The sequence below is a fragment of the Elephas maximus genome, chromosome 22 (genome assembly GCF_024166365.1).
Source record: "Elephas maximus indicus isolate mEleMax1 chromosome 22, mEleMax1 primary haplotype, whole genome shotgun sequence".
Classification (NCBI taxonomy): domain Eukaryota; kingdom Metazoa; phylum Chordata; class Mammalia; order Proboscidea; family Elephantidae; genus Elephas; species Elephas maximus.
In genome coordinates this window covers 32,786,064-32,858,152 of record NC_064840.1, presented here as the reverse complement: position 1 = coordinate 32,858,152, position 72,089 = coordinate 32,786,064, and the positions used below count along the sequence as shown (strand labels likewise).

Sequence of the window (72,089 nt, the reverse complement as noted above, 5' to 3'; positions counted from 1 at the left end):
GGAATGACATCAAAGACATCATCCATGAAGAAAGCAAGAGGTCACTGAAAAGACAGGAAAGAAAGAAAAGACCAAGGTGGATGTCAGAGGAGACTCTGAAACTTGCTCTTGAGTGTCGAGTAGCTAAAGCAAAAGGAAGAATTGATGAAGTAGAAGAACTGAACAGAAGATTTCAAAGGGCCTCTCGAGAAGACGAAGACATGTGCAAAGAGCTGGAAATGGAAAACCGAAAGGGAAGAACACGCTCGGCGTTTCTCAAGCTGAAAGAACTGAAGAAAAAATTCAAGCCTCGAGTTGCAATACTGAAGGATTCCATGGGGAAAATATTAAATGATGTAGGAAGCATCAAAAGAAGATGGAAGGAATACACAGAGTCATGATTCCAAAAAGAATTAGTCGATATTCAGCAGTTTCAAGAGATGGCATATGATCAGGAACCGATGGTACTGAAGGAAGAAGTCCAAGCTGCTCTGAAGGCACTGGAGAAAAACAAGGCTCCAGGAATTGATGGAATATCAATTGAGATGTTTCAACAAACAGAGGCAGCACTGGAGGTGCTCACTCATCTATGCCAAGAAATATGGAAGACAGCTTCCTGAAGAGATCCATATTTATGCCTATTCCCAAGAAAGGTGATCCAACCGAATGTGGGAATTATAGAACAATATCATTAATATCACATGCAAGCAAAATTTTGCTGAAGATCATTCAAAAACGGCTGCAGCAGTATATCGACAGGGAACTGCCAGAAATTCAGGCCGGTTTCAGAAGAGGACGCGGAACCAGGGATATCATTGCTGATGTCAGATGGATCCTGCCTGAAAGCAGAGAATACCAGAAGGCTGTTTACCTGTGTTTTATTGACTGTGCAAAGGCATTTGACTGTATGGATCATAACAAACTATGGATAACACTGCGAAGAATGGGAGTTCCGGAACACTTAATTGTGCTCATGAGGAACCTTTACATGGATCAAGAGGCAGTTGTTCGGACAGGACAAGGGGATACTGATTGGTTTAAAGTCAGGTAAGGTGTGTGTCAGGGTTGTATTCTTTCACCATACCTATTTAATCTGTATGCTGAACAAATAATCCGAGAAGCTGGACTATAGAAGAACGGGCCATCAAGATTGGAGGAAGACTCGTTAACAACCTGCGTTATGCAGATGACACAACCTTGCTTGCTGAAAGTGAAGAGGACTTGAAGCACTTACTAATGAAGATCAAAGACCACAGCCTTCAGTATGGATTGCACCTCAACATAAAGAAAACAAAAATCCTCACAACTGGACCAATGAGAAACATCATGATAAATGGAGAAAAGATTGAAGTTGTCCAGGATTTCATTTTACTTGGATCCACAATCAACAGCCATGGAAGCAGCGGTCAAGAAATCAAAAGACTCATTGCATTGGGCAAATCTGCTGCAAAGGACCTCTTCAAAGTGTTGAAGAGCAGAGATGTCACCCTGAAGACTAAGAAGTGCCTGACCCAAGCCATGGTATTTTCAATCACATCATATGCATGTGAAAGCTGGACAATGAATAAGGAAGACCGAAGAAGAGTTGATGCCTTTGAATTGTGGTGTTGGCGAAGAATATTGAATATACCATGGACTGCCAAAAGAACGAACAAATCCGTCTTGGAAGAAGTGTGGCCAGAATGCTCCTTAGAGGCAAGGATGGTGGGACTGCGTCTTACATGGTTTAGACATGTTGTCAGGAGGGATCAGTCCCTGGAGAAAGACATCATGCTTGGCAGAGTACAGGGTCAGCGGAAAAGAGGAAGACCCTCAACAAGGTGGATTGACACAGTGGTCGTGACAATGAGCTCAAGCATAGCAAGGATTGTAAGGATGGGTCAGGACTGGGCAGTGTTTCATTCTGTCGTGCATAGGGTCGCTATGAGTCGGAACTGACTCAACAGCACCTAACAACCAACAACAACCTAAGCTGTCCATTATTTTCGCCTCTGGCTTTGATGTTTCTGCTAAAGGAGGGTGTTAATAAACAAGCTGCATCATACACACTTCCCTCAGAGATCAGATCCTGCAAGCACAGATCTCACTGAGCCCCTCTTCACTGACACACCCACCAGTGCAAGGAAAGGCTTGGCGTCAGAGGCGGCATTGACTGGCCAGTGCCGGGCCTGGGAAATGCCCAAGAGTTGCCATGCTGCTGTCCCGGACAACATACCACACTGGTCAGTTTGTCATACTGTGGTGGCTTGTGTGTTGCTGTGATACTGGAAGCTATGCCAAGGTATTTCAAGTACCAGCAGGGTCTCCCATGATGGACAGGTTCCTGTGGAGCTTCCAGACTAAGGTAGCCTAAGAAAGGCCTGGTGATCTACTTTTAAAAATGATCCAATAAAAATTCTATGGATCACAACAGAATATTGTCTGATATAGTGCTGGAAAAGAAACACTCTAGGTTAGAAGGCAACAATGGACTCAAGCATACCCATGCTCATGAGGATGGCACAGGACCAGGCTGCATTTCATTCTGTTGTACATGGGGTCACCATGAGTTGGAGCTGACTTGACGGCAACTAACAATAAAAACACATGGTTTGCAAGATGAAAGGGTGGTGTTATGGGTTGAATAGTGTTTCCGAAAAAGATATATTGGAGTTTTTATGCCTGGTACCTGTGAATGTGGCTGTCTTAGTCATCTAGTGCTGCTATACCAGAAATACTACAAATTGATGGCTTTAACAAAGAGATGTTTCTTTTCTCACAGTAAAGTTGGCTAAAAGTCCAAATTCAGGGCGTCAGCTCCAGGGGAAGTCTTTCTCTTTCTCTCAGCTCTGGAGGAAGGTCTTTCTCCTCAATCTTTGCCTAAACTAGGACCTTCTCTGGGCAGGAACCCCGGGTCTAAATGATGTACTCTGCTCCTGGTGCTTCTTTCTTGGTGGTATGAGGTCCCCAGCTCTCTGCTTGCTTCCCTTTCCTTTTGTCTCTTGAGAGATAAAAGGTGGTGCAGGTCACATCCCTGGGAAACTCCTTTTACGTTGGGTCAGGGAGGTGACCTGGGTCAGGGTGGTGTTACAATCCAACCCTAATCCTCTCAACATAAAATTACAATCACAGAACGGAGGACACCCACACAATACTGGGAATCATGGCCTGATCAAGTTGAATACACACATTTTGGAGGGGACATAATTCAATCCACGACAGTGACCTTGTTTGTTAATAGAGTCTTTAAGGATATTATCTGTTAGGGTAACATGGGTCCTAATCCAGTAAGAGTGGTGTTCTTATGAAAGAGGAGAGGAGACACAGAGACAGAGACACAGAAAGAAGACAGCCATAGGAGGACATGGCAGCTGTAAGCCAAGAAAGTCCTGGTGCTACCAGAAACTGGGAGATACAAGAAAGGATCTTCCTCTAGAATCTTTGGGGAGAGCAAGGCCCTGCCGATATCCTGAATTTGGACTTTGTCTAGGGCTGCAAGACAATACATTTCTGATATTTTAAGCCTCCCAGTGTGTGGTACTGTGTTACGGCAGCCTCAGGCAATGAGCACAGGTGGCACCAGGGCCACAAACACATCACCTACGGGAACCTGCAGCCGAGGAGGGCAGATGCCCAGTGGGGTCCTCTGAGTTGAGCAGGACTGAGAACATGAAACAAAAGTTACAGTTAGCTTGACAGAGATCAAGGTGATAAAGAGGCAACTGGAACAATGGGGGGAAAGTCCAAAACAGGGGCGCAAGAAAAATCTATCACAGCTCTTAACCCAGAGCTTTCCTGAAGGGAAAAAGCAGTGCAAATCAAAACAAACTCTATTTCATGGTCTCAACAATGAAACAATCTCGCTTCTCCTGCGCTCAATTTTATTGGCTTCCAGAGGTTCTGTGTTTCTAAAGATTAGCCTTCCCTGGGGAAATGAGAAGAAAAAGAAACTGCAAATATTAGTTCCTCTCTCATGAAGTCATTCTTTTCAGAGCTTTCTTCAGGAATTTTGCATGGTACAGCATGTGAAACTCTTTCCAAAACCTTCCAGCTCAAGGGAGAAATGTTTAAAAAATATCTTTGAATTCCAACAAAACAAAACAGGAACGGCCCCAAGCCGGGCTTCCTTCTAAAGCATCAGAAGTGCTCCTTCTGCCTGGCCCGAGAAAGCCCCACACAAAGCGCCCTGCCTGGGGTTAGCCCCCTCTCGGCAGCCACATCTTAAAAGCAGCAGATCTTCCGACTGCGCCAGCTGGACGAATGCTGATTTTTATTCCTGATTAGCAATTGTGTGCCAGAGACCTTTTGAGCTACAATAATACACAAGAATTTCCCTGGAGAAAATATACACGCTCATTTTTTGGAACCACTTAACACAGTCCTTTTGCTAAGTCATTGTGTGTTTGGAACAACATAACACATTACTTAGAAACACTGTGGGTACAAATTGATGTCATCACAACCAAGATAAATGTGCAGTTTTATTAGCCTCCCAGGCCACAGGTGAATGCAGAGCCATTGTTATTCAACTTGTTAATATTATTTCTACATAAATCAAGGTGACGCCTAACAAAGTGTGAGTTGGTAAATCAATCCGCCTTTTCCTATTTGGAATGCAAAGTTGGGTTGTGGCCAAAAGCACTGGGAAGCAAGGCACACAAGTGGCATTTCAATAATGAGCGGGCCCGTTCACAGCAGGATGAGGCACTCGAGGCTCACGACTTCTTGCCAATATCACGAAGTAAATCTTTGGAGCGTTTCACAGTAACGCTGAAAATGACATCCTGCTGCTGAGGTTAATAATGACGCTGGGGGAAAGAAGGTGGAATGGGGGCTAGAAAAAAGTTGGTGTGTTTTTGTTATTGTGGAAGAAAGTGGAAAGGAAGAAAAGAGAGAGAGAGATTGCCTGATTCTCTGCTGTTCTCTCCACTATGTCTCAGCCGGTGCAGCACAAGGGTGGCCAGGGCCCTGGACTCTCAGCTTGGTCAGTGTGGCCTGACACTGGATGGACAGATGAGTGAGGGAGATTGAGGGGCGGAGGTCTGCCTCCCAGGCACACAAAGGTCCATCCAAGGGTAGGCCTCCGAGCCCGTGTGGGTAGTCAATGAGAGGGCCTGGGGTGGAGTGGATCTGCACTGATTGCCTTCCCTCTGAGAAGAGCAGGTGCCTGACATGGGGAAGGGAGCTGTGGGCTGGGAAACTGCATGCTGAGCTTCATTTCCAGTTCCCAGTGCCTTCATCTCTAAGGATGCCTCTGCATGTCCTCGCGAGGTTAAACACAACATTGGCCGTAAGGAAAGGCCTAGCACAGGGCTGTTATCCAAGAGCTTGTAGACTGTCCTTGTCTAACTTTCTTCCAGGCTCTTGACCTTACTTTTTCATCCAGGTCTCTGAATATGACAGAGGGGACCCCTGTGTGTGGGTGGAGAGTTACAGGGCAAGGAAACTTTCCTGACTACCGGTAAACCAGTTGCTGTTGAGTGGACTCCGACTCATGGTGCCCACATGTGTGTCAGAGTAGAACTGTGCTCCATGGGGCTTTCAATGGCTGAACTTTTAGAAGTACATTGCTAGGCCTTCTGAGGTGCCTCTGGGTGGGCTCAAATTGCCAACCTTTTGGTTAACCGTTTGCACCACCCAGGGACTTTCCTGACTACAGCAGACATGCATTCGAACTGGGAATGCTCTGGACTAACCACAGGAGCAGAGTTCAGATAACCATGGATAACACAGTGACTTAAAATAAACTGGATCCAGTCCAACACCTTCTGAATGGATTTCCCCCAATTTTCTTTCCATTGTGTGGGCTAAGGAATGAGAGGTATGTAAGTATTTACACAATTGCAATTCAGTGTCTTAAAGGCATTGTTATTCCCTCAATACATCAGTGGTGAAGGGTCACCCCATGCTTATAGCTGACACAGTTAGTGGTTTCTTCTGTGAACTTTGAAGGTAACACTCTCCCACTTTCAGGTAAAATGATAAAACCAACTTCTTCAAGAATGATGTCACACTCCTCCAGGAGAGCAGACAAAATTGAAAGAAGCATTCATTCCAAAGTCTGCTTGATCTGAGAGGGCCATCTGGCATTTGGGAATGACCCCTTTGAATGGAAGTTCATTAGATGGCTGTCCTCCTGCCATTCTGTGTCTTCACATGGCATTTGTTTTGTGTGGCTCTTCTCTTTTTCTCTAAGGACACCAGTTCTATTGGATTAGAGCCAATCTTACTCCAGCATGATCTCATGGTAACTAATTACATCTGCAATGACCCTATTTTCAAATAACTTCCCATTCACAGATATTGGAGGTTAGGGCTTGAACATATCTTTTTGGGGGACACAAATCAATCCATAACACTCCCTTTTTATGGGGGTTCACATTCTCATTTGGGATTGCTGCTAACACAGACCCAAGAGATGCCCCATATCCAAGACATCAACTCCCTTGCCTGCACCCTTCCCAAAGGAGAACCTGTAGAAACATGGTGGGCCTATTGTCACGAGGTGGCATTGGTTCTGGCCATGCTTGCCACAGAGGCTCTGCTAACACTGCCTGACAGTGTAGAAGGATGGTCCTGGGCTTGGTGGGGGGAAAGATGATTCTTACACTGTTGGCCTCTCTCCTGGCACACAGGGTAAGAGAGAAGAGGGAGCCAGCAATAAGAATGTATGTTTGAACAACCACATAAGCCGGTTGCAGTGGCTAACTCCCCAGGGCTGACTGCACACTCCCTGTGTGTTATGGATTGAATTGTTTCCCCCCAAGATGTATATCAACTTGGCAAGACCGTGATTCCTAGTACTGTGTGGTTGTCCTCCATTTTGTGATCTGATGTAATTACCTATGTGTTATAAATCTTAACCTGTATGATGTTAATGAGGCAGGATTAGAGGCAGGACTCAATCGACAAGATTAGGTTGTGTCTTGAGTCAATCTCTTTTGAGTTATAAAAGTGAGAAGTGAGTAGAGAGGAGAGGGGCTTCATTACCACCAAGCAAGAAGAGCCAGGAGTGGATTGTGTCCTTTGGACCTGGGGTTCCTGCACTGAGACGCTCCTAGGCCAGGAGATGATTGGTGATGAGAACCTTCCCCCAGAGCTGACAGAGTCTTCCCCTGGAGCTGGTGCCCTGAATTTAGACTCCTAGCCTCCTAAATTGTGAGTGAATAAATTTCTGTCTGCCAAAACCATCCACTTGCGGTACTTCTGCTACAGCGGCACTAGATGCCTAAGAGAGAATTTGGTGCCAGGAAAGTGCCGTGTTGCTCTAACACATACTTACAATGTGGAAGTGGTTTTGGAATTGAGTAATGGGTACAGGCTGTAAGAGTTTTAAAGTGTCTAACACTGAAAGCCTAGATTGCCTTGAAAACGCTGTTGGTGGAATTATGGACATCAAAGACAATCCTGGTGAGAGCTCAGAAGGAAGTAAGGAGAGCTGTAACACTGCGATGACACAGACAATGAGAAGCAGTGGCAGAGAAATGGCAGCAACAAAACGAGGAGACCAGCTCCAGACAGTGTGGGAGCCAACCTTAAGAGCAAAATAGCTGAGTGCCTTTGGGCAGGAGGCTTCCTGGCAGAGTGAGGTGCCTCCAGGCACTTATCAGTAGATCTAAAGAGCTTTGGAACACTTGTCCTAGCAAGGCAGACGATGGCCCGGCCCAAGAGACCTGAGAGGCCAAGGGCCAAAGAACAAGGAAGCAAAAGTTGAAGAGACAAGGAGCACAAGAAGCAGAGCTGCCTCAGACTCAAAGGGTAGGGCCACTCCCTCTGGGGTCTCAAAGTGTAGAACCATGGCCTGCTGGGTCTCAAAGTGTAGAACCATGGCCTGCTGGGTCTCAAAGGGTGGGGCCAGGCCTCCAAGATTTCAAAGAGTCAGATCTTCACCATCTCAGAAGTGTGGGGCTGCCATTCGTGAGTGCCAGGGGAATGGGGCTGGGTCTGCTGCCCACAGCTGAGGAGGTAGAGCTGCTATTCACAAGGGGCAGAAGAATGGGGCCTGCTGGGGCTGAGGGAGTAGCGTCACCACTCAGACAGAGTAGGTGAATGGGGCTGCCCAAATCCGAGGGAGCAGAGTTTCTGTCCCAGTGGGTCTGGAAGGTACATCTGAAGCCCAGGGCTGAAGGGCCTCCACCCAGAATCCAGAGAGTGTGGCCAATACCCAGAGTCTGGAGGGCAGCACCATTGCCCAGGTGATATCAGAGAACAGAGGATTATTTTTAAGCCTTGAGAGCTAATATAATGTGTTCTGCTGACTTGCTTGGTGCCTGTTATCCCTCTTTCCCTCAGATTTCTCCCATTTGTAATGGAAATGTCTAGCTTGTGCCTGTTCTACCATTGTACTTTGGAAACAGATAACTTGTATTCTAGATTTCACAGAAAAAAAGGAATTTTGCCCCAGGATGGAATTTGCACTTGGAGTTGATTTAAGATTTTGGGGATGATATCATGAGATGAATGTGTTTTACATGTGGCAAGGACAGGAATTTTGGGGGGCCAAAGGGTGGAATGTTATGGATTGAATTGTGTTCCCCCAAAATGTGTGTCAACTTGGCTAGGCCATGATTTCGAGTATTTGCGTGGTTGTCCTACATTCTGTGATCTGATGCAATTACCTATGTGTTGTAAATTCTAACTTCTATGCTGTTAATGATACGGTATTTTTCATCAAAGGACTTTATCAGAAAAGTGAAAAGACAACCTATAGTTTGGAAGAAATTTTTGTGAACCGTATATCCAAAATACTCAAAATACTTCTACAACTTAACACACACACACACACACACACACACACACACACACACACACACACGACCAATAAAAAATGGGCAAATGACTTGAACAGACATTTCACCAAAGAGGATGTTCAAATGGTCAATAAGCACATGAAAGATGTTCAATGTCATTAGCCGTTAAAACCAAAACAAAAACCAAACCCATTGCTGTTGAGTCGATTCTGACTCATCATTAGCCGTTAAAAACCCACCACTGCCGTCGAGTCGATCCTGACTCATAGCGACCCTATAGGACAGAGTAGAACTGCCCTGTGGAGTTTCCAAGGAGCACCTGGGGGATTCGAGCTGCCGACCTTTTGGTTAGCAGCTGTAGCACTTAACCACTACGCCACCAGGGTTTCCTCATTAGCCGTTAAAAAAAAAAAGCCGTTAGGAAGATGCAAATCAAAACCACAAAGAAATATCATTTCACTCCCATTTGTGGTGCAGTGAAATTGCTTTTGTATGGCCCTTCTAGGCATGGTCTTGTAACTCCCACAAAATGATAGGGTGGGACTATGCAAATAAGGTGCTTGTGGCCCCCCAAGGTGGTTGTACAGCCTGCTAATGCAAATAAAGGTACATGGAACCCTTGTAGGGGCTTGATCAGTTTTGCCATCTTGCTAGGCTTAAAGGAAGCCAATCCCAGAGGCTAGGGGTGGAGAGAAACCTCACTACCATCAAGAAAAAGATCCAAGAAGGGGCATGTCCTTTTGACCCAGGGTCCTGAGCTAAGAACCTCTTAGACGCAGGGACAAGGAGAGCTGTAACGCTGGATAACTGTAACAGTGGAGTTGGCACGAGATGGCGACCATTACCAGCGGCAGAACCAGGAAACCGGGGTGAGGTGACATGGAAAGCTTCCTGGCCCATGGAGCCAGGCAGCTGTAGTAGGCTTGCTGACCCAGAGAGTGAGAGAGCTGAGTGCCTTTGGGCAGGAAGCTTCCTGGCAGAGTTGGATGCCTCTGGACACTTATCAGCAGAGCTAAGAAGCTATAACACTTGCCTAAGCAGGGCAGAGTCCAGGCCAAGAAGTGAAGGCTGAGACCGAGAGCGAGAGCCAAGCCCAAGTAGGGCCTGGTGGCAGAGGACTCCCTGTAGGAACAGCTGAGGAGAAGCTGTCCTGACCAAAGAACTGTATCCTGAGTCATTCCTGATCCTGAATTGTAACTTATTACCCATTGCCATGGAGTCGATTCCATCTCACAGCAACCCTATAGGACAGAGTAGAACTGCCCCATGGTGTTTCCAAGGAGTGGCTAGTGGATTCGTACTGCCGACCTTTTGGTTGGCAGCCAAGCTCTTAACCACTGTGCCGCCAGGACCCGAAGAAACCCCATGATCGTGGTATGGTCTGTGAATTCTGTGTAGCCATTGCAATGAATTATCAAACCCAGCAGAGAAGTAGAGTAGTTGGAGAGTGGAGGTATGTCTGACTTCTACCTCATGGGTATCAGTTTTGGGCTGATGCTGATGTTAATTATACTCTCCTCTCCTGAAGTTAGGTGAGGACTTCTGATGCTACCATTTTTACACATTAGAATGGCAATGATCAAAAAAGTATAAAACAGTAGGTGTCTGGGAAGTTGTGAAGAGATTGGAACACTTATCCATTGTTGGTGGGAACATAAAATGGTATAGTCACTGTGGAAAACAGGTTGGCAGTTCCTCAAAAAGTTGAACACAGAACTAACATATGACCTAGCTATCCTACTGTTTGGTATATACCCAAAAGATTTGGAAGCAGCAATGCAAACAGACATATGCACACCAACATTCATTGCAGTATTATTCACAATAGCCAAAAGATGGAAACAACCTATTGCCCATCAACAGATGAACAGATAAACAAATGTGGTACATACTTACAGTGGAATATTACTCAGCTATCTTAGTCATCTAGTGCTGCTATAACAGAAATACCATGAGTGGATGGCTTTGACAAAGAGAAGTTTATTCTCCCACAGTCTTGCAGGCTAGAAGTCCAAATTCAGGGTGTCAGCTCCAGCGGAAGCCTTTCTCTTCGTCCCCTCTGGAGGAAAGTCCTTCTCATCAATCTTCCCTGGACTAGGAGCTTCTCAGGTGCAGAGACCCCAGGTCCAAAGGACACGCTCTGCCCCCAGCACTGCTTTCTTGGTGGTATGAGGTCCCCATGTTGCTCTGCTCACTTCTATCTTTTATATATCAACAGGGATTGGCTTAAGACACAACTTAATCTTGTAGATCTCATCAACATAACTGCTGCTAATCCATCTCATTAACACCATAGTGATAGGATTTACAACACATAGGAAAATCGCAGCAGATGACAAATTGGTGGGCAATCACAATACTGGGAACTGTGGCCTAACCAAATTGATACACATAATTTTGGAGGGCACAACTGAATCCAAGACATCAGCCCTAAAGAGAAATAAAGTTCTAACGTATGCCACAACATGGATGAACCTTGAAAACATTAGGCTGAGTGAAATAATTCAGTTGCAAAAGGACAAATACTGTATGAACTCACTTATATGAAATAAGCAAATAGAAACCAAAAATTATTAGTGGTTACCAGTGGTGGGAGAGAGGAAAAAAGGGGGAAGTTTTGGCTTAGGGGGCAGTGAGTTTACGTTAATGGTGGTGAAATGATTTGGAAAAGCATAGCAAGATTGATTACACAACTTAAAGAGTATAATCAATGATGTCACTGAATTAAAAAAAAAAATTTTTTTACTGAATTACACATGTAGAAATTGTTGAATTTATGTACGTTTTACTTTGTAAATTTTCAGCACAATTAAAAAAAACAGTGAAAAATTGAGAAAGAAACAGCAGCAGCAAAATTTAAAGGTACTTAAGAATAAACCTTTCAAAAAAATGGTATGCAATGTTTTGCTGTGTGTATTTCCAAGAACAAAATAAATAAAAAAAAATTTAAAAATGGTATGTAAGACCTTTATGAATAAAATAATAAAATTTTATTAAAACTCTAAAGACTCTAGTAACATTAAAGAATAACGGGACTCAATATTATATACCCTCTGCTCACTTATCAACATATCTAAGTCCCAAAGACCAGGTCATTATGCAAAATTGGTGGTATGCTAAAATGAATGATGACCACATCAGATTACAAAATGGAGGATGACTATGTCATTAAGTAACTGCCAAATTACATCATTGCATAACTGCCAAGTTACATCATTACATAACTGCCAAACCAAGGAGAATCATGGCCCAGCCAAGTTAACACATAACCTTAACTCTCTCCTCATACCTCAGCATTTGTTACTGCGAGATATACTTTGTTAATGTGCAAAATAGCCATATAGTAGATTTTTTTTTTACTGTTGTCATAAATACAAGATGTCAAATAAAGAGATAGTTGGTAAGTGAGGAGAAGGTGTCATTGTGTCAATTCTGAACAAATTACTCTCTAAGCTCAAAGCAATTGCCATTAAAACCTCTGTAAGGTTTTCTGTAGAACTTTATGAGCTGATTCCAAGATGTATGCAAAAACCCAAGACTATTCTGAAGTCTTTACTATAGTAAATAAAGATAAATCACAAAGGTAAAATAATTGAGGTTTGTCTTGATGTTGTTGTCAGTAGCCTTTGAGTTGATTCCAACTCATGGTGACCCCATGTGTGTCAGAGTAGAGTTGTCCCATAGGGTTTTCAAGGCTGTGATCTTTCAGAAGTAGACTGCCAGGCCTCTCTTCTGAGGTGCCTCTGGGTAGGTCCGAACTGCCAACCTTTCAGCTAGTAGTGAAACACTTAACTTTTTGTGCCACACTGACAATCATCCAAATGAAGCAGCACAGTCTAGGAACAGACCTGAGGAAATATGGAGACCCGGCAAAAGACCGAGTGGCACTGCAGTTCGTTAAGGGAAAACGGGACTTTCAATTAATGTCCTGGGACAATGGGTTACCCATTCAGACAAAAATAAACCTGGATCTCCACCTCACATCCTACCCCAAAAGACCTAAACATAAAACCTTATGATGCCTGGATGCCCAAGGTCCATCAGGAGAACCCACCCACCTGTGCACTCTGGGGAACAGGGACATGCTTTCCTCAAAGACACTTGGGGGACTGTTGTCAGCCCCCTGCCTTGTTCAGAGCATGACCCCCTGCTGCAACCAGATACTGGTACCTACACCAATTCCCCTGTCCCTCTAAGTCTGAAGGAGAGTCTCTACCACACACTTGATAACCAACTATCTGGACACCTGAGCTGAAGCCATACAAGAAAAGTGAATGGACTCCTAGGCTTAAATACCTGGTAACAGTGCTAGCCATCTGGTGATAGGGCGTTAGAGCTACAAAGGCAAAAATAATCAAGCTAGCTCACTCAAGCAACATATTTGAACATTTCAAAACAAAAGAAAGCAAGAAACTAGGATATAGTAAGCAAACATAAAATAAACTAATACAATAATTTATAGACGGCACAGAGACAATAGTCAATATCAAATCACATAAAGAAGCAGACCATGATCACTTCAACAAGCTCTCAAAACAAAGAATCAAGAGATCATCTGGGTGAAGGTACTTTCCTAGAATTACTAGATGCAGAATACAAAAGATTAATGTACAGAACTCTTCAAGACATCAGGAAGAAAATCAGGCAATACTCAGAACAAGCCAAGGAACACACAGATAAAACAGCTGAAGAAATTAAAAAGGTTATTTAAGAACATAATGAAAAATTTAATAAGCTGCAAGAATCCATAGAGAGACAGCAATAAGAAATTCAGAAGATTAACAATAAAATTACAGATGTAGACAACTCAATAGAAAGCCAGAGGGGCAAGTGGAAGGCAGAACTGGAGAGATTGAAGATAAAGCACTTGGCACCAATATATTTGAAGAAAAATAAGATAAAAGAACTAAAAAAGAAGAAGAAATCCTAAGAACCATGTGGGACTCTATCAAGAGAAATAACCTACGAGTGATTGGAGGACCAGAACAGGGAAGGATAACAGACAATACAGAGAGAATTGTTGAAGATTTGTTGACAGAAAACTTCGCTGATATCGCGAAAGATGAGAAGATATCTATCCAAGATGCTCATCGAACTCCACATAGGGTAGATGTTAAAAGAAAGTCACCAAGACATATAATCAAACTTGCCAAAACCAAAGGTAAAGAGAGAATTTTAAGAGCAACTAGGGATAAATGAAAAGTCGACTACAAAGGAGAGTCAATAAGAATGAGCTTGGACTACTCGGCAGAAACCATGAAGGCAAGAAGGCAGTGGGATGACTTATATAAAGCATTGAAGGAAAAAATTTTCCAGCCAAGAATCACATATCCAGCAAAACTGTCTCTCAAATATGAAGGTGAAATTAGGACATTTCCAGATAAAAAGAAGTTTAGGGAATTCATAAAAACCAAACCAAAACTACAAAAAATGCTAAAGGGAGTTCTTTGGTTAGCAAATCAATAATATCAGATATCAATTAAAGACTAGAACACTGGAAAGAGCAATTAGATTTCAACCCAGACAGGGAAATCACAAAAATAAACCAAGATAAAAAAATGCTCAAAACAGGGAAACAATGATGTCATTATGTAAAAGAAGACAACATTAAAACAATAAAGGGGGACTAAGAAATGTAGCCATAGATCTTTCATATGGAGAGGAAGAGAAGGCAGTATAAAGAAATAAAAGTTAGGTTTAAACTTAGAAAAATAGGGGTAAATATTAAGGTAACCACAAAGGATGGATGAATCAACCACAAAGGAGAGTAACAATCCTACTCATCAAAATAAAATGCAAGAAAAAAATAGAAACTGAGCAGAAACAAAATCAACTACAACTAATTAGAGGAAAACACAACATATAACGATAATCTACTCAGCACAAAAAATTAAGTGGGAAAAAGCAACTGTCAACAACACACACAAAAAAAAGACACAAAAATGACAGCACTAAACTCATACCTATTCATAATTACGCTGAATGTAAATGGATTAAATGCTCCAATAAAGAGACAGAGAGTGGTGGAATGCATAAAAAAACATGATCCAACTATATGCTGCCTACAAGAGACACACCTTAGACTTAGAGACACAAACGAACTAAAACTCAAAGGATGGAAAAAATATATCAAGCAAGCAACAATCAAAAAAGAGCAGGAGAGGCAATATTAATTTCTGACAAAATAGACTTTGAAGTCAAATTCACCACCAAGGATAAGGAAGGACACTATATAATGATTAGAGGGACAATATACCAGGAGGGGAAACCCTGGTGGCGTAGTGGTTAAGTGCTATGGCTGCTAACCAAAGGGTGGGCAGTTCGAATCTACCAGGTGCTCCTTGGAAACTCTAGGGGGCAGTTCTACTGTGTCCTATAGGGTCTCTATGAGTCGGAATCGACTCGACGGCACTGGGTTTGGTTTTGGGTTTGGGTTTTTATACCAGGAGGATATAACCCTATTAAATATTTATACACCCAATGACAGGGCTGCAAGATACATAAAACAAACTCTAACAGTATTGAAAAGTGAGATAGACTGCTCCACAATAATAGTAGGAGACTTTTCAACACGCCATTTTGGTGAAGGACAGGACATCCAGAAAGAAGCTCGATAAAGACACGGAAGATCTAAATGCCACAATCAACCAACTTGACCTCATAGACATATACAGAACACTCCACCCAACAGCAGCCAAATATACTTTCTTTTCCAAAGCACACGGAATATTCTCTAGAATAGAGCACATATTAGGTCATAAAGCAAGCTTTAGCAGGATCCTAAACATCAAAATATTACAAAGCATCTTCTCTGACCATAAGGCCATAAAAGTAGAAAGCAATAACAGAAAAAGCAAGGAAAAGAAATCAAACACTTGGAAACTGAACAATACCCTGCTCAGAAATGACTGGGTTATAGAAGACATTAAAGATGGAATAAAGAAATTCATAGAATCCAATGAGAATGAAAACACTTCCTATCAGAACCTTTGGGACACAGCGAGAGAAGTGCTCGGAGGTCAATTTATATCAATAAGTGTAAACATCCAAAAAGAAGAAAGGGCCAAAATCAAAGAATTATCCCCACAACTTGAACAAATAGAGAGCAACAGAAGAAACCCTCAGGCATCAGAAGAAAGCAAATAATAAAAACTAGAGCAGAATTAAATGAAATAGAAAACAGAAAAACAATTGAAAGAGTTAACAAGACCAAAAGCTGGTTCTCTGAAAAAATTAACCAAATTGATAAACCAGTGGCCAAACTGACAAAAGAAAAACAGGAGAGGAAGCAAATAACCCAAATAAGAAATGAGATGGGCTATATTACAACAGACCCAACTGAAATTAAAAGAATCATATCAGATTACTATACAAAATTGTACTCTAACAAATTTGAAAACCTAGAAGAAATGGATGAATTCCTAGAAACACGCTACCTACCTATACTAACACAAACAGATGTAGAACAACTACATAAACCCATAACAAAAGAAAAGAATGAAAAAGTAGTCAAAAAACTGCCAACAAAAAGAGCTATGGCCTGGATGGCTTCACTGCAGAGTTCTCTCAAACTTTCAGAGAAGAGTTTACACCAGTACTACTAAAAGTATTTCAGAGCACAGAAAAGGGTGGTATACTCCCAAACTCATACTATGAAGGCACCATGATCCTGATACCAAAACCACTTAAAGCACCACAAAAAAAATTACAGACCCCTATCCCTCATGAACCCATATGCAAAAATCTTCAACAAAATTCTAGCCAAAAGAATTCAACAACATGTCAAAAAAATAATTCACCATGACCAAGTGGAATTTATACCAGGTATGCAGGGATGGTTCAACATTAGAAAAATTATGTAATCCATCACATAAATAAAACAAAAGACAAGAACCACATGATTTTATCAATTGACGCAGAAAAGGCATTTGACAAAGTTCAACACCCATTCATGATAAAAACTCTCAGCAAAATAGGAATAGAAGGAAAATTCCTCAACGTAACAAAGGGCATTTATAGAAAGCCAACAGCCAACATCATCCTAAATGCAGAGGGTCTAAAAGCATTCTTCTTGAGATCGGGAACCAGACAAGGATGCCCTTTATCACCACTCTTATTCAACACTGTGCTGGAGGTCCTAGCCAGAGCAATTACGCTAGATAAAGAAATAAAGGGCATCCAGATTGGTAAGGAAGAAGTAAAAGTATCTCTATTTGCAGATGACACGATCTTATACACAGAAAACCCTAAAGAATCCTCCAGAAAACTACTGAAACTAATAGAACAGTTCAGCAGAGTATTAGGACACAAGATAAACATACAAAATCAGTTGGATTCCTGTACACCAACAAAAAGAACATTGAAGAGGAAATAACCAAATCAATATCATTTACAGTAGCCCCCAAGGAGATAAAATACTTAGGAATAAATCTTACCAGGGACATAAAAGGCCTATACAAAGAAAACTACAAGACACTACTGCAAGAAACGAAAAGAGACCTACATAACTGGAAAAATATACCTTGCTCATGGATAGGAAAAGTTAACATAGTAAAAATGTCTGTCCTACCAAAAGCCATCTGTAGATACAACGCAATTCCGATCCAGATTCCAACGACATTTTTTAATGAGATGGAGAAACAAATCACCAAATCAGTAAAGCATTACTGAAAAAGAAGAACAAAGTGGGAGGCCTCACTCTACCTGATTTTAGAAGCTGTTATACCGCCACAGTAGTCAAAACAGCCTGGTACTAGTACAACAGATACATAGACCAGTGGAACAGAACTGAGAATCCAGACATAAATCTATTCACATATGAGCAGCTGATATATGACAAAGGCCTAAAGTCTGTTAAATGAGGAAAAGACAGTCTGTATAACAAATGGTGCTGGAATAACTGGATAAAAAAAAATATATATATATATATATCCGTCTGCAAAACAATGAAACAAGACCCATACCTCACACCATGCACAAAAACTAACTCAAAGTAGGTCAAAGACCTAAATATAAAATCTAAAACAATAAAGATCATGGAAGAAAAAAGAGGGAAAACGTTAGGAGTCCTAATACATGGCATAAACAGTATATAAAACATTACTAAAAATGCAGAAGAGAAACTGGATAATTGGGAGCTCCTGAAAATCAAAGACCTATATGCTCATCCAAAGAGTTCACCAAAAGAGTAAAAAGATTACCTACAGGCTGGGAAAAAGTTTTTAGCTATGACATTTCCCCTGTTCTCTAAAATCTACACGATACTGCAAAAATTCAACTACAAAAAGACAAAAAAAGAAAAACCCCACCAAACCCACTGCTGTTGAGTCGATTCTGACTCATAGGGGCTGTATACAACAGAGCAGAACTGCCCCATAGAGTTTCCAAGGAGTGCCTGGTGGATTTGAACTGCCGACCTCTTGGTTAGCAGCCATAGCACTTCACCACTACACCAAATTAAAAAATGGGCAAAAGATATGAACAGGCACTTCACTAAAGAAGACATTCAGGTAGCTAACAGGTACATGAGGAAATATTCACGATCATAAGTCATTACAGAAATGCAAATCAAAACTACAATGAGATTCCACCTCACTCCAACAAGGCTGGCATTAACCCAAAAAACAAAATAATAAATGTTGGAGAGGTTGTGGAGAGTCTGCAACACTTCTACACTGCTGGTGGGAATGTAAAACGGTACAACCACTTTGGAAATTGATTTGGTGCTTCCTTAAAAAGCTAGAAATAGAACTACCGTACGACCCAGCAATCCCACTCCTCGGAATATATCCTAGAGAAATAAGAGCCTTTACACGAACAGATATATGCACACCCATGTTCATTGCAGCACTATTTACAATAGCAAAAACATGAAGCAATCAAGGTGCCCATCAATGGATGAATGGATAAATAATTTATGGTGTAGTCACACAGTGGAATACTACGCATCGATAAAGAACAGTGAAGAATCTGTGAAACATTTCATAACGTGGAGGAATCTGGAAGGCATTATGCTGAGTGAAATTAGTCAGTTGCAAAAGGACAAATATTGTGTAAGACTACTATTATAAGAATTTGGAAAATAGTTTAAACAGAGAAGAAAATATTCTTTGATGGTTATGAGAGCAGGGAGGGAGGGAGGGAGAGGGGTTTTCACTAATTAGTAGATAAGAACTACTTTAGGTGAAGGGATAGACAACACACAATACAGGAGAGGTCAGCACAACTGGACTAAACCAAAACCAAAGAAGTTTCCTGAATAAACTGAATGCTTCGAAGGCCAGCATAGCAGGGGCAGGGGTTTGGGGACCATGGTTTCAGGGGACATCTAAGTCAATTGGCATAATAAAATCTATTAAGAAAACATTCTGCATCCCATTTTGGAGAGTGGCGTCTGGGGTCTTAAACGCTAGCAAGCAGCCATCTAAGATGCATCAATGAGTCTCAACCCACCTGGATCAAAGTAGAATGAAGAACACCAAAGACACAAGGTAATTACAAGCCCAAGGACATAAAGGGCCACATAAACCAGAGGCAACACCAGCCTGAGACCAGAAAAACTGGATGGTGCCCAGCTACAACTGATGACTGCCCTGACAGGGAACACTACAGAGAGCCCCTGAGGGAGCAGGAGAGCAGTGGGATGCAGATCCCAAATTCTTTTAAAAAGATCAGACTTAATGGTCTGACTGAGACTAGAAGGACCCCCGAGATCATGGTCCCCAGACCTTCTGTTAGCCCAAGACAGGAACAATTCCCAAAGCCAACTCTTCACATAGGGATTGGACTGGACTATGGGATAAAAAATGACACTGGTGATGAGTGAGCATCTTTGATCAAGTAGATACACGAGACTATGTGGGCAGCTCCTGTCTGGACGGGAGATGAAAGGGCGGAGGGGGGTCAGAAGCTGGCCGAATGGACGCGAAACAGAGAGTGGAAGGAGGGAGTGCTCTGTCTCACTAGAGGGAGAGCAACTAGGAGTATATAGCAAGGTATATGTAAGTTTTTGTATGAGAGACTGACTTGGTTTGTAAACTTTCACTTAAAGCACACACACACACACACACAAACCTTACAATGTCAGAACAAAATACAGAAGGCTAACTTTCTGACTTTAGTTTAGTATGGAAAAATTTCTTAATGACACATGGTCCACGTGGAGCAAACACCAGAGTTAAAATCAGGGTGAGGACCAGAAGTGATGAGGGCTCCTCTAGCGGCAGGGTGTGGCGGGTGCTGCTGGTAAGAGAGAGAAAGCAGCCTTTGAGGAGTGATCTGGTAAAAATAAAAACTAAACCACACACATTGGACTTTCCAAAGTGCTAGTGTCTGTGCTGATGTTGTAGGGGTCCCAGCTTACTTCACCAATCTGCAAGTAAGTAGCCCTCTAACCCAGTTTTATAATACCTGCAGGTGAGTAAGTGACTTACTCAGAAGCTCACAGATAATAGGGAACCAGCTCCAGAACAGGCTCTACCTGGGCAGCAGTCATCAGGCTGTGACCCCCGGTCCCATGGAAGCCACAGGGGCGAGTGACAGTTCTCCAAGGTGCACACGAGGGGTTGGTTTGAGGAAGGAAGTAAACGTTGACTTCTGGCAGCTGATTTTTGAAAAGTGCATTGTTCTGTTTTTAAATTTCATTTTATTTTATAAAATGCCTAAGATTTAAAACAGAGCTCTGAAAGCCACTTTGTTTTCTGCATTTCATCCCACTTCCATTTGCACCCTTTATTGTGCTGGCCCTCGCTTGAAAAAACAGATCTTTCAGGGACACGCAAAGTGGTCAATAGCCATCATCCTGAGACACAAAGCAACTTCAGAGCCTGGCTGGGCAGGCGCCCGGGAGACAGGAGGGCGTTGTGTGCAGTGAGGTGAGAAGGACAGGCAGACCATGCGAAGGACAAAGTTCAGCAGCAAGACCCCCTGATGCCTTGCACAGAGGCATGGGACCACATGGGCATGGGATGACCCAATGCTCCTTGGGGGTCAGGCTTAGGAGAAAAGGAGCCCTAAAACTCGGTAAAGTCATCAAAGCCAGTATTAGAAAAGCTGCTGGAAAGACAGTGTGTGGCAGGTGTCTGACCTCCTCTAACTTCGCAGAGGGGAAGGAGAATCAAGAGCAACAGCCTGAGGTTGATTCCTTTGAGGCGGAGGTCAGATATACCTCCTCTCGTCAGTTCTTTTTATCAATTCTGACACCATTTGTCCCTCCCACCTTGCACTCTACTTCTCTGCTGAGTTGGATAATTCATTGCAATGGCCACATAGAACTCACAAACAATACTCAGGATTACGGGATTTATTAGGGAAGTAACAGGTTACAATTCAGGTTCAGGAATGCTCTGGATACAGTTCTTCCATCAGGACAGCCTCTTCTCAGCAGTGCCTGCAGGCATGCCTCTCTCTGTTCCCTCAGCCGCTGCCCTGCTCGGCAAGTGTTACAAATCTCTTTTACCCCTGCCAGTAAGTGCCCAGAGGCACCCCACTCCACCAATAAGCCTCGGCCTGAAGGCGCCTCAGCTCTAGCTCTTTAGGTCAGCACACCTAGCTCCACCAAGTGCCTGGAGGCACTTGCAAGCCCCCTGCCTGAAGGCGCTCAGCTTTCTCTGTCCATGGGCCGGGCCATCTCCTTCAGTCTCCTGGTTCTGTTGCTGCAGTTTCTCTGCTGCTCCTTCTCACTACCTTCTGTGTTACAACTCCCTCTCTCTCTCTTTCTCTGTCTCCTTGTTCTCAGCACAGGGATCCCGGGTCCAAAGGAAGTGCTCTACTCCTGGGTCTTCTTTCTTGGTGGTGGTGAGCTCCTCTCCTCCTGCCTCTGGCATGGCTCATTTTAAGCCTAGCAGGATGGCAAAACCAACCAGCTCCCATTGGTGGGCCACAATTACCTTACTTGCTTAGTCCCACTTAATCGCTTGGGTGGGAGTTGCAAGACCATGATGAGAAAGGTCATATAAAAGTGATGCATTGCCCTGCAGCTGCTTTTAGAGGAGGGAACCAAAATAGAAACTTCAGTTTCTTCCCTCCCAAGACACAGAAGCCCCTGGAGTCCCAACCCCCGAGGCCAGGAAGACTGGTTTTGGGTCTGGGTCTCTTGGGTACCTCTGCCCATGAGGCCCCCACTGCTGTTCATCGGCCTGTGCGTGCACAAGGTGGAGTTCACCATGACACCCTCCCTGATAGTGAGGATACTGAGACCCAGCCTGCCTTAATCTGTACCTACAGGCCCCCTTCCCCGGCCCTCCTCAAGGGCTAATTCTTGCCCCTGTGACTCCTCAGAGGGCCCTCCCTGCCCGAGCCACCTGGACACACCCCCTACTTTGTCTGTGTGTGTGCACTGTGTCTTCATCTCCGAAGTCCCCACTCTGCCCTGTTTGGTTCTGCACCCAGCACCCACGTGAATACATATCTGTTGAAGGATAAATGAAAAGTGAAGCTCAGAAAAGGGGAATGTCCAATGTCACTCCACAAACTCATGGGGAGGGTGAGGCTGATCCTGCCCTGCAGGGAGGCCCTCCAGGTAATGGGCTGCACATGGGACAGCTGCTCTTCAGGAAACGGCTGCCCATAAAAACGACAGCTTTCAAAGCTGAGTGTGTTCCAATCACTGGTTCGAGGTGACGGAATCCCATCTGAATGGCCATTCTGAACATAAACTACCCTTTAGCAGCAGAAAGGAAACTGAAAATAAGCTAGCTGAGGGGCATGGTGGTCAGGAGAGAGATCCAATATTTTAAACAATGGAAAGAGCTGTTGTAACTGCTCTGACTCTCTGATGGCTGTCAGCTCTGTGGCATGCCCTAGCTCTCTCTCTTCCGGAAGCTTCCCCCAGCCTTCCTGGGCCATGGCTGCATGGCCTGACCTCCGGGAAGCACCTGGCCTGACATCACTCTCCTGTCAACATGCAGGGGATGGTGTATCCTGTGCTCTGGGAGAGGCCAGGAGCCTGGAACACAGCCTGCACTGAGAGCAGAGGCTGGGAGAGGGGCTGCAGAGCCCGGGACAGGGGCTGCAGAGCCCCTCTCCTGGCTCCTGACAGCACCCTGTTCCCCTGCTGAGTCCCCTGGGCAGCCGGCCACGCAGAGCAGCCATGCAGGCCCCTTACACACAGTGCAAGGACAGACACTAATCACCCACAGTAACAGAACTCTAGTGGCAGGGTGTGGAGGGGCTGATGGGAAAGACTGCAAGACACTGAGAATATTCTAGTTCTTTTTTTTTTTTTTTATTGTGCTTTAAGTGAAAGTTTACAAAGCAAGTCAGTCTCTCACACAAAAATCTATATACACCTTGCTTGCTACATACTCCCAATTGCTCTCCAACTAATGAGACAGCCCACTCCCTCCCTCCACTCTCTCTTTTCATGTCCATTTCACCAGCTTCTAACCCCCTCTACCCTCTCATCTCCCCTCCAGGCAGGAGATACCAACATAGTCTCAAGTGTCCACCTGATCCAAGAAGCTCACTCCTCACCAGCATCCTTCTCCATCCCATTGTCCAGTCCAATCCCTGTCTGAAGAGTTGGCTTTGGGAATGGTTCCTGTCCTGGGCCAACAGAAGGTCTGCGGGCCATGACCACTGAGGTCCTCCTAGTCTCAGACCATTAAGTCTGGTCATTTTATAAGAATTTGGGGTCTGCATCCCACTGCTCTCCTGCTCCCTCAGGGGTTCTCTGTTGTGTTCCCTGTCAAGGAAGGCATTGGTTGTAGCCGGGCACCATCTAGTTCTTCTGGTCTCAGGCTGATGTTATCTCTGGTTAATGTGGCCCTTCCTGTCTCTTGGGCTCGTAATTAACTTGTGTCTTGATGTTCTTCATTCTTCTTTGTTCCAGGTGAGTTGAGACCAATTGATGCCTCTTAGGTGGCTGCTTGCCAGCATTTAAGACCCCAGACACCACTCTCCAAAGTGGGATGCAGAATGTTTTCTTAATAGATTTTATTATGCCAATTGACTTAGATGTCCCCTGAAACCATGGTCCCCAAACCCCCACCCCTGCCACATTGGCCTTCGAAGCATTTATTCAGGAAACTTCTTTGGTTTTGGTTTAGTCCAGTTGTGCTGACCTCTCCTGTATTGTGTGTTGTCTTTCCCTTCACCTAAAATAGTTCTTATCTACTATCTAATTAGTGAGTACCCCTCTCCCATCCTCCCTCCCTCCCCCCTCTCGTAACCATTAAAGAATATTTTCTTCTCTGTTTAAACTATTTCTCCAGTTCTTATAATAGTGGTCTTATACAATACTTGTCCTTTTGCAACTGAGTAATTTCATTCAGCATAATGCCTTCCAGATTCCTCCATGTTATGAAATGTTTCACAGATTCATCATTGTTCTTTATCAATGCGTAGTATTCCCTTGCATGACTATACCATAATTATTTATCCATTCATCTGTTGATGGGCACCTTGGTTGCTTCCATCTTTTTGCTATTGTAAACAGTGCTGCAATGAACATGGGTGTGCATATATCTGTTTGTGTAAAGGCTCTTATTTCTCTAGGATATATTCCAAGGAGTGGGATTGCTGGGTCGTATGGTAGTTCTATTTCTAGCTTTTTAAGGAAGCGCAAAATCGATTTTCAAAGCGGTTGTACCATTTTACGGAGAATGCTCTAGCTCTTGATGGGATGTGGATTTCATGAGTATGTTCACCTGTCAAACCCCTCTAACGGGAAACTTAAGATCTGTGGGCTTCATTGCATGAAAATTATACTGTATTGAAAAGTAAACTGCACAGTGAGGGTGGTCCAGGGTTGTTACTGCCCCTCCTTCCCCCCACTCCCAGTCCTCGTCCTCAGTTCTCACCCCAATGCTGAGGATGGGCAAAGGACGCCATGCTGCCCTGGCCCTCCCACATGCTTTCTGAGGAAACGCCAGCTACGGGCCCGAGATGGCACCCCATGAAGGCCTGCTGCCCCCTGACTGGCTCCAGGACCTGCACAAGTACTACAATGTCATCTCAGCAACTCCTGTCATCTCGAGGGATTGTTTCCTAGAGCATATCTAGAACTGCCACCCGGGGAGCAGACAGTGCAACAGCCTGGATGCCACTGGCACACGGACGGGCATCAGGACACTGACAAGAATGAGTCTGGCTCCCAGATGGGTATTGTTAGAGATTGAATTATATCCCCTAAAAGTTATATTGAAATCCTATTCCCTGTACCTGTGAATATGCCCCTGTTTGGAGTTTTTCTTTTATGTTAAAGAGATCGTATTAGAGTAGGGTGGGTCCTAAACCTAATCTCTTCTGAGTCGTGTTTTATAAAAACAGCAGAATAGACACAGACACAGGTGAATTCATCACATAAGGATCCATCCACAAGCTGAGGAACACCAAGAAACACCTGTGGCTGTCAGGGGCTGAAAGAGACAAGGAATGATCTTCTAGAAGGGACAGAGTATAGCCCTGCTAATGCCTTAAATTTGCACCCTTGATCTCTAAAACATGAGACAATAAATTTCTGTTCTTTAAAGCCACTTACTTGTGATATTTTTGTTATGGCAGCACTAGGTAACTGAGATAGCCATTGTCACACGGATGGGTGTCATCACTCAGACAGGCGCCATCACACAGATGGGGATGAGTGTCAACACATAGATAGGGATGGCCATCATCACATAGATGGGCATTGTCACACAGATGCGACAAGTGTCATGACACAGATGGGGATGGCCATCCTCACATGGATGGGACAAGCACTGTCACACAGATGGAGATGGCTATTATCACATAGATGAGTGTCAGCACACAGATAGAGACAAGCATCATCACATGGATGTGGATGGCTATTTTCACATGGATGGGCATTGTCACACAGACAGGGACTAGTGTCATCATGTAGATGAGGATGGCTGTTATTACATGGACAGGAGCTGTCACATGAATGGGATGGCTGTTGTCATATGGATGAGTGTCATTACATGGTCAGGGATAGGCATTGTCACATGGATGAGTGTTGTCAAATGCACAGGGACAGCCATCATCACATAGATGGGGATGGCCATCAACACACAGATAGGCATCATCACACGGACAGACATGACCATCACCACATGAATGGAGATTGGCGTTGTCACACAGATGGTATGAGCGTCATCACATAGATAGGGATAGCCATCATCACATAGACCGACACTGTCAAATAGATGGGACAGCGTCATCACATAGATAAGGATGGCTGTCGTTACACAGACAGCAGATGACATGTGGATGGGATGGCTGGTGCCACATGGATGAGCATCATCACATGGTCAGGGATGGCTATCATCACATGGACAGCAGCAGCCTTTGTCACACAGATGGGCACTGTCACATGAACAGGGATGGCGTTATCATGTGGATGGGCTGAGGCACTCTGGCCACACAGGGAGGTGGCCAATCAGTCTCCCTTAGAAGAACAACACATTTGCCCTGGACAGAGGCCTGGCTGCCTGCTGGGGCCACAGCAGATCATGGTCCTCGCAGTGAAAATACAGAATAGCTCCAGAGGACTTTGGCCCTGAGTAGGACCCAAAGCAGGACAGGAGGTGGTGCAGGAGGACAGGGTTCTCACGTGGCTGATGCTCTCTCTAGAAATAACACAGCTGGCCCTCCCAGCACATAGATTCTTCCACTCTGATTAAGAGCCAAAGGTTTGAGTTGACTACATGAAATGCTACCACCGACAGGAATTCCTGTCATCACGGGAACAGAGAAACTTTGGGCCAGAGCTCTGTACACTTCTATATGGGCCAGATAGCAAATACTTCAGGCTCTGCTGGCCATAAGGTCTGTCACACCTGCTCAGTTCTGCCTTCATGTGGCAAAAGCAGTGACTGCAGGCTGTGACCACCTGGGCAGGCTGTGTGCCATAAAGCTTTCTTTACGGACACTGACATTTGCACTGCATTTAATTTTCTTGTGCCATGAAGCATTATTTTTCCTTAAAAATTGTCAACAATTTAGAAAGGTTAAAAACCATTTTTAGCTGCTGAGCCATTTGGTCAGGCAGTGGATGGGGTCAACGACAACTGAAGACCAGAAAGCCTCTCTGAGGGCCCTCCAAGCCCTTTGCCCTCCCCGATGCTTACTCCTTGCCAGCCCTCTCCCCCAGGGGTCATCCTAAAAAAAAAAAAAAAAGGGTCATCCTAGGGCAGAAAAAGTGAAGCAGCAATGACATCAGCTGTGGAGGAAGCAGGAAGGTGAGAGGGTCCAGGCCCACATTCGAGCCTGGTCTGGCTTCCAGGCTGACACCACGGCAGACCATGGGCCAGAAGAACCAGTCAGACCTTGAGAAGCTTCACGTAACTCTTCCCAAAGCTGCTGGCATGATTCAAGCTGGCAAAACATAGTAGAATCAGCACCCATACCTGTGGTCTTGTAGTTGACTTTGTACTAGAAAGTTAATCCAGAGAGAGTGGAAGCCAATCACCCTCCACTGGCGAGAGAAAGCCACACAAAGGAGCAGACCGAGTCCCAGCCCTAACAACAAAGGGGGGAAGGAGAGAAGGAAGGCCAAAGCATCATATGTGCACGCAGAGGTGCCCGGCCTGGGCCCCACAGCCAGAGGCCACCTGCATCCCCACCCAGTGCTTCGTCCACTCCCCACCCCCCTTCCCCCTCCCTTTCCCTCTGCACGTGCCTGTGGCCTGTGTCCAGAGCCCTGGGGCTCCAGGAACTCCGGAAGCTGCAAGCCCCCACTGCACACATGTGCTGTTGAGTACGACAAAATTCTGGCTCAGGTGGGGATCGAAAAACGCACCCTTAGACAGACTGCTTAGTTTCTCTGTGCCTCTTTTCCTGTCTGCAAAACCAGAAGGAAATACCTCACATGGGTTGTGGTAGGGATTGAACAAAACAGAATGAAGTTAAAGCTCCTAGCCCAGTGCCCAGCCTCAGAGAGCCAGGCACAGTATTAGAACTCCTCTCCTCACCTACACCTGGAGTCAAGGGCTGGGTATGTCAAGTTAAACCAGCTCCCTGCTGCCTCATTCTATATGCACAAGATGAAGGTCACTGAGGGCCAAGCACCACAGGCCGTCAGTTTTAACAGTGTCTGTCTCGCAGGCATGCTCCATCGGTGTCATGGGGGTCACTATGACCGTGGCTTCTTCAGAACAGATATCACTGGCCTCTGACACACCTCCTTGCAGGGCTGCCTCGACCCAGGTGGAACCCAGATGCAGTCTAAGCCCTGTGGGAACGAGCCCACTGCAGTCCACTCTGAGGCCCGGGCACGCCCCACAGAGATGGTGCCTCAGGAAGTGGTGGCGGAATTGACACATGGCCCAGGCCCCTGTGAGAGCTGTGTTGTTCCTGTCCTGTACTGAGGGGCTATGGGGAGGAGATGGCCAGCCAGGGACTCAGGAGAGCCACCGGGAGCAGCACAACTTGAACCCCATCCCTGCGCAGACCCAGTGCTGGCCACCATTACACCTAGACAGGTCAACCGAGTACTGTTGAAGACACAAGCAAAAAGCGGATAAGAGAAAGTTTAAAAGTCTTCCAGCACGTAGAAATCCACCCAGCCACGCTGTCAGGAATGGCGCCCAGGAGCAAATCAAAGCTTGAGCTTGACTCTATGCTTCTGAAGCCAGGAAACATGTAACTTTGCATTTGATTTATGTTGTTCCCATCTTATCAGCACTTCTAAAGAAGTAACAATAGGGAACTTGAGTGTTCACGGTAATGAGCAGAGATGGGAAAGAGATTAAAGTGGCTGCTGTAGCTCCTAGTCCCCTTCCTCCCAGGCAGGTCTGGAGTCCTGAATTAGACCTGCCACTGCTACGGGGCCACAGGGACCCCAAGGCCCTGATGCCACCCAGGCTGGGACGAGGGCACATCCAGCTCGCAAGCACACTAAGTCCCACCAGGCACTGACATGATGGAGCACAGGAGCAGGATCCCAGCCTTCGTCCAGGGGTACCATGGCCTCTCGACCCCTAAGGTCTCGCTGTAGTGTGGACAGAGTCAGACAGCAGCCCCCTAACCTCTCCACGCTGTGCTCCTTATAGGTGGGCACTCTCAAAGGCTGCAGATCCAGGGGCTGTTGGCAGACTACTCCCTCAGCCCCTGATGCACCACCCCCAAACTCTTCTCTGGACCACCTGGCCAGCATCAGGCCCTCCCCATGTGCCCCTAGACACTCACACTCCCTCCCGTGCCCCCCAGTCCCTCACACCCCTCCCCCATGTGTCCCCCCAGACCCTCACACTCCCTCCCCATGTGCCCCTAGGCCCTCATACCACTGCCCCATGTGTTCTGCAGCCCCTCACACCCCCTCCCTGTGTGCCCCTAGACATTCACACCTCCCCGTGTCCCCCAGACCCTCACACCCCCTCCCCAGGTGCCCCTCTACACCCTCACATCCCCTCCCCCATGTGTTCCCCTAGATCCTCACATCTCTTTCCCCGTGTGCCCTCAGACCCTCACACCTCCTCCTTGTGTGCCTCCCCTAGACTCTCACACCCTCTCCCTGTGTGCCCCTAGACCCTCACACACCCCCATGCCCCCTAGACTCTCATGTCGCTTCCCCTTGTGCCCCCAGACTCTCACCCTCCCTCTCTGTGTGCCCTCAGTCCCTTACAACCTCACAACCCCCCCCTTGTGCCTCCCTAGACCCTCACACCCTCCCATGCCCCCTAGACTCTCACATCCTCTCCATGTACCCCTCGGACTCTCACACACCTCCTTCTCTTATGCTTTCTAGGTTCTCACCCTTCCCGGTGCCCCTTGTGTGGCCTGCTCCCCTGCCTGGATTAGCGTCTTTCAGGCGACACACTCCAGAGGCTAGGAGAGACAGGCTGGTAGAGTGCACAGTGCCGCGGCCCCGGCCCAAGTGCTGACAGCCTTTCTCTGCTCCTGCACCCCAGCATTAGTCCAGGGCACCAACAAGGAACAGAGGCACATATGGCTGGGTGGGGTGATGTAGCTGGAGAAAATCTGGAGGCAGCAGAGGTGGGCAGGGACCCCAGCAAACCTCAGGCAATGGTTTAAAGGAAGTGAACATCGTCCATCTGGGACTCAGCACGTTCACATCTGTGTGGTAGCGATATTTGTGCCAGGCTCTGCTGCCCAGCCATTGAAACGAAGATTCTAAAACCCCTTCATCTGCAGCTCCTGAACCATTGTTAGTTGCTGTCAAGTTGATTCCAGTCAGAGTAGAACCGCTTTGTAGGGTTTTCAAGGCTCTGACCTTTCAGAAGGAGATCACCAGGCTTGTCTTCTGAGGTGCCTCTGGGTGGGTTCTGTCAACCTTTTGGCAATGGCTTAACCAGCATTTGTGTCACCAAGGGGCTCCTTGGTAAAGTCTTATCAGAAACAAGCTGTTGATCTAGGCGGATTTTTCTAAGCCTGACTCACCAACACAAAAACCAAGCATCAAATAAGTATTTTGGTTTTACTTTGGTTTTCTTTCTTTCCACTGCCCTTTATGGCAACCTGCTAGTTTTGGCCAAGGAATAAAGATACAGTAGTACCCCAAAGCACCACCTGCTGCCATGGTGATAAACACACTGGAGGACAAGATAAGCAGTGCTAAAGAAAACAGGAAAAATGAACTCTGAGTCTTTACATAAATATATATTCTATGAAAATCTAAATTTAATCTATTAGCTAGCCCAAGACAAATCAAAAGGTCACCACAAAGTTCTCTGCTGTTACACACACAGAAATTGATATCTAAATGTACCAGTTGCCTCTATACAATGCAAAGTTTGGAACTGTTTATAATATCACACAACAGAAGTACAATCACTGAAGAACATAGACATTCTACCCTTTGAAGCTGTTTGCAACTCAAGTATTACACAGGCAGGAAGGAGAAATTTGTGCTTTGATTTGTTTAAAGTAAATTAAACACAACTGGCAACCATACTTCCTCTTATTCAGAGGAAGTTACAAAAGTACAGAAGACCAAAAATACCAGGTGACTATCAAATGATGAAATTGGCTCTTCATAAGCAAAACAAAAAAACCCCAAATCCTGGCTCTTAACATACATTCTTATCACCTGTCTGTCAGTTTGTTGAACTGTGGTGGCTTGCGTGTTGCCATGATACTGGAAGCTATGCCACCAGTATTTCAAATACCAGCAGGGTCATCCATTGTGGAAACGTTTCAGCAGAACTTCCAGACTAAGACAGACTAGGAAGAAAGATCTACTTCCAAAAATTAGCCAATGAAAACTCTATGGATCACTACAGAATATTGGCCAATATAGTGTTGGAAGATGAGCCCCCTAGGTTGGAAGACACTCAAAATACACAGTGGCCCTCACAATGGACTCTACCACACCAACGATCGTCAACATGGTACAGAACCAGGCAAGGTTTCATTCTATTGTATACAGGGTCACCATAAGTTGGGGCTGGCTTGATGGCAGCTAACAACAAGAACAACCATCAGGGAACTTGCATCACTAATTCTTAAAGCGATTATCATTGTTCAAAATAATTTGGGAACGACTGGGTTTCTTTCAGGTCAAGAAGTAAGTCACTCAAATGAATATCCCTCACGCAAATAATCTAACCTTTTCTTCACACTCAGTCCTGTGCTGAGTCTTGTTGAGCCACTCCCAGTTCTCCAAGAGCCTTAGGCTTTTTAAAACCTGCCACGGAGGAAACAAATTGAGTGTGGTGCTAGTGGAACCCCCAAAGAATGAACCCCCTTCTGTCCTTCCAATTGCACTTTAGATATCACTACCTGAGTATCCTGCAAAGACTTTCAGCAAAAAAAAAAAAAAGATCCATTCTTTGTTCAACTGGCTTTGCACCTTTGTTAAAAATTAGGTGACCACCGTTTGGGCCTATTTCTGAACTCTATTCTGTTCTATTGATCTACGTGTCTATCCCTTCATTAATACCACCCTGTGCTGATGACTATAGATTTGTATAAGTCTTGAAATCAGTTAGTGTGACTCCTCTGACCATATTCTTCTTTTTCAAAGTTGTTTTGGCTATTCTAGTTCCTTTGCCTCTCTATAAATTTCAGGATCAGCTTGTCAATTTCTACAAAAAAGTCTTCTGGGATTTTGATTGGGATTGCATTCAGTCTATAGATCAATTGGAGAAAACTGAAATCTTAAAATTATTGAGTATTCCAATCCATGAACACATGTATCTCTCCATTTACTTAGGAATTCATTGATTTCTTGTTTTTGTTAAAAAAAAAAAAAAAGAAGATCCAAAATCACTAATTTAAACTGACAACTTGAACAAATAGAAAAGGAAGAGGAAAAGCAACCAGAAAAAATGAAATAATAAAAATTAGGGCAGAAATAAATGAATTAGAAAATAAAAAATCAGTTGAAAGAATGAACAAAACCAGAAGTTGGTTCTTTGAAAGGATCAACAAAATAGACAAACCATTGGCTAGACTGAAAAAAAGAAAAAATCCAGAAGTGGCAAATACCAAATTAAGAAATGAAATTGGTGACACTTCAACCGATGCCTCAGAGATGAAGATCATAACCAATTACTATGAAAAACTGTACTCTGACAAATTTGAAAACCTAGAAGAAATGGAAAAATTCCTAGAAACACACTTCCTACCCAAATTATCACAGAGGTAAAAAATGTAAACAGATCCATCAAAAAGAAGAGACTGAAAACATCAGCTAAAAACTACCACCAATAACAGCAAAAACAGGACCAGACAGCTACACTAGAGAATTCTACCAAATGTTCAAAGAAGAGTGGACATGAATCTTATTCTATCTCTTCAAAAACATAGAGTAGGAAGGAACACTGTCGAACTTCTTCTATGAAGCCAGTATAGCCCTGATACTGAAACCATACAAAGACATCATGAAAAAAGAAAACAGACCAAAATCCCTTACGAACATAGATGCAAAATTTTTCAACAAAATTCTAGCCAAGAGCCTACAGCAACATATCAAAAAAATCATACACCATGATCAAGTGGGATTCATGCCGGGATTACAAGGGTGGTTCAACATCAGAAAATCAATCAATGTAATCCGCCACGTAACTTAAAAAAAGGAAAAGAACTACATGATCATATCGATAGATGCAGAAAAGGCATTTGATAAAATTCAACACTGTTTCCTGATGAAAAGTCCCAGCAAAACAGGAATAGAAGGGAAATTTCTCAACATAATTAAGGGCATATATAAAAAACCAACTGTCAATACCACACGCAATGGAGAAAGGCTGAGAACCTTCCCTCTGAGAATGGGAACAAGACAAGGATGCCCATTACACCGCTCTTATTCAACATTTTACTGGAAGTCCTAGCCAGAACAATAAGACAAGAAAGAGAAATAAAAGGTATCCAACTGGAAAAGGTATCCAAATTGAAAATCTTCACAAATGGACCAATGAGCAACATCATGATAAACGGAGAAAAGACTGAAGTTGTCAAGGATTTCGTTTTACTTGGATCCACAGTCAACACCCATGGAAGCAGCAGTTAAGAAATCAAAAGACGTGTTGCATTGGGCGAATCTGCTGCAAAGGACCTCTTCAAAGTGTAGAAGAGCAAAGATGTCACCCTGAAGACTAAGGTGCACCTGACCCAAGCCATGGTATTTTCAATCACATCATATGCATGTGAAAGCTGGACAATGACTAAGGAAGGCCAAAGAAGAGTTGATGCCTTTGAATTGTGGTGTTGGCGACGAATATTGAATATACCATGGACTGCCAAAAGAACAAACAAATCTGTCTAGGAAGAAGTGTGGCCAGAATGCTTCTTAGAGGCAAGGTTGGCGAGACTGCGTCTTACATGCTTTGGACATGTTGTCAGGAGGGATCAGTCCCTGGAGAAGGACATCATGCTTGGCAGAGTACAGGGTCAGCGGAAAAGAGGAAGACCCTCAACGAGGTGGATTGACACAGTGGCTGCAACAATGAGCTCAAGCATAACAATGATTGTAAGGATGGGTCAGGACCGGGCAGTGTTTCCTTCTGCTGTGCATAGGGTCGTTATGAGTCGGAACCGACTCTACGGCACCTAACAACAACAAGAACAATTGGAAAAGAAAAAGAAAATGATCACTATTTGCAGATGATATGATCGTATGTGTAGAAGACCCTAAAGATCACACAAGACAACTGCTGGAACTAATAGAAGAATTTAGCAATGTTGTAGAATACAAGAGCACATTTATGAACAAAGAAAAGCAGAAAGAACCTAAACTGCCCATTTACCATGATTACAGTGTAAAATATGTATCAACGTGAGAAAGGACTAGAAGAATGTTTGGAGAAATGAAAGCAGTTATTATGCTAGGATGGTGGAATTATGGATGGAATGTTCTTTTTAGTTTTTCCAAATATTGTAATAAACCTTTACCTTTTTTTTTGTTTTAGAAAAAATGACCTAATACCCAACAGTCAGTACTATTCAAACTTAACAAATGAAAATAATATGGAAGTCCTAGGAAGTGACCTCCCAGCTTCTGTGAGGGTGAGCACAAAGACTTCCTGTGGACTGGCAGGGCAGGCTGGCAAAGCCCACATAGCCCATAGACTAGAAGGGGACTGGAGAGGACAGGAAACTCATCAGCAATGAAGAGCTGTAAAAGTACCAAGCAGACCCCACAACATGTATTTGAGCCTTGTGGATGCCAATAAAAAGTGTAAATCTATACTGCTACGGACTGGGACATTAAAAATTTGAGGGCTTTCTTCATTTCATGTATAGCCCAAAAATCCTCACACTGAACAAGCCTGTAAGAATAGCAATGACTATGAGGGCGATAGTACCACATGACATATAGCATTCATTTTGGGCCATGCTCTGCTCTAAGGAATCTTGACAGAACAAGCATCTCATGATGAAGTAAGCAAACTGCTGATAGCAATCATGAGGAAACCTGGTGTGTGAATCCCAGAGTCACTTAATCAAGGACACCTGCAGTGCTAGCATGAACAATGAGAAGTAATGCCTCTACTGCCTTCTGGGATTTTTAATGCACCCGTGAAAGAAGAAAGGGCTGAGAGTGAGGACATCACCTCCCAAGTCCTGGCAATGCCATCACAGGTGACATGGACAAGTCACTCAGCCTGTGAGTCTCAGCTTCCTGTTCTGTAAAATAAAGGGACTGCACTTTATGACATCTAAGGACTTGCCGTTCCTCTGGCTGCATGGCTCCTTCCATGACACCCACACTTCCTCTTCTGACTGCCATGCAGATATCTGTCCACATCTCCAGGGGCTCATCTGACTCACCTCCTGCTTCTGGCCACTGTCTCTCTGTGTTGCCCTACTACAGCCTCTGAAGAGCTCAGGGAGGCCCAAGGGAGGCCTATGGATTGTGAAGTTTGAAGATTTCAGACATACGAATTTTTCAGTAATAATGATAACCATGGTGAGACCAGTTACAGCACCTGTTTGCCATGCTCTGTTCTAAGCAATTTGAATATATTTGGTCATTTAAACTTGACAACTACCCTAAAAATAATAATACTGTCATTACTTCATTTTAGAGATGGGGAAACTGACACACAGAGAGCATAAGTTGCCCAAAACTGAGCAGCAGTCACTGAAACCCATCTTAAGACATACAGAGAGAGAGAGAGAGAAACAGAGATTAATCCCAAACACTTTATTTCTCACTATGTCAGAGATTTTAAATCTTCCACTTAAATAAAATTATAATATTCCATAAATCAGCTATCACCATACATGTATAAAAAATTGACCATGAAAAACTAGAAAAACAAAGCATTTTCCCCGGGTGTGAACTCACACACTAAAAGAAAATAAGATAATTTAATTTAAAAGAAGATCTTGGATTTTTGCTTCCACTCATGATGGAGTAACAAGGTCCAGGCTTACTCTCCTTAAAATAAACTAGATGGCAAATACATAAAACAACTATTTACATACTTAGGGCAATAGACAATGCAAGTCGGTAACCCATGGGAAGAGGGAAACAAGCAATGTGAGTCCTAAAATCACTCGAGTTCTGTCTAGAGACATTTTCTGGACTACCATGGAGGAGGAGATCCCAAGCAGAGCACAGTAGTCTCATGGAGTTGAGGAGTTCAAAGAGTCTAAGGTGGCTGGAAGTTGAGATTGAGAATACCAGAGAGGAAGGAACTACAGAGAAAAACAACTCTGAAATCTTCAGACGGGATCCCAGCAATCTGCTAAATACTAAGTGCTTATGTATAAGTCAAACTCCAGGAGCCTGGCAAAGTATTACAGGAGAGCTAAGGGTTGAAAATTTTCCAAAGCTCACACAAGGTAGGGAGCTGTCAAAATCCCACCAGCCAACACAAAGCATCTTCATCCTTGCTAATCACCTGGGGAATTCAGCAGAGACCTCAGAAAATCACATGTTAGGAGTAGGGTTAAACATCCCTAGAGTAAAGACAATTCCTAATACTCCCTACAAAGCTTAAATACAGCCTGGAAAGGATCAATATAATCCCCCAAGTAACTTAACATCTGCTGGAACAAGGCCCAAACTTTCAAAAAAGAGACCAGAGAATCCAGACATTCAACAATGTACCATTCACAATGTTCATTGTTAGATCAAAAATTACCAATCATATCAAGAAGTTGGAAAATATGGCCTATACCCAGGAGAAAAATCATTCAATAGAAACAGACCCAGAAATTACAGACATGACAGAATTGGCAGACGAGGACCTTAAAACGGCTATAATAAATATGCTTTAGGCCCTGCCCCTGGGGACCCAGCCATGCCCCACCATAGGGCACTGCTCAACCTGTACTGGAATCCACAGAACATGGCTCAGACCACAGATGGATTACACTGTCATGTCAGCGACGTGGAAGCGCAGGAACACTATGATAACTTCTCTGAGGAGGTGTTCATAGAACTGCAGAAGAAACATGGGGCGATTGAAGAGATGAATGTGTGCAACAACCTGGGAGACCATCTTGTAGGGAATGTCTGTGTCAAGTTCTGGTAGGAGGAGGATGCAGAGCAGGCAGTGACTGAACTTAATAACCGTTGGTTCAATGGGCAGGCTGTGCATGCCGAGCTGTCTCCTGTCACCGACTTCCGGGAGTTGTGCTGCTGACAGTACGAGACAGGGGAATGTACCTGTGGTGGCTTCCACAACTTTGTGCACCTGCAATCCATTTCCTGGAACCTCCAGTGGCAGCTGTATTGGCGGGGACCTTGGCACAGTTCACCCTCAAGGACTCATACAGGCCACCGTCCCCAAGAAAGGAACTGATGGTGTTCACTAGACCACTGGCATGGCTGCTTTTGAAACCCTAGTTCCCTTGCTCTCCACACTTGACAGGCACAGTTCCTGGTCTGAGCCCTCCTCAAAGCCCTTCCCTCCCCACTCCCATCTTCCCCAGACTCCAGAACTCCACATCGAAATCTGTTGGACTCAGGGACCTAATGAAGAATGTATGTATTTGTTTATATATGCTTGATATATTCAGGGATTAAAAGAAATAAATACAGAAGACCAGTGAAAAATAAAAAATAGAATCAACTGGAACATATATAGATGAAAAATACAATATCACAAAATAATAAATTCACTGACTGAGATTAACAACAAATCAGACACTGCACAAAATAGATCAGTGAACTTGAAGGCACAATGATAGAAACTTGCCAAATAAGCATGCAGAAACAAAAAGACTAGGAAAAAAAGAAAAACCCATGGAATAATACCAATCTAACATAGATGTAATTAAAGTCCCAGAAGGAAAGGAGAGCAAGAACATAATAGAAAAACATGTATTTGAAGAAAAAATGGTGCAAATGTTCCAAATTTAATGATAATCACAAACTCACAGATCCAAGGTGTTCAACAAATCCCATGCAGATAAATACAAAGAAAATCACACCAAGAGATTTCATAATCAAATTGTTGAAAACCAATGATAAAGAGTGGTCAGAGATAAAAAGACATCACAAAAAGAAACAAAACTATGCAAACCATAAAAAATGGAACGATATCCTTAAAGGGCTGAAAGAAAAAACTGCCAACCTAGAATTCTAATCCCAGAGAAAATCTCTCAAAAAATGAAGGTAAAATAATTTTTTTGAATAAATTCAAACTTAAGAGAATTCAAGGAGGCGGAGCCAAGATGGCGGAACAGACAGACGCTTCTGGCGAGCCTTCTTTATAACAAAGACCTGAAAAAACAAGGGAAACGAGTGTATTTGTGGCAAGCTGGGAGCCCTGAGCTTCAAAGGCAAGCTTAGAAAATGAACTGAGGGGCAGGGGGAGGAAGAGATTGCTCAGAAGCGGAGAAGAGTTACTGGACCTGAATTGCAAGGAGCCCTCAGGCACCATTCCCAGAGCAGCGGTGGTGGCGCGCTGGTACTAGCATTCAGCCGCAGTTTCCTCAGGGAGAAGCAGCAAGCCACACAGCCCACTCACACCTCCGGAACCTGAGAAGAACAGTGCTTTTGGCAAAAGCTAAATACTTGTGTATATTTTACCACTCCGCCCCATCCCCAAGTGGGCTTCAGTGGCTGAATTCCCAGGGTCTGAGATAGGCCCTGTTGAGCACCTAGAGCCATCCTCCTGGCCTTGGAGAAGGAAAAAATTTGAAATCGGAGAAAAAGAAAATTTGCCAGCTCCAGTAGCAGGGGGACCTCAGGACAGAAGCAGCTCCTGTCTAGGCATAAACAGTCCATGGACTTTGAGCACCTTTCTGTTCTGCATGGACCTGTGTGGGCCTATTTCGAGAAAATAGGCCCTTGTTGGCAGACTCCAACTGTTTCAGCTGTGCAGTGGAAAGGTGGATGTTTGATGTTTGACATTGCTTTGCCTCTTAAACAAGGTCCTCACCTACCCACATCAGGGACCTAAGGACTGGTAGCTCTACTCATGTCACCCAGCCACCTGTGACAGGGGATCAAGGATAACTGGTACCTCCCAGTCCTTACAACCAAAAACTTTGGGTGCCCATGGTCCGTCTGTAGAACCCACCCATCTGCACGCTCTAGGGAACAGGGACACGCTTTCCTCACAGACACTTGGGGGTCGGTTCTCAGCCCCCTGGCTTGTTCAGAGCATGACCCCTGCTGCAATAAGATACTGCCCCTCTAAGACTGTAGGTCACACCTGATGATCAGCTACCTGGACACCTGAGCTGAATTCATACAAGAAAAGTGAATGGACTACTAGACTAATATACCTGATAACAACTCTAACCATCTGGGGACAGGACATCAGAGTTCCAAAGGAGAAAATAACCAAGCCAGCTCACTCAAGAAACCCATTTGGGTATATCAAAACAAAACAAAGCAAGGGGCTACGACACATTAAGCAAGCATAAACTAACACAATAATGTATAGATGGCTCAGAGACAACAGTCAATATCAAGTCACATAAACAAGCTCTCAAAACATGATCACCTCAACAAGCTCTCAAAACAAAGAATCCAGGGATCTACTAGATGAAAGTGCATTCCTGGAATTACCAGAATGAGAATACAAAAGTCTAATACAGAGAACTCTTCAAGACATCAGGAAGGAAATGAGGCAATACGCAGAACAAGCCAAGGAACACACAGATAAAGTAATTGAAGTAATTAGAAAGATTCTTCAGGAACATAACAGAAAATTTAATAAGCAGGAAAAATCCATAGACAGACTGCAATCAGAAATTCAGAAGATAAACAATAAAATTACAGAAGTAGACAACCCAAAAGAAACCCAGAGGAGCAGAACTGAGCAAGTAGAGGCCAGAATTTCTGAACTCAAAGATAAATCACTTGGCACTAACGTATTTGAAGAAAAATCAGATAAAATAATTTTATAAAATGAAGAAACCTTAAGAATCATGTGGGACTCTATCAAGAGAAATAACCTACGAGTAATTGGAGTACCAGAACAGGGAGGGATAACAGAAAATACAGAGAGAACTGTTGAAGATTTGTTGGCAGAAAACTTGCCTGATATCATGAAAGCTGAGAAGATATCTATCCAAGATGCTCATTGAACTCAACATAAGGTAGATGTTAAAAGAAAGTCACCAAGACATATTATAATCAAACTTGCCAAAACCAAAGAGAAGGACAGAATTTTAAGAGCAGCGAGGGATAAAAGAAAAGTCATCTAAAAAGGAGAGCCAATAAGAATAAGCTCGGACTACTCAGCAGAAACCATGCAGGCAAGAAGGCAATGGGATGACTTATATAAAAAATTGAAGGAAAAAAATTGCCAACCAAGAATCATATATCCAGCAAAACTGTCTCTTAAATATGTAGGTGAAATTAGGACATTTCCAGATAAACAGAAGTTTAGGGAATTCGTAAAAACCAAACCAAAACTACAAGAAATACTAAAGGGAGTTCTTTGGTTAGAAAATCAATAATGCCAGGTACCCAGTAACCCAGTGGTATCAACCCAAAACTAGAACACGGGGCAGGACAATCAGAAGTCAACCCAGACAGGGAAATAAAAAAAAAAAAAAAAGCAAAATTATTAAAAAAAAAAAGCTCAAAACAGGGTAACAGCAATGTTATTATATAAAAGAAGACAACATTAAAACAATAAAGAGGGACTAAGAAATTTTTTTTAAGAAATGTAATCATAAATCTTCCATATGGAGAGGAAGATACAGCGATACAAAAAAAATAAAAGTTAGGTTTAACTCTAGAAAGATAGGGGTAAATAATAAGGTGACCACAAAGGACGCAAACTATCTTACTCATCAAAATAAAATACAAGAAAAAATAGAGACTCAGCAGAAACGAAATCAACAATGAATATGAGAAAAAGACAATGTATAATGATAATCTACCCAGGACATAAAATTAAGTGGGAAAAAGAAACTGTCAACAACACACAAAAAAAGACGTCAAAATGATAGCACTAAATTCATACCTATCCATAATTACACTGAATGTAAATGGACGAAACACACCAATAAAGGGACAGGGAATGGCAGAGTGGATTAAAAAAAATGATCCGTATATATGCTGCATACAGGAGACACACCTTAGACTTAGAGACACAAACAAACTAAAACTCAAAGGATGGAAAAAATATATCAAGCAAACAACAATCAAAAAAGAGCAGGAGAGGCAATATTAATTTCTGAAAAAATAGACTTTAAAGTTAAATCCATCAGGAAGGATAAGGAAGGAGACTATATAATGATTAAAGGGACAATATACCAAAAAGATATAACCATATTAAATATTTATGCACCCAAGGACAGGGCTGCAAGATACAGAAAACAAACTCTATCAGCATTGAAAGTGAGATAGACAGCTCCACAATAATAGCAGGAGACTTCAACACACCACTTTGGTGAAGGACAGGACATCCAGAAAGAAGCTCAATAAAGGCACAGAAGATCTAAAAGCCACAACCAACCAACTTGACCTCAGAGACACATACAGAACACTCCATCCAACAGCAACCAAGTATACTTTCTTTTCTAGTGCACACGGAACATTCTCTAGAATAGACCACATATTAGGTCATAAAGCAAGCCTTAGCAGAATCCAAAACATTGAAATACTACAAAGCATCTTCTCTGACCATAAGGCCATAAAAGTGGAAATCAATAACAGGAAAAGCAGGGAAAAGAAATCAAACACTTGGAAACTGAACAATATCCTGCTCAAAAAAGACTGGATTATAGAAGACATTAAGGATGGAATAAAGAAATTCAAAGAATCCAATGAGAATGAAAACACTTCTTATCAGAACCTTTGGGACACAGAAAAAGCGGTGCTCAGAGGCCAATTTATATCAATAAATGCACACATCCAAAAAGAAGAAAGGGCCAAAATCAAAGAATTATCCCTACAACTTGAACAAACAGAAAGAGAGCAACAAAAGAAACCCTCAGGCACCAGAAGAAAACAAATAATAAAAATTAGAGCTGAACTAAAAGAAATAGAAAACGGAAAAACAATTGAAAGAATTAACAAGACCAAAAGCTGGTTCTCTGAAAAACACAACAAAATTGATAAACCTTTGGCCAAACTGAAAAAAGAAAAACAGGAGAGGAAGCATATAACCCGAATGAGAAATGAGATGGGCGATATTACAACAGACCCAACTGAAATTAAAAGAATCATATCAGATTACTATGAAAAATTGTACTCTAACAAATTTGAAAACCTAGAAGAAATGGATGACTTCCTAGAAATAGACTACCTACCTAAACTAACACAAACAGAGGTAGAACAACTAAATAGACCCATAACAAAAGATGAGATTGAAAAGGTAATAAAAAACACTCCCAACAAAAAAAAGGCCTGGCCCAGACAGATTCACTGCAGAGTTCTACCAAACTTTCAGAGAAGAGTTAATGCCACTACTACTAAAGGTATTTCAGAGCATAGAAAAGGAGGGAATACTCCCAAATTCGTTCTATGAAGCCACCATACCCCTGATAACAAAACCAAGTAAAGGCACCACAAAAAAACAAAATTGCAGACCTATATACCTCATGAACTTAGATGCAAAAATCCTCAACAAAATCCAAGCCAATAGAATTCAACAACATATCAAAAAAGTAATTCACCAGGACCAAGTGGGATTCATACCAGGTATGCAGGGATGGTTCAACATCAGAAAAACAATTAATGTAATCCATCATATAAATAAAACAAAAGACAAGAATCACATGACTTTATCAATTGATGCAGAAAAGGCATTTAACAAAGTTCAGCACTCGTTCATGATAAAAACTCTCAGCAAAATAGGAATAGAAGGAAAATTCCTCAACATAAAAAAGGGCGTTTATACAAATCCAACATCCAACATCATCCTAAATGGAGAGACCCTGAAAGCATTTCCCTTGAGAACAGGAACCAGACAAGGATGCCCTTTATCACCACTCTTATTTGACGTTGTGCTGGAGGTCCTAGCCAGAGCAATTAGGTTAGACAAAGAAATAAAGGGCATCCAGATTGGCAAGGAAGAAGTAAAATTATCTCTATTTGCAGATGACATGATCTTATATACAGGAAACCCTTAGGAATCCTGAAGAAAACTACTGAAACTAATAGAAGAGTTTAGCAGAGTATCAAGATACAAGATAAACATACAAAACTCCTTTGGATTCCTCTACACCAACGAAAAGAACATCGAAGAGGAAATCACCAAATCAATACCATTTACAGTAGGCCCCAAGAAATAAAATACTTAGGAATAAATCTTACCAGAGATGTAAAAGACTTATACAAAGAAAACTAAAATACACTTTTGCAAGAAACCAAAAGAGACCTACCTAAGTGGAAAAACATACCTTGCTCATGGGTAGGAAGACTGAACATTATAAAAATGTCTATTCTACCAAAAGTGATCTATATATTTAATGCAATTCTGATCCAAATTCCAACGACATTCTTTAATGAGATGGAGAAACAAATCACCAACTTCATATGGAAAGGAAAGAGGCCCTGGGTAAGTAAAGCATGCTGAAAAAGAAGAACAAAGTGGGAGGCCTTACTCTACCTGATTTTAGAACCTATTATACAACCACAGTAGTCAAAACAGCCTGCCTGGTACTGGTACTACAACAGATACATAGACCAATAGAACAGAATTGAGAATCCAGACATAAATCCATCCACATATGAGCAAGTGATATTTGACAAAGGCCCCAAACCAGTTAAATGGGGAAAAGACAGTCTTTTAAAAATGGTGCTGGCATAACTGGATATCCATCTGCAAAAAAATGAAACAAGACCCATACCTCACTCCACGCACAAAAATGAGCTCAAGATGGACCAAAGACCTAAATATAAAATCTGAAATGATGAAGATCATGGAAGAAAGAACAGGGACCATGTTAGGAGCCCTAATACATGGCATAAACAGTATACAAAACATTATGAAGAATGCAGAAGAAAAACTAGATAACTGGGAGCTCCTAAAAATCAAACACCTATGCTCATCCAAAGACTTCAAAAGAGTAAAAAGATGACCTACAGACTGGGAAAAAGTTTTAGCTATGACATTTCCGATCAGCACCTGATCTCTAAAATCTACATGATACTGCAAAAACTCAACTGCAAAAAGACAAATCACCCAATTAAAAAATGGACAAAAGATATAAACAGACACTTCACTGAAGAAGACATTCAGGTAGCTAACAGATACATAAGGAAATGATCACGATCATTAGCCATTGGAGAAATGCAAATCAAAACTAAAATGAGATTTCATCTCACTGCAACAAGGCTGGCATTAATCCAGAAAACACAAAATAATAAATGTTCGGAAGCTGTGGAGAGATTGGAACACTTCTACACTGCTGGTAGGAATGTCAAATGGTACAACCACTTTGGAAATTGATTTGGTGCTTCCTTAAAAAGTTAGAAATAGAAGTACTATATGATCCAGGAATCCCACTCCTTGGACTATATCCTAGAGAAATAAGAGCCTTTACACGAACAGATATATGCACACCCATGTTCATTGCAGTACTGTTTACAATAACAAAAAGATGGAAGCAACCAAGGTGCCCATCAGCGGATAAATGGATGAAGAAATTATGGTATATTCACACAATGGAATATTAAACATCGATAAAGAACAGTGATGAATCTGTGAAACATTTCATAGCATGGAGGAACCTGGAAGGCATTATGCTGAATGAAATTAGTCAGTTGCAAAAGGACAAATATTGTATAAGACCAATATTATAAGAACTTGAGAAATAGTTTAAACTGAGAAGAACACATTCTTTTGTGGCTATGAGCAGGGGGAGGGAGGGAGCATGGGGGGGTATTCACTAGTTAGATAGTAGATAAGAACTACTCTAGGTGAAGGGAATAGACAACACACAGTACAGGGGAAGTCAACACAACTGGACTAAACCAAAAGCAAAGAACTTTCCTGAATAAACTGAATGCTTCAACGGCCAGCATAGCAGGGGCAGGGGTTTGCGGACCATGGTTTCAGGGGACATCTAAGTCAATTGGCATAATAAAATCTACTAAGAAAACATTCTGCATCCCACTTTGGAAAGTGGCGTCTGGGGTCTTAAACGCTAGCAAGCGGCCACCTAAGATGCATCGATGAGTCTCAACTCACCTGGATCAAAGGAGAATGAAGAACATCAAGGGCACAAGGTAATTACGGGCCCAAGAGACAGAAAGGGCCACGTGAACCAGAGACTACATCAGCCTGAGACCAGAACAAGATGGTGCCCGGCTACAACCGATGACTGCCCTGACAGGGAGCACAAGAGAGAACCCCTGAAGGAGCAGGAGACCAGTGGGATGCAGACACCAAATTCTCATAAAAAGACCAAACTTAATGGCCTGACTGAGACTAGAAGGACCCTGGTGGTCATGGCCCCCAGACCTTCTGTTGGCCTAGGACAGGAACCATTCCCGAAGCCAAGTCTTCAGACATGGATTGGACTGGACAATGGGTTTGAGAGGGATCCTGGTGAGGAGTGGGCTTCTTGGATCAGGTGGACACTTTAGATTATGTTGGCATCTCCTGCCTGCAGGGGAGATGAGAAGGCAGAGGGTGTTAGAAGCTGGTGAAATGGTCATGAAAAGAGAGAGTGAAGGAAGGGAGTGGGTTGCCTCATTAGGGGGAGAGTAATTGGGGTATGTAGCAAGGTATATATAAGTTTTTGTGTGAGAGACTGACTTGATTTGTAAACTTTCACTTAAAGCACCATAAAAATTATAAAAGAAAGAAACAAAGAGAATTCATTTCTTGAACTCCACTTTTAAAGGAGTATTAATGTCTTCAAGGTAAACAAAAAATAATAGTAGATATATAGTAGAGGGAATGAAGGGCACCAGAAAAGATAAATATGTGGATAAATATAAAACATCTTGTCTTTTTAAAATTTCTTTTCTTAAAAATAATTAACCATTTAAATCAAGAACAATAACATGTTGTGGGGTTTATAATATATAAAGTAAAATGTATGACAACAAGCGTATCAAGAATAAGGGAAGAAATGGAAGCATATTTTTGTAAATATTCACAATTACTTCTGCGAATGAAGGATAGGTGGATGGGAGAGACTTACTTTTCATTTTATACTATTATTACCAAGATGCACTGATAATTACTGGTGACTGGAATGCAAAAGGTAGAAACAAAGAAGGATTGGTAGTTGGAAAATATGGCCTTGGTGACAGAAGCAATGCGGGAGATTGCATCATAGAATTTTGCAAGACCAAAGCCTTCTTCATTGCAAATACATTTTTTCAACAACATAAATGGCGACTATACACGTGGACATCACAGGATGGAAAACACAGGAATCAAATTGACTACATCTGTGGAAAGAGATGATGGAAAATCTCAATATCATCAGCCAGAACAAGCGGGGGTCAACTGCAGAACAGACCATCAATTGCTCATATGCAAGTTCAAGTTGAAGCTGAAGAAAATAAAAAACAAGTCTGTGAGAGTCAAAATACAAACTTAAGCGTATCCCAGCTGAATTTGGAGACCATCTCAAGAATAGATTTGATACGTTGAACACTGTCTTAGTTATCTAGGGCTTCTTAGAAATGCCATAGGTGGATATCTTTAACAAAGAGAAGTTTATTTTCTCACAGTTTAGGAGGCTAGATGTCCAAATTCAGGGTGTCTGTTCCAAGGGAAGCCTTTCTTTCTCTGTCGGCTCTGGCGGAAGGTCCTTGTCATCAATATTCCCCTGTTCGAGCAGCTTCTCAGCACAGGGAGCTCAAATCCAAAGTACTAACTCCCCTCCTGTTGTTCATTGTTGGTGGCAGGAAGTCCTCTCCTCTCTGCTCACTTCTCTCTTTTATATGTTGAAAGGGATTGACTCAAGATACAACCTAATCCTGTAGATTGAGTCCTGCCTCATTAACATAACTGCCTCTAATCCTGCCTCATTAACATCGTAGAGGTAAGATTTACAACACATAGGAAGATCACATCAGATCACAAAATGGTGGACAACCACACAATATTGGGAATCATGGCCTAGCCAAGGTGACATACATTTTGGGGGGACACAATTCAATCTATAACAAACACTAACGACCAAAGACCAGATGAGTTGTAGAATGACATCAAGGACATCTTTCATGAAGAAAGTGAGAGGTCATTAAAAAGACAGGGAAGAAAGAAAAGACCAAAACGAATGTCAGAAGAGACGCTGAAACTTGCTCTTGAATGTACAGTAGCTAAAGCAAATAGAAAAAACGGCAAAGTAAAAGAGCTGAACAGAAGATTTCAAAGGGTGGCTCGAGAAGACAAAGTAAAGTAGTATAATGAAATGTGCAAAGACCTGGAGTCAGAACACCAAAAGAGAAGAACACTTCACATTTCTCAAGCTGAAAGAACAAAAGAAAAATTCAAGCCTCGAGTTGCAATATTGAAGGAGTCTATAGATAAAATGTTGAATGATGCAGGAAGCATCAAAAGATGTTTGAAAGAATACACAGAGTCATTGTATCAAAAAGAATTGGTCAATGTTCAACCATTTCAGGAGGTAGCATATGATCAAGGACCAATGGTATTGAAGGAAGAAGTCTAAGCAGCACTGAAAAACAAAACAAAAAAACCCAAACCTGTTGCTGTTGAGTCGATTCCAACTCATAGCAACCCTATAGGACAGAGTAAAACTGCCCCATGGAGTTTCCAAGGAGCACCTGGTGAATTCAAACTGCTAACCTTTTGGTTAGCAGCCCTAACACTGAACCACTACACCACCATGGTTTCTGGCAAAGAGCAAGGCTCCAGGAATTGATGAAATACCAACTGAGATGTTTCAACAAACGGATATAGTGCGGGAGATGATCACTCGTCTATGCCAAGAAATTTGGAGGCAGCTACCTGGCCAACGAACTGGAAGTGATCCATATCTGTGCCCATTCCAAAGAAAGGTAATCCAACAGAATTTGGAAATTATCAAACAATATCATTAATATTACATGCAGGTAAAATTTTGCTGAAGATAATTCAAAAATGGTTGCAGCAGTATATACAGGGAACTGCAAGAAATTCAAGAAGGATTCAGAAGAGGATGTGAAACGAGGGATATGATTGCTGATGTCATATGGATCTTGGCTGAAAGCAGAGAAAACTGGAAAGATGTTTGCCTGTGCTTTATTGACTATGCAAAGGCATTCGGCTGTGTGGATCATAACAAGTTACGGATAACATTGTAAACAATGAGAATTTCAGAACACTTAAATTGTGCTCATGCAGAAACTGTACATAGACCAAGGGAATACTGAGTGGTTTAAAATCAGAAAAGGGTGCTTCAGAGTTGTATCCTTTCACCATGTTTATTCAATCTCTATGTTAAACAAATAATCGGAGAAGCTGGACTACTTGAAGAAGAATGCAGCATCAGGACTGGAAGAAGACTCATTAATAGCTTTCAATATGCAAACGACAAACCTTGCTTGCTGAAAGGGAAGAGGATTTGAAGCACTTACTGATGAAGTATGGATTGCACCTCATCATAGAGAAAACAAAAATCCTCACAACTGGACCAATAAACAACATTATGATAAATGGAGAAAAGATTGAAGTTGTCAAGGATTTCATTTTACTTGGATCTACAATCAAAGCCCATGGAAGCAGCGGTCAAGAAATGAAACGACGCATTGCATTGTGCATATTTTCTGCAAAAGACCTCTTTAAATCATTGAAAGACAAAGATGTCATTTTTAGGACTAAGGAGTGCCTACCTGAGCCATAATATTTTTAGTCGCATCATATGCATGTGAAAACTGGACAATGAATAAAGAAGACCAAAGAAGAATTGATGTCTCTGAATTATGGTGTTGGCGAAGAATATTGACTATACCATGAACTACCAGAAGAACGAATAAGTCTGTATTGGAAGAAGTACAGCCAGAGTGCTCCTTGGAAGTGAGGATGGTGAGATTTCATCTCATGTGCTTTGGACATGTTATCAGAATGGCCCAGTCCCTGGAGAAGGACATCATACAAAGCATCTTCTCTGACCATAAGGCCATCAAAGTAGAAAGCAATAACAGAAAAAGCAAGGAAAAGAAATCAAACACTTGGAAACTGAACAATACCCTGCTCAAAAAAGACTGGATTATAGAAGACATTAAGGATGGAGTAAAGAAATTCAAAGAATCCAATGAGAATGAAAACACTTCCTATCAGAACCTTTGGGACACAGCAAAAGCGGTGCTCAGAGGCCAATTTATACCAATAAAAGCACACATCCAAAAAGAAGAAAGGGCCAAAATCAAAGAGTTATCCCTACAACTTGAACAAACAGAAAGAGAGCAACAAAAGAAACCCACAGACACCAGAAGAAAACAAATAATAAAAATAAGAGCTGAACTAAATGAAATAGAAAACAGAAAAACAACTGAAAGAATTAACAAGACCAAAAGCTGGCCTTTTGAAAAAATCAACAAAATTGATAAACCACTGGCCAAACTGACAAAAGAAAAACAGGAGAGGAGGCAAATAACCCGAATAAGAAATGAGATGGGTGATATTACAACAGACCCAACTGAAATTAAAAGAATCATATCAGATTACTACGAAAAACTATACTCAAACAAATTTGAAAACCTAGAAGGAATGGATGAATTCCTAGAAACACACTACCTACCTAAACTAATGCAAACAGAGGGAGAACAACTAAATAGACACATAACAAAAGAAGAGATTGAAAAGGTAATTAAAAAACTTCCAACAAAAAAAAGCCTTGGTCTGGAAGGCTTCACTGCAGAGTTCTTTACCAAACTTTCAGAGAAGAATTTACACCACTGCTACTAAAGGTATTTCAGAGCATAGAAAAGGATGGAATACTCCCAAACTCATTCTATGAAGCCAGCATATCCCTGATACCAAAACCAGTTAAAGACACCACAAGAAAATTATAGACCTATATCCCTCATGAATGTAGATGCAAAAATCCTCAACAAAATTCAAGCCAATAGAATTCAACAACATATCAAAAAAATAATTCACCATGACCAAGTGGGATTCATACCAGGTATGCAGGGATGGTTCAACATTAGAAAAACAATTAATGTAATCCACCACATAAATAAAACAAAAGAAAAGAATCACCTGATTTTCTCAATTGATGCAGAAAAGGCATTTGACAAAGTTCAACACTCATTCATGATAAAAACTCTCAGCAAAATAGGAATAGAAGGAAAATTCCTCAACGTAATAAAGGGCGTTTATACAAAGCCAACAGCCAACATCACCCTAAATGGAGACAGCCTGAAAACATTCCCATTGTGATCGGGAACCAGACAAGGATGCCCTTTATCACCACTCTTATTCAATATTGTGCTGGAAGTCCTAGCCAGAGCAATTAGGCTGGATAAAGAAATAAAGGGCATCCAGGTTGGGAAGGAAGAAGTAAAAGTACCTCTATTTGCAGATGACATGATCTTATGCACAGAAAACCCTAAGGAATCCTCCAGAAAACTACTGAAACTAATAGAAGAGTTCAGCAGAGTATCAAGATATAAGATAAACATACAAACTCAGTTGGATTCCTCTACACCAACAAAAAGAACATTGAAGAGGAAATCACCAAATCAATGCCATTTACACTAAAAAAAAAAAACTAGGCCCCAAGAAATAAAATACTTAGGAATAAATCTTACCACAGATGTAAAAATTTATACAAAGAAAACTACAAGACACAACTGCAAGAAACCAAAAGAGATCTACATAACTGGAAAAATATACCTTGCTCATGGATAACTGGAAAAATATACCTTGCTCATGGATAGGAAGACTTAATATTATAAAAATGTCTATTCTACCAAAAGGAATCTATGGACAGAATGCAATTCCGATCCAAATTCCAACAGCGTTTTTTAAGGAGATGGAGAAACAAATCACCAACTTCATATGGAAAGGAAAGAGGCCCTGGGTAAGTAAAGCATGCTGAAAAAGAAGAACAAAGTGGGAGGTCTCATTCTATCTGATTTTAGAACCTATTATACCGCCATAGTAGACAAAACAGCCTGGTTCTGGTACAACAGATACATAGGCCAATGGAACAGAATTGAGAATCCAGACAAATCCATCCACATAGGAGTAGTTGATATTTGACAAAGGCCCCAAACCAGTTAAATGGGGAAAGGACAGCCTTTTTAACAAATGGTGCTGGCATAACTGGATATCCACCTGCAAAAAAGTGAAACAAGACCCATACCTCACACCATGCACAAAAACAAACTCAAAATGGATCAATGACCTAAATATAAAATGATAAAGATCATGCAAGAAAAAATAGGGACAACGTTAGGAGCCCTAATAATGGCATAAACAGTATACAAAACATTACTAACAATGCAGAAGAATAGATTACTGGGAGCTCCAAAGACTTTACCAAAAGAGTAAAAAGATTACCTATAAACTTGGAAAAAGTTTTTAGCTATGACATTTCCGATCAGTGCCTGAACTCTAAAATCTACATTGTACTGCAAAAACTCAACTAAAAAAGACAAATAACCCAATTAAAAAATGGGCAAAAAACACTTCACTAAAGAAGACATTCAGGTAGCTAACAGCTACACGAAGAAATGCTCACGATCATTAGCCATTAGAAAAATGCAAATCAAAACTACAGTGAGATTCCATCTCACTCCAACAAGGCTGGCATTAATCCAAAAAACACAAAATAATAAATGTTGGGGTTGCGGAGAGACTGGAACACTTATACACTGCTGGTGGGAATGTCAAATGGTACAACCACTTTGGAAATTGATTTGGCGCTTCCTTAAAAAGCTAGAAATAGAACTACCATACAATCCAGCAATCCCACTCCTTGGAATATATCCTAGAGAAATAAGAGCCTTTACACAAACAGAAATATGCACACCCATGTTCATTGCAGCACTGTTTACAATAGCAAAAACATGAAGCAACCAAGGTGCCCATTAATGGATGAATGGATAAAGAAATTATGGTGTATTCACACAATGGAATACTTGTTGTTGTTCCGACTCACAGCGACCCTATGCACAGCAGAACGAGACACTGCCCGGTCCTGAGCCATCCTTACAATCGTTCCTATGCTTGAACTCATTGTTGCAGCCACTGTATCAATCCTTGAGGGTCTTCCTCTTTTCTGCTGACCCTGTACTCTGCCAAGCATGATGTCCTTCTCCAGGGACTGATCCCTCCTGACAACGTGTCCAAAGTATGTAAGACGCAGTCTCATGTAAGACCCAGTCTCGCCATCCTTGCCTCTAAGGAGCATTCTGGTTGTACTTCTTCTAAGACAGATGTGTTCGTTCTTTTGGCAGTTCATGGTATATTCAATATTCTTCTCCAACACCACAATTCAAAGGTGTCAGCTCTTCTTCGGTATTCTTTATTCATTGTCCAGCTTTCACATGCATATGATGCAATCGAAAATACCATGGCTTGGGTCAAGCACACCTTAGTATTCAGGGTGACATCTTTGCTCTTCAAACTTTGAAGAGGTCCTTTGCAGCAGATTTACCCAATGCAATGTGTCTTTTGATTTCTTGACTGCTGTTTCCATGGCTGTTGATTGTGGATCCAAGTAAAATCCTTGACAACTTCAATCTTTTCTCCGTTTATCATGATGTTGCTCATTGGTCCAGTTGTGAGGATTTTTGTTTTCTTTATGCTGAGGTGTAATCCATACTGAAGGCTGTGGTCTTTGATCTTCATTAGTAAGTGCTTCAAGTCCTCTTCACTTTCAGCAAGCAAGGTTGTGTCATCTGCATAACGCAGGTTGTTAATGAGTCTTCCTCCAATCCCGATGCCCCGTTCTTCTACATATAGTCCAGCTTCTCGGATTATTTGTTCAGCATACAGATTAAATAGGTGTGGTGAAAGAATACAACCCTGACGCACACCTTTCCTGACTTTAAACCAATGACTATCCCCTTGTTCTGTCCGAACAACCGCCTCTTGATCCATGTATAGGTTCCTCATGAGCACAATTAAGTGTTCTGGAATTCCCATTCTTTGCAGTGTTATCCACAGTTTGTTATGATCCACACAGTCAAATGCCTTTGCACAGTCAATAAAACACAGGTAAACAGCCTTCTGGTATTCTCTGCTTTCAGGCAGGATCCATCTGACATCAGCAATGATATCCCTGGTTCCGCGTCCTCTTCTGAAACCCGCCTGAATTTCTGGCAGTTCCCTGTCGATATACTGCTGCAGCTGTTTTTGAATGATCTTCAGCAGAATTTTGCTTGCATGTGATATTAATGATATTGTTCTATAATTTCCACATTCGGTTGGATCACCTTTCTTGGGAATAGGCATAAATATGGATCTCTTCCAGTCAGTTGGCCAGGAAGCTGTCTTCCATATTTCTCAGCATAGACGAGTGAGCACCTCCAGCGCTGCCTCTGTTTGTTGAAACATCTCAATTGATATTCCACCAATTCCTGGAGCCTTGTTTTTCACCAATGCCTTCAGAGCAGCTTGGACTTCTTCCTTCAGTGTCATCAGTTCCTGATCATATGCCACCTCTTGAAATGGTTGAACATCGACTAATTCTTTTTGGTATAATGACTCTGTGTATTCCTTCCATCTTGTTTTGATGCTTCCTGCATCATTTAATATTTTCCCCATAGAATCCTTCAGTATTGCAACTCGAGGCTTGAATTTTTTCTTCAGTTCTTTCAGCTTGAAAAACGCCGAGTGTGTTCTTCCCTTTTGGTTTTCCAACACCAGCTCTTTGCACGTCATTATAACACTTTACTTTGTCCTCTCGAGCCGCCCTTTGAAATCTTCTGTTCAGTTCTTCTACTTCATCAATTCTTCCTTTTGCTCTAGCAGCTCGACATTCGAGAGCAAGTTTCAGAGTCTCCTCTGACATCCATCTTGGTCTTTTCTTTCTTTCCTGTCTTTTTCAATGACCTCTTGCTTTCTTCATGTATGATATCCTTGATGCCATTCCACAACTCATCTGGTCTTCAGTCACTAGTGTTCAATGCATCAAATCTATTCTTCACATGGTCTCTAAATTCAGGTGGGATATAATCAAGGTCATATTTGGCTCTCGTGGACTTGCTCTGATTTTCTTCAGTTTCAGCTTGAACTTGCATATGAGCAGTTGATGGTCTGTTCCACAGTTGGCCCCTGGCCTCGTTCTGACTGATGATATTGAGCTTTCCCATCGTCTGTTTCCACAGATGTAGTCAATTTGATTTCTGCGCATTTCATCTGGTGAGGTCCATGTGTATAGTCGCCGTTTATGTTGGTGAAAGAAGGTATTTGCAATGAAGAAGTCATTGGTCTTGCAAAATTCTATCATTTGATCTCAGGCATTGTTTCTATCACCAAGACCTTATTTTCCAACTACTGATCCTTCTTTGTTTCCAACTTTTGCATTCCAATTGTCAATAATTATCAATGCATCTTGATTGCATGTTTGATGAGTTTCAGAGTGCAGCAGCTGATAAAAAAACTTCTATTTCTTTGTCTTTGGCCCTAGTGGTTGGTGTGTAAATTTGAATAATAGTCATATTAACTGGTCTTCCTTGTAAGTGTATGGATATTATCCTATCACTGACAGTGTTGTACTTCAGGATAGATCTTGAAATGTTCTTTTTGACCATGAATGCAACACCATTCCTCTTCGAGCTTCATGCCCAGCATAGTAGACTATACGATTGTCCGATTCAAAATGGCCAATACCAGTCCATTTCAGCTCACTAATGCCTAGGATATCAATGTTTATGTGTTCCATTTCATTTTTGACGATTTCCAATTTTCCTAGATTCATACATCGTACTTTCCAGGTTCTGATAATTAATGGATGTTTGCAGCTGTTTCTTCTCATTTTGAGTCACGCCACATCAAGAAATGAAGGTCTGGACAGCTTTACTCCATCCATGTCATTAAGGTTGACTCTACTTTGAGGAGGCAGCTCTTCCCGAGTCATCTTTTGAGTGCCTTCCAACCTGGGGGGCTCATCTTCCAGCACTGTATCAGACAATGTTCCACTGCTATTCATAAGGTTTTCACTGGCTAATGCTTTTCAGAAGTAGACTGCCGGGTCCTTCTTCCTAGTCTGTCTTAGTCTGGAAGCTCAGCTGAAACCTGTCCTCCATGGGTGACCCTGCTGGTATCTGAATACCAGTGGCATAGCTTCCAGCATCACAGCAACACGCAAATCCTCACAGTAGGACAAACTGACAGACATGTAGGGGAATGGAATACTATGCATCGATAAATAACAGTGATGAATCTGTGAAACATTTCATAACATGGAGGAATCTGGAAGGCATTATGCTAGTCAAATTAGTCAGTTGCAAAAGGACAAATATTGTATAAGACCAGTATTATAAGAACTGGAGAAATAGTTTAAACAGAAGAAGAAAATATTCTTTGATGGTTATGACGGGGGAGGGAGAGAGGGAGGAATGGGGGTATTCACTAATTAGATAGTAGACAAGAACTATTTTAGGTGAAGGGAAAGACAACACACAATACAGGAAAGGTCAGCACAACTGGACTAAACCAAAAGCAAAGAATTTTCCTGAATAAACTGAACGCTTCGAAGGCTATAGGTCTGTAATTTTCTTTTTTTGTGGTGTCTTTACCTTTAAGTTTGGGGGTATTCCATCCTTTTCTATGCTCTGAAATACCTTTAGTAGCAGTGGTGTTAATTCTTCTCTGAAAGTTTGGTAGAACTCTGCAGCGGATCCGTCTGGGCCAGGGCTTTTTTTGTTGTTGTTGTTGTTGGGAGGTTTTTAATTACCTTTTCCATCTCTTCTTTTGTTACGTGTTTATTTACTTGTTCTACCTCTGCTTGTGTTAGTTTAGGTAGGTAGTGTGTTTCTAGGAACTCATCTATTTCTTCTAGGTTATCGAATTTGTTAGAGTACAATTTTTCATAGTAGTCTGATACGATTCTTTTAATTTCAGTTAGGTCTGTTGTAATATCGCCCATCTCATTTCTTATTCCAGTTATTTGCTTCCTCTCCTGTTTTTCTTTTGTCAGTTTGGCCAATGGTTTATCAATTTTGTTGTGTTTTTCAAAGAACCAGCTTTTGGTCTTGATAATTCTTTCAATTCTTTTTCTGTTTTCTATTTCATTTAGTTCAGCTCTAATTTTTATTATTTGTTTTCTTCTGGTGCCTGAGGGTTTCTTTTGTTGCTCTCTATTTGTTCAAGTTGTAGGGATAATTCTTCGATTTTGGCCCTTCTTTTTGTATGTGTGAATTTATTGATATAAATTGGCCTCAGAGTGCTGCTTTCGCTGTGTCCCAAAGGTTCTGATAGGAAGTGTTTTCATTCTCATTGGATTCTATGAATTTCTTTACTCCATCCTTAATGTCTTCTATAATCCAGTCTTTTTTGAGCAGGGTATTGTTCAGTTTCCAAGTGTTTGATTTCTTTTTCCCTGCTTTTTTCTGTTATCGATTTCCACTTTTATGGCCTTATGGTCAGAGAAGATGCTTTGCAATATTTCAGTGTTTTGGATTCTGCTAAGGCTTGCTTTATGACCTAATATGTGGTCTATTCTAGAGAATGCTCCATGTGTGTTGGAAAAGAAAGTATACTTGTTTGCTGTTTGGTGGAGTGTTCTGTGTATGTCAATGAGGTCAAGTTGGTTGATTGTGGCATTTAGATCTTCTGAGTCTTTATTGAGCTTCTTTCTGGATGTCCTGTTATTCACCGAAAGTGGTGTGTTGAAGTCTCCTACTATAATTGTGGAGCTGTCTATCTCACTTTTCAATGCTGTTAGAATTTACGTATCTTGCAGCCCTGCCATTGGGTGCATAAATATTTAATATGGTTATATCCTCCTGGTATAAAAAAAAAAAAAAATTTTTTTTTTTCCTGGTATATTGTCCCTTTAATCATTATATAGTGTCCTTCCTTATCTTTTATGATGGAGTTAACTTTAAAGTCTATTTTGTCAGAAGTTAATATTGCCACTCCTGCTCTTTTTTGATTGTTGTTTGCTTGATATATTTTTTTCCATCCTTTGAGTTTTAGTCTAAGGTGTGTCTCTTATAGACAGCATGGAGACAGATCATGTTTTTTAATCCATTCTGCCACTCTCTGTCTCTTTATTAGTGCATTTAGTCCATTTACATTCAGCGTAATTATGGATAGGTATGAATTTAGCGCTATCATTTTGATGTCTTTTTTTGTGTGTTGATGACAGTTTCTTTTTCCCACTTAATTTTTTGTGTTGAGTCGATTATATATTGCCTTTTCCTCATATTTGTTGTTGTTGATTTTGTTTCTGCTGAGTCTCTATTTTTTTCTTGTATTTTATTTTGACGTGTAGGATGGTTTGTCTCCTTTGTGGTTACCTTTTTATTTACCCCTATTTTTCTAAATTTAAACCTAACATTTATTTCTTTATATTGCCTTGTCTTCCTCTCCATATGAAAGATCTATGACTACATTTCTTACTCCCTCTTTATTGATTTAATGTTGTCTTCTTTTACGTAGTAACATCACTGTTTTCCTGTTTTGTTTTTTTTTATCTTGATTTATTTTTGTGATTTCCCTGTCTGTGTTGCCATCTGATTGCTCTGCCCTGTGTTCTAGTCTTGGGCTGATTCCTGATATTATTGATTTTCTAACCAAAGAACTCCCTTTAGTATTTCTTGTAGTTTTGGTTTGGTTTTTACGAATTCCCTCAACTTGCGTTTATCTGGAAATGTCCTAATTTCACCTTCATATTTGAGAGACAGTCTTGTCTGGCAATTCTTTTCCTTCAATTTTTTGTATAAGTCATCCCATTGCCTTCTTGCCTGCATAGTTTCTGCCAAGTAGTCCAAGTTTATTCTTATTGACTCTCCTTTGTGACTTTTCATTTATCCCTAGCTGCTCTTAAAATTCTCTCTTCATCTTTGGTTTTGGCAAGTTTGATTATAATATGTCTTGGTGACTTTCTTTTAAAATCTACCTTATGTGGTGTTCGATGAGCATCTTGGATAGATTTCTTCTCATCTTTCACGATATTGGGAAAGTTTTCTGTGAACAAATCTTCAACAATTCTGTCTGTATTTTCTGTTACCTCTCCCTGTTCTGGGACTCCAATCACTTATAGGTTATATCTCTTGATAGAGTCCCACATGATTCTTAAGGTTTCTTCATTTTATAAAATTCTTTTATCTGATTTTTCTTCAGATATATTGGTGCCAAGTGCTTTATCTTCAAGTTCACAAATTCTGCCTTCCACTTGCTCAATTCTGCTCCTCTGACTTTCTATTATCTAATTCTGCAATTTTATTGTTAATCTTCTGAATTTCTGATTGCTGTCTGTCTATGGATTTTTCTAGCTTATTAAATTTTTCATTTTGTTCCTGACTAACCTTTTTAGTTTCTTCAACTGCTTTATCTGTGTGTTCCTAGGCTTGTTCTGTGTATTGCCTGATTTCCTTCCTGATGTCTTGAAGGGTTCTGTATATTAATCTTTTGTATTGGGCCTCCAAAGGCACTTTCATCTAGAAGATTCCTTGATTCTTTTTTCTGAGAGCTTGATGAGGTGATCATGGTCTGTTTCTTTATGTGACTTGATATTGACTGTTGTCTCCAAGCCATCTGTAAATTACTGTATTAGTTTATGTTTGCTTACTGTATTGTAGCTTCTTGCTTTGTTTTGTTTTGATATGCCCAAATGGGTTTCTTGAGTGAGTTAGCTTGATTATTTTCACCTTTGAAGCTCTGATGTCCTGTCATCAGGTGGCTAGAGCTGTTATCAGGTATATCAGTCTTGGAGTCCATTCAGTTTTCTCATATGAATTCAGCTCAGGTGTCCAGGTAGCTGATTATCAAGTGCATGGTACAGGCTCTGTCCTACAGTCTTAGAGGGGCACGGGCGATTGGTGTAGGTTACCAGCATCTGATTGCAGCAAGGGTCACACTCTGAACAAGGCAGGGGGCTGAGAATCATCCCCCAAGTGTCTCTGAGGAAAGCATGTCTCTGTTCCCTACAGTGTACAGGTGGGTGGTTTCTGCAGACAGACCATGGGCACGCAATGTTTTTGGTCGTAAGGGCTGGGAGGTACCATTTTTCCTTGGACCCCTGTCGCAGGTGCCTGGGTGACCTAAGTGAAGCCGCCAGTCCTTAGGCCCCTGATGTTGGTAGGTGAGGACCCTGTTTAATAGGCAAAGCAGTGTCAAATATCAAGTACCCACCTCTCCACCGCACAGCTGAAACAGTCGTAGTCTGCCAACAATGGCCTATTCTCCTGAAATAGGCCCAAACAGGTCCATGCAGCGGGGAAAGGTACTCAAAGTCCATGGACTATTTCTGCCTGGACAGGAATGGCTTCTGTCCTGAGGTCCCCTGGTTAGTGGAGCTGGCAAATTTTCTTTTCCCGCAGTTGTGAATTTACTCCTTCATCAGGGTCTGGAAGATGTCTCTAGGTGCCAAACAGGGCCTATCTCAGGCCCAGGGAAATCAGTTGCTGAAGCCCGCTTGGGGGTTGGGTGGGCACAGTAAAATATAGGCAGGTACTTAGCTTTTGCCAAGAGCGCCATTCTTCTCTGGTTCCAGGTGTGAGTAGGCTGTGTGGCTGGCTGCTTCTCCCTGAGGAAACTGCAGCTGAATGCTAGTACCAGCCTGCTGTAGCTGCTCTGGGACTGGTGCCTGAGGGCTCCCGGAGATTCAGGTCTGGTAATTCCACTTCTGAACCATCTCTTCTTCCCCTGCCCCTCAGTTCTTTTTCTAACCTTGCCTTTGATGTTCAGGGCTCCTTGTCATAAATATACTTGTTTCACTTGTTTTTTTGTGTGTTTATTGTAAGAGGGTTTGCCAGAATTGTCTGTCTATTCCACCATCTTGGCCCCTCCTCTCTTTTTTCTTTGTATTGAGGTGCAATCCATACTGAAACCTGTTGTCTTTGATCTCATCAGTAAGTGCTTTGAGGCCTTAAATTGTCTTCCATTTCAGCAAGCAAGATTTTTTTTATCTGATGCCATGTTCTTCGTATACTGTAGCTTCTTGGATTATTTGCTCAGCATAGAGACTGAATAAGTATGGTGAAAGGACACAGCCCTGATGCACACCCTTCCTGATTTTAAACTCCACAGCATCCCCTTGTTCCATTTGAATGACTGTGTTTTGGTCTATGTACAGATTCCACATGAGCACAATTAATTCTCTGGAATTCTCATTCTTTGAAATGTTATTGGTAATTTATTATGATCCACACAGTTGAATGCCTTTGCATAGTCAAAAAAGGTAAACATCTTTCAGGTATTCTCTGCTTTCAGTCAAGAGCCATCTGATATCAGCAGTGATATCCTTGTTCCATATCCTCATCTGAATTTAGCTTGAATTTTTGGCAGTTCCTTGTTGATGTACTGCTGCAAATGCTTTTCAGTGATCTTCAGCCAAATTTACTTGTGTGTTATATTAATGACACTGTTCGGAAATTTCTGCTTCCTGTTGTATCACCTTTCTTTGGAATGGGCACAAATATGGATCTCTACCATCCGGTTGGCCAGGTGGTAGCTCTCTTCCAAATACCTTGGCATAGACGAGTGGGCACTTCCAGCACTGCATCTGTTTTTTGAAACATATCAATTGGATTCCATCAATTCCCGGAGCCTTGCTTTTCACCAATGCCTTCAGTGCAGCTTCAACTTCTTCCTTTAATACCAGTGGCTCTTGATCATATGCTACCTCCTGAAATGGTTGACCGTTGACCTATTCTTTTTGGTACAGTGACTCCATGTATTCCTTCCATCTTCTGTTGATGGTTCCTGCATTGTTCAATATTTTTCCCTAGAATCCTTCAATATTGCAATTCGAAGCTTAAAATTTTTCTTCAGTTCTTTCAGCTTGAGAAATGCCAAGTGTGTTCTTCCCTTTTGGTTTCCTAACTCCAGGTCTTTGCACATTTTATTATGATACTTTGTCTTCTCAAGCCACCCTTTGAAATCCTCTGTTCAGCTCTTTCACATCAGCATTTCTTCCATTCACTTTAGGTGCTCTATGCTCAAGAGCAAGTTTCAGAGTCTCTTCTGACATCCATTTTGTTTTTTTCTTTCTTTCTGTCTTTCTAATGACCTCTTGCTTTCTTTATGCATGATGTCCTTGATGTCATTCCACAACTCATTTGGTCTTCAGTCATTAGTGTTCAATGTGTCAAATCTGTTTTTCAAATGGTGTCCAAATTCAGCTGGGATATACTCACGGTTATATTTTGGTTCTCTTGGATTAGTTGTAATTTTCTTCAGCTTCAATTTGCATATGAGCAATTGATGGTCTCTTCTGCAGTCACCCCCTGGCCTTGTTCTGACTGATTATATTGAGCTTTTCCACCATCTCGTTCCACAAATGTAGTCCATTTGATTCCTGTGTTTTCCATTCTATGAGGTCCATGTGTATAGTTGCCGTTTACATTGTAGAAAATGCAATGAATAAGTCATTGGTGTTAAAATATCCTGTCTTGTGATCCCTAGTGTCATTTGTATCACTAAGGCCATATTTTCCAACTACAGATCCTTCTTCTTTGTTTCCAGCTTTTGCATTCCAATCGCCAGTAATTATCAATGCATCTTGATTGCATGTTTGATCAATTTCAGACTTCAGATGGTAAAAATCTTCAATTTCCTCATCTTTAGCATTAATGGTTGGTGTGTAAATTTGAATAATAGTTGTACGAATTGGTCTTCCTTGTAGGTGTGTGGATATTATCCTATCACTGACAGTGTTATACTTCAGGATGGATCTTGATATGTTATTTCGACAGTGACTGTGATGCCATTCCTCTTCAATTTGTCGTTTCCGGCATAGTAGGCCATATGATCGTCAAATTCAAAAGGCGAGTACCAGTCCATTTCAGCTGACTAATGACTAGAATATTGATCTTTATGGGTTCCATTTCATTTTTGACGACTTCCAATTTACCTAGATTCATATTTCATATATTCCACTTTCCAATTATTAATTGATGTTGCAGCTGTTTCATCTCATTTGGAGTCATGCCACACCAGCAAATGAAGGTCCTGAGCTTTACTCCATCCATGCCATTAAGGTCAACAGTACTTTGAGGAGGCAACTCTTTCCCAGTCCAATTTTGGTGTCTTCCAACCTGAGGGGCTCATCTTCTGGCACTATTTCAGATAATGTTCTGCTGCTCTTCATAAGGTTTTCACCATCTAATTTTTTCAAAAGTAGACTGCCAGGTCCTTCTTCCTAGTCAGTCTGGAAACTCCACTGAGACCTGTCTACCATGGGTGACCCTTGTGGTGTTTGGAATACTGGTGGCATAGCTTCCAGTATCACAGCAATACACAAGCCACAACAGTATGACAAACTGACAGATGCATGGGACATTAACATCATAGTGGTTAAGATTTACAATACATAGGATAATACATACAGTACATCAGATCACAAAATAGACTACAACCACACAATACTGGGAATCATGGCCTAGCCAAGTTGACACATATTTTGGGGGGACACAATTCAATCCATAACAATATGCGACAGCAACTTTGATAGGTTATCAGGTCAGGTACCTCTCTTCCTCTAACAGTTTCAAAACAGTGACAGGAAATGGAAAAAGGGAAAAGGCCTCCGAGTGTGCCTGCTGGCACCATGCCCCTGACCAGCACAGGCAGGAAATGACCATGGGACACCTGTGCATCCATTGGGCCAGGGCTTCCCTGTGGGGCACAGGGCAGTCTCCTCTCGTTGTGATGTCACATGAAAAGTACACACAGTTTGTCATGGATTGAATTATGTCCCCCCAGAAAAGTGTGTATTAACTTGGTTAGGCCATCATTCCCAGTATTCTGTGGTTGTCCTCCATTTTGTGATTCTAATTTTATGTTAAGGAGGATTAGGATGGGATTGTAACCAGGTCACATCCTTAATCCAATATAAAGGCAGTTTCCCTGGGGTGTGGCCTGTGCCATCTTTTATCTCTCAAGAGATAAAAGGAAAAGGAAGTAAGCAGAAAGTTGGGAACCTCATGCCATCAAGAGAGCTGCACTGGGAGCAGAGCGCATCCTTCGGACCTGAGATTCCTGAGCTGAGATGCCCCCAGGCCAAGGGAAGACTAACGATAAGGACCTTCCTCCAGAGCAGACAGAGAAAGCGTTCTCCTGGAGTCGGCACCCTGAATTTGGACTTGTAACCTACTAGACAGTGAGAGAGTAAATTTCTCTTTGTTAAAGCCATCCACTTGTGGTATTTCTGTTATTGCAGCACTAGATGACTAAGACACAGTTGCATGGCTAACTGTAACCACATGCAAAACCACTCATGGCCTACTAATGACCACACACACACACACATACAAACACACACACAGAGGTGGGTTAATGTGACTGAATGCATATCCGCGTGTGGGCTAGCATGTAGGTTAACATGCCCTTTTCCTCCCAAACTGTGCAGCGTTAGAGCTGTCAGTTCTCTTGATGACGGAAACCTGAGGCTGGTGAGGCCAGCGACTTTTCCGCCAGGGCCCTTATTCCCCACGTTCATCCTGCAGTCATTCACTCACCTACTCACTGCCAGGCCCTGGGCTATTACTGCTTCTACTCTGTTGCTGTGGAGTTGATTCTGCCTCATGGCAACCCTACATGTTACAGAATAAAACTGCTCCATAGCGTTTTCTTGACTGTAATCTCTATGGAAGCAGGTCACCAGAACTTTCTTCTGCGGTGCCACTGGGTGGGTTTGAGTCACCAACCTTTCAGTTAGTAGTCAGATGCTTAACCATTTGCACCAGCTAGGGACCTCAGACCCTGGGCTAGGAACCAAGAAAGCATCATTTGAGTAGACTTGGGAGAAACCCCGGGGGCGGGGGAAGGGAGCACATTCCAGAGAGAATAGCCATTGCAAAAAGGCCTTGAGGCAGGAGGGCCAAGGGACCAGTGTGAGGGGGAGAGCAGCAGGAGGCCTGGCAGAGCGCCTGATGCCAGGTCACACAGGTCATGGCCGTGGCTGTTACTCTGGGTGAATGGGAGCCATGGCAGGGTTTTGAGAAGTGGAGCAACAAGACCTGTACGGTCATTTTTATCTCGTACAAAATTGGAGACAAGGTCCTTGAATGAAAGAGCCATCTGGCCTTTTTTATTTTTCCCACAGGGCTTACCTAGCACAGCACCTGGCACAACAACTGCCAAGGAATGAGGCTTCTCACTACATTTTGAGGCCAATTATTGAAAATAAGATGAATGGGGGTTTCAAGGCACATTAAACTGATTTCTTCGAGGTGTTAAGAAGAAAGTCCCTAAATTAAGAGAATCCACGGTAAGATGTGCATGAATGAAAATGAATGTCAAAACCCTCCAGAGGAGCTTGAGAAGGCGCTTACTCACTCAAAGTCTAAGTGATGACATTCCAGTGGCATAAATTTCAGACAGTTTATATCATCAAGGAAGGGTGTGTCTATAGTGGGGTGAGGGTTCAGGACAGAAACAGAAAGGAGACTCAAGTTCTGGGTCTCTCCAGATAACGGGGTTCCCCGACCACTGCCACCCTCCTTCACCTCCCACCTTACACTGGCCGCATTTCCCCTGCCTCCCTCGGCCCAGTCCCCACGGTGTTCCCTGGAGCTCTGAGCGGTAGTTGTGACAAAGCCGATCTCTGCTTGCTCAGTGTCCTGCCCTCATGCTCAGTCCTTGGGACCCAGCCATGGGAAAGGCCAGCTCACAGGCCCCACCCAGGCAGGAATGGAACCGACCTCACCCAAAACCTAGCTAAACCATTACCACACCCAAACATCAGAGTTTAGATGTTCAGCAGCCTGGCCTCTGCTCACAACTCTAAAAACATTTTCGTGAAATGTCCAGAACAGGCAAATCCATAGAGTTTGAAAGTAGATTAGGGGAGTTGGGCAGAAATGAGAGTGACTGCTCATCGGCACGGGGTTTTTATTTGGGGTGAGGAAAATGTTCCAAAATTGATTGCAGTTATGATTCTACAACACTGAATATTTTAAAGACCATTGAATTGTACTGTTTAAATCGGTGAACTGCACGAGGTGAATTCTATCCCAATAAAGCTCTTTCTAGACAAAAAAAGTAGAGAAAGAAGAGGGAGGTAGGAGAGGCTGACAGGCCCAAGAGCCAGGGCCAGAGCTGCTGGTGTGTGCATCTGAGAACTAGTTACGGGAGGGTGGGAGGCAAGGGGGCTAGAACAAGGCTGAGGGGCAACTGGGCACAAGAGCAGGCAGCCTGGACAACCCCTGGGGCCAGGGCCCTGTGGAGGTCCCAGGCTGAACTGTGGGGATTTGGCAGGAGCATGGGGTCAGGAGCCATCTCACCAAGATTCTGGCGATGGCCTGGGGCCCTAGATGGCCCCTTGGCCCTAACAAAACCCAAAGAAAAGTGACTGGAAGACACGGTCAAAAGACCTCACTCTGATTCCTGGTCTACCCACTGCAGAACTGACAAGCAAGCACAGCATTTTAAACTCCAATTTACAACTACTTGCTTTCCCACACGTTCAGTTCTCAAGTGAGGAGGCTGGGCCCTCCCAGCATGGCCATAGAAGGAACTGCTTTGTGCCTCAGGTGGTAAAGCAATTGGCTATGATGCTGTCACGCCCTTTCCGACACTGACGAACACAAAGAGACCTGTAAGCCACCAACTTGGCTGAAACGTGCACCTGGGAGCTCTTAGAAGCTTCCTTCGCCGGGATGTTTCTTCCCCACACAAAGCATGCCGACGAAGTCAACTGAGAAAGACAAAAACAGGAAAGTCCAATCTAGCAGAGAGGAGGAGCAGCCAAGACCCAGATTCGTAACTCTGGATCTGAAAGAAAACAAAAGACGTCATGATTTCTGTGTCCACTTCAACACTAAGGAATATGGTGAAGAGAGTAAATCACAATGACAAATAGACCGACACTTCTGGCATTTACTGCTCGTAAAATGAGAAGGGGCAGATGTGTTTACTCATTACCAAACCTATTGCTGTCAAGCCTATTCTGACTTATAGTGACGCTTGAGGATAGAGTACAACTGCCTGTCCTATAGGGTTTCCAAGGATGCAGACTGCCACAACTTTCTCCCACGGAGCAATGGGTGGGTTCGAACAGTTGACCTTTTGGTTAGCCGCCGAGCACTTAAACACTGTGCTACCAGGGCCCCTTCGTCTACTCTTTACAGAGTCATAAATCATTTCACAGCTTGGCACCCATCACTTGGCTCTGCAATGAAGGCTAGGGGCATACCACCTTTACCTTTCTCAAAAACTGAGAGGCCAAAGGCACACAATTCTTCAAAGGAAAAACAGGTTTCAGTCATAAAATTCCTTAACAGTCAATATTTAAAAGCACATGATTACTTACGTGGCTTTGAGTTTATGTAATGGTGGTGGAATAATTTGGAAAAGGATAGTAAGAATGGTGGAACAACTTGAAGAATGTAATCAATGTCACTGAATGATACATGTGGAAACAAACTGTTGGAGGAAAACTGTTGGAAAAGATTAAAAGAAAATCTTAAATCCAGAAATCTAAGAGCCAACACCTTGTCCACATGCCAACCCAGATCACACAATGCTGTCCCACTGACTCACCTGGCCAGCAGCTTTACTGACTGGACACATTGACCATCCAGAAGAAAACCAAGTTCACAGAGTAGGGTCTTCCCCCTGTCTTCCTCCATGAGCCAAGGGCTTCCTGGTCCACCTGGCACACTAAACCAGCTACCTCTAGCCCTCCCTCTCCCTCATCTCCCCCCTCCAAATGGAGCCTCAGAGTCTGCCGCCATTATACTTGAGATTCCCGAAGGCCAGAGAACCGGCAGGCACTCAGTGAGAGAAAGAAATGGAGGCAGGCGGGCCTTAGCCTTCCAGGGTTAAGCCGGCATCTGAGAAGCTGTATTCTCCTTTTCAGAGAAAAAAGAATTTAGAAAAGTAATTTTCTACGCATGCCAAATCATTCTTCACAAGCAGTGGGCTTTCACTGCCAGCATTCTCTGACCCGTGCGACACTGCTCCCGGCCTGGGGAATACCATCTCCCATGGTGATCTCATTTTCCTCCCCAGCGCAGAGCAGATGCCACTGCTAATTAGTACCTCAGCTTACGCAAACACAAGGCTGTACCATTTGTGTGTTCCCTCAAATCCTCCAGCAAATTCCTATTTCCGTTAACTCGAGGAGGAAAGCTGCCCTTTATTTAGCTCAAACAAGAAGGGTAAGAGAAGGTGTGCAAAGATAGGGTCTCAAGCCTTAAAAGTTAATAAATAATTTTGGCCATTGAATGACTCTGTCCCTAGTAAGATCGCAAAGATAAATACAATCAAGGGTAGTGTGCCTAGTGGCCAAGAGCTAAGGTTCTGGGCCCAACATAAACCAAAACACCAAACCAGTTGCCATTGAGTGGGTTCTGCTTTATGGCAACCCTGTGTGTGCAGAGTAGAACTACTCCACAGAGTTTTCAAGGCTGTGACCGTTTGGGAAGCAGATCACCTTCTTCAAGGTGCCTCTGGGTAGGTTTGAACTGCCAACCTTTCAGTTAGTAGTTGAGCGCTTGACCATTGTGCTACCAAAAACAAAACAAAACAAACCTGCTGCTGTCAAATCAATTCCAACTCATAGTGACCCTATAGATCAGAGTAGAGGTGCCCCATAGGGTTTCCAAGGAGTGCCTGGTGGGTTTGAACTGCAGACGTTTTGGTTAGCAGCTGTAAGCTCTTAACCACTATGCCACCAGGGTTTCCACACCCAACATACTGAGTTTAAAACCTGGTTCTGCCACTCACTAGAGAATGACCTTGGTTCAGTTACTTCACCTTCCACCCATAGTGAAACTGACTTTGCCAATAAAAACAGAGATGATGATCACCTAGCTCGTGGGGATGTTGTGAAGATTAAATGAGAAAATACATATGAAACACTATGGTTAGACAGCACTCAGTAAATATCAACAACTTTTGAAGACTTTAAATTTGGTGAAAAAAAATTATCAATAAAAATTCCAAGTTTATTTCTAAATTAACTCAGGGTTAACCATTATAGCTACTTGATTAAAAAGATTAATTTGTTATTTACCTTTATCTGACTGGAGCTATGAAATACTTCTGTGACATAGCTCAGATAGTCAAGGAAAAGAAAAGGTCCTTCAAATAACTGTGTAGCCTCTGGCAAGGCACCTAATTTCACCTCGACTTACTCTTCTCAATCTCTGGGTAGTACAAACGGTTCACATGCTAAAGATTGAAGGTTCGAGTCCACCCAGAGATGCCTCGGAAGAAAGCATTGGGGATCCGTTTCTGAAAAACCAGTCCTTGAAAACCCTATGGAGCATAGGTCTACTCTGACACACATGGGGTCGCCACGAGTCGGAATCGACTTGATGACAACTTTTTTTTTTTTTTTAATCTTTTCTATTATAAAACAGAGTAACAATTATGGCCTACTCTGGTGAGTGGAGGGAAACCCTGGTGGCGTAGTGATTAAGTGTAATGGCTGTTAACCAAAAGGTGGGCAGTTCGAATCCGCCAGGCACTCCTTGGAAACTGTATGGGGCAGTTCTACTCCGTCCTATAGGGTCGCTATGAGTCGGAATTGACTCAACGGCAGTGGGTTTTGGTGGTGAGTGGAGATAATAAATATCACCCTGAGAACACTCAAAATGTGTTGAGAGCATCGCCGAGAAAGCGCAGGCCAGCTCCCAACAGAGCTCAGGAAGATATGAGCAGGCCAGGTCCAGTCCTGGGGTCTACCTACAATACCCCTGGGATCTTGGGTCCATGTGGCTCACCTCACACAGGCGGCTCTCTCTACCCACGGAGATTGAAGCACACAGATTATCACCACAAATCATAACACCAGTTTAAGGATTTAGAGATCTTTTAGTCCCAAACTATCGTTTTAAGATAACTTGCCGAGGAGGCTGTTCAAACAGACACACAGCAGCACTCCGTTCCCCTGGTGGCCCCCTGGGCAGCCTATCTTGCCCTTGCCTGCAACTGCTCTGCTAAAACCCTCACTCGCTCAGGGCTCACCTGCCTCTTTTCTGGGAAGCTTAATGTGGATGACAGCCAAGCTGAGCCCTCCATTTTGAATTCACCAGCATTTCCTACGTGTTTTAGCTGTGGCAGTCCAGCCGTGTCCCTGGCACTCAAGGGACTACAAGCTGCTCAGTAAATACCTGTTGAGGGAATCTCCCAACATTATGACATAGGTTCGGACATCCCCATTTTGCATATGAGACAAGTCATGAAGGTTAAGTGCATTGCCTCCGACCACTTAGCTAGTAAATTGACGTTAGATCTTTTCATTGCAATGTCCCAGAGGCCCCATGGGCAGAACTGAACTCTGGTTCCCCACCACATGGCCTCCACACCAGTCTTCTTCATGCACTTCCATGCTGGCATAGCTCCTACCACAACGCCAGGGTTCAGCGCCTCCCACCCAGCACTTCCTGCATCTGCCTCTTGGACGCTTGTAAGCTTCTCTCCTTTGCAGTGACCCAGCACTGATGTGCACATCTGAATGAGCCCTGCTTTGAGTGTGGACCTGCTATGGCTCCCACTTCCTAGAGAATACAACTTGAACTCCACCTCCCCCCTGACGCTCCAGCATACAGGAGCAGCTTCTTGCCCTCTAAGTGCATCACAAATCCCTTGCCTCATGCTCCTGCCCCCACTCATGAAACCTCTGTGCTGTTAAAGCCCTTGCCCACACTGTCTGGGAGCTCCCATTTCCCTGAAGCTCAGGCCTCCCTCCTCCAGGAAGCCCTCCCTTAACTCACCCCCACCCAGGCTCAGGTAACCCATTGCCATCGAGTCGACTCCAACTCATAGTGACCCTATAGGACAGAGTAGAACTGCCCCATGGATGGGATTTGAACTGCCAGCCTTTTGGTTAGCAGCCTAGCTCTTAACTACTACGCCACCAGGGCTCCTAGGGAGTCTATAATCCGCTGCATCTATGTGTATAGATATAGTTACCTAGTTACCTGTCCAGAGCCCTGATGGCACAGTGGTTAAGAGCTACAGTGGCTAACCAAAAGGTCAACAGTTCGAATTCTCCAGCGGCTCCTTAGAAACCCTATGGAAAGTTCTACTCTGTCCTTTAGGGTTTTTATGAATTGCAATGGGTTTTGGCCATTTTGCCGATCCAACCACAAACACCAAGCACCTTGAGGGCAGCAACTAGGTCTTTTTAATCTTCAGATACTGGGTGCCTAGACACTCAAATGTCTCAATGATTTAGTCCACCCAGTTTTCCAAGCCCAGGAGTCATTCTAGCCTCTCTCTGACTAGGAGCCAATAAGGTTTGTCAATTCTTGTCTCTCAAATCTCTCCGAAGTCCTGTTTCTTCTCCACCCCCGCACCCTCAGTGCACTCCCAGGCTCAGGTTCTGAGTATTCCATTAACTTCCTTCCTCCAGAACCCCTTTGTGCAATTACAATTCATCCTTGGCTCTGGCCAGGGTAACTTTTTGAAAATACACATCTGATGTGAGCTCTGTGCCTTTTCACTGCCTGTGGCTTTTCACTGCCTGCAGGTGATGGCACCTGGGTGGCTTCAAGGCCCTCCACACTCTCTGCCTCTGTCTGGAGGCCCACCTCCGGGCTCTCCTCCGAATGCCCACCACGGCCATTCCCAGGACTCTGCAGACACATCGAAGCCCTGTGCGCCTTCCGCATTCCTCTGCCAGGAACATCCTTCCTTTGCCCAGTTCTGTGGTCATCTCTTCCGTGAAACCTGCGCTGATACCCCCACCCTCCGCAGAACTGACCCACCTTCATTCTGTCCTCTACAACCCTTCAGCAGCACTTATTACACCTCAAGGTCCCACCCACCCCCGACCCCAGCAGGCTGGCTGCAGCTCCCAGGACAAGCGCGTGCGATGAATCACTCCAACAACCATGCCGTTTCCTTCAATTTAATACCTTATAGTGTTAAACGCGCTGCACATCCTCCTCATTTTAACAATGGAAATAAAGAGGTCCGGGAATGAGACCTGCCTGGCCCAATGCCAGGGCCCTAGACCGTCAGATTAGCGATCTTATTTACAACAGTTAACAAGCCCGGGTCTGGACATCGTGGCCAGCGCTGAGTCCCAGGGGGATTTAGCAGATGTGCCAGCTGCTCCGCCACAAAGGCCACCCACAGGCGTAGCGTACGTCCACTCGATTGGCAGCTTCCCCACCACAAAGCTGCCAGAATTATTCCGCCCCGTCCACGCTAGATTAACTGGAAAGGTTGTCTTCTTTCCGGAGCCGATGCAAGAACTTAAATGCCCTCTGGGTTCTCTACCGCGCTTCCAGCAGCGGGCGCGTCCCGGGTGGGATCCCAGGCGCAGGAGAGGTCGCGAGGCCCCGGACTCTGAGGGAGACTGGGAGGCAAAGGGTGACCCTCTGCCTGAGTTCTCCAAAACTCGAAACAGGGTGTGGGGCGGTCCCGCCATAGAATGAACCGAAGGACCCCAGCGTGCGGGGCCGCGCCTTCAGGTGATGGGGCTTGGCCGGGAGCGCACACCCGCCGCAGGTGAGCAGGCTGGGAAGGGGGAGGGGTCAGCTGAGTGGCTGCGAGGTCAGGATGCCCAGGATTCCCCATTCCCATCGCCGTCGCATAAGGTGGGGACAGAGGAGGAAAAGGGACCACGGTGCGAGGTGCATAGGGACAGAGATGGCAACCCTAGAGTCGCACCTTTCCCTTGCTCCTGACCATTGACGTTGTTATTCATGTTTAGTCTCAGCTAAATACCATGGGAACCAGTGGCTTTTGTGAGCACAATTTTCCTCTGTCTCTCCTTAGTGGAAAGCAACACGGTGTAGTGGCTGACAGTGTAGGCTCGTGCCAGCCTCGCTGGGCTTGGAAGTTGCAGCCCTGTGGCTTACTAGCCACTTGAGCAACTTCTGTGCCTCAGTTCCCTCATCTGGAAAAAGAGGTTAATGATGGTACTTCACAGGGCTATTGCGAAGATTAAATAAGCCCCTACAAATAGAGAATGTGACCGGTACCTGGCCAGCACTAGATGAGTGCTTTGCTGTTATTATTACTGTAACAGGATGTTTAATGGGATGTTTCCTATTACTCTGGAGTTGGAACCAGGGTGCAAAGGTGAAGCCCCAGAGGTATTTAGTACCATACACTTCAGCAAGAACCCCCAACATACAAGCACCCAGAATTTTGTATTTTTCAAGTGTATTGCAGTTAACAATAATAATTTTTCAAGATCTTGTTGCAGTTAATGAAGTACAGAATCACTTAAAATATTACTGAACTCATAATGTTCTTTTTGTCATTATGTGTTTTCTTAATCTCCAGACACAAAAAATGTAACTGCTATATGTCGAGTCAATTCCAACTCATAGCAACCTTTCCCTATGGGAAAGAGCAGAACTGCTCTGTAGGGTTTCCAAGGAGCGGGTGGTGGATTTCAACTGCAACCTTTTGGTTAGCAGTCGTAGCTCTTAACCACTCCACCACCTAGGAGAGGGGCCCCAATTTTTTTGCCTGTAAAAAGGAGTGCTTGGTGACTGTGGTAGCGTCCCTACAGATTTTAAGAGCAGAGCCAAAGCAGTCTTCCAGGAATAAGAATGGGAGTGGATCCAGCTGGGGATTGGGAAATGTTAAACAGGAAGGAAGAGCC

At 43.0% G+C, this 72,089-nt stretch overlaps 1 pseudogene; it reads left to right on the top strand.

Moving 5' to 3' along the window:
- Window positions 1-36,409: 36,409 nt before the first annotated feature.
- LOC126065448 (uncharacterized) lies at window positions 36,410-70,344 on the top strand (annotated as a pseudogene).
- Window positions 70,345-72,089: the final 1,745 nt, after the last annotated feature.